Source organism: Oreochromis aureus, linkage group 15 (genome assembly GCF_013358895.1).
Source record: "Oreochromis aureus strain Israel breed Guangdong linkage group 15, ZZ_aureus, whole genome shotgun sequence".
NCBI classification, from domain to species: Eukaryota; Metazoa; Chordata; class Actinopteri; order Cichliformes; family Cichlidae; genus Oreochromis; species Oreochromis aureus.
The window spans coordinates 6558264-6630352 of NC_052956.1; the positions used below are offsets into that span (position 1 = coordinate 6558264).

At 39.4% G+C, this 72089-nt stretch overlaps 4 protein-coding genes across 10 annotated transcripts in view; 1 reads left to right on the forward strand and 3 right to left on the reverse strand.

Annotated features, from left to right (window-relative positions):
• Positions 1-510: 510 nt before the first annotated feature.
• Positions 511-19250, reverse strand: ehd3 (EH-domain containing 3). The gene is made up of 8 exons (XM_031755074.2): positions 18047-19250; positions 12543-12719; positions 11891-11988; positions 6771-6912; positions 6546-6645; positions 5693-5863; positions 4145-4309; positions 511-2905 (listed from the first exon to the last, which is right to left on the reverse strand). Exons 1-8 carry the CDS (start codon positions 18271-18273, stop codon positions 2378-2380), a joined length of 1608 nt encoding a protein of 535 aa, XP_031610934.1. The 5' UTR covers positions 18274-19250; the 3' UTR covers positions 511-2377.
• Positions 19251-23813: 4563 nt separating this feature from the next.
• Positions 23814-29350, reverse strand: il20ra (interleukin 20 receptor, alpha). Its single transcript, XM_031755166.2, has 7 exons — positions 28926-29350; positions 28110-28236; positions 27651-27859; positions 27395-27570; positions 26870-27014; positions 26441-26577; positions 23814-26166 (listed from the first exon to the last, which is right to left on the reverse strand). Exons 1-7 carry the CDS (start codon positions 28972-28974, stop codon positions 25336-25338), a joined length of 1674 nt encoding a protein of 557 aa, XP_031611026.1. The 5' UTR covers positions 28975-29350; the 3' UTR covers positions 23814-25335.
• A 766-nt stretch (positions 29351-30116) lies between these two features.
• On the forward strand, positions 30117-50021 carry med23 (mediator complex subunit 23). 2 transcript variants are annotated; one of them, XM_031755082.2, is made up of 30 exons: positions 30117-30285; positions 30525-30556; positions 32622-32709; positions 32792-32916; positions 33088-33199; positions 33429-33527; positions 33623-33724; positions 33821-33890; positions 34091-34203; positions 34286-34381; positions 39549-39755; positions 40121-40264; positions 40427-40572; positions 40740-40985; positions 41066-41208; positions 41882-42056; positions 42494-42657; positions 42824-42948; positions 43070-43275; positions 43670-43850; positions 43965-44135; positions 44257-44473; positions 44741-44850; positions 44938-45064; positions 45428-45593; positions 45748-45820; positions 45909-46123; positions 46202-46322; positions 46425-46556; positions 49206-50021. In XM_031755082.2, the coding sequence occupies exons 1-30, from the start codon at positions 30235-30237 to the stop codon at positions 49431-49433; spliced, it is 4185 nt and encodes a 1394-aa protein (XP_031610942.1). In that variant the 5' UTR covers positions 30117-30234; the 3' UTR covers positions 49434-50021. The 2 variants fall into 2 exon arrangements, with proteins under 2 accessions (XP_031610942.1, XP_039455083.1); XM_039599149.1 differs by lacking the exons at positions 30117-30285; positions 30525-30556 and adding an exon at positions 31800-31962.
• A 20001-nt stretch (positions 50022-70022) lies between these two features.
• Positions 70023-72089, reverse strand: part of LOC116332234 (A-kinase anchor protein 7) — a 46131-nt gene continuing 44064 nt past the window's right edge. For all 6 annotated transcript variants that reach the window (XM_039598853.1, XM_039598855.1, XM_039598856.1 and 3 more), the window contains one exon: positions 70023-72089. This exon is cut by the window's right edge and continues 735 nt beyond it. The gene's annotated coding sequence lies outside the window, so the exon portion shown is untranslated.

The window sequence follows — 72089 nt, forward strand, 5'->3', positions numbered from 1 at the left end:
AGGTCAGACTTGTTCGTGAAGAGGGAAAAAAATTCCCCGACAGCAATGTGAGAGACAGATGAAGTCATACAGAAAATGATGACTTTAAGATAAAGGTGGTTCTACGAGCTAATGAATCATTGTTGGTCACACACTCATTCTGCATTTCGACAGTCTAACGCGTTGATGTTCCTCTGAGTTGTATTTAATTCATTTTCATACCTGATAAGGACCAGATGATTTTTATTTCTATATGTCCTGATACACAGAAGCTTAGACCTGAAAAGGATCTACTTTTCTTCTGAAATGAAAATTCCTCTAAAAATCTAGTGATTGGTTACGGTTCAGTTTACTAGAATTAATCTGAGGACTTGAAAATTCGAGAAATGATGTCAGAGTCCAGTGTTGCAGCTATAATGGCACTAAAAATAATTTATAGCCATTTTTCCAAATCTTTTCCTCAGTTTCTTGGGTGGGCGGGTGCAACATATATACTGCACATAATTTCCTTTCTGAAAACAGAGTCAACACTTAGTTGTTACACATGAGTTTTATTACACTGTCAGCCTGTTTACATTGACAGAAAAGCAGTGAAGGACAGACTTAAGTAATGCATCACCAGCCTAAAAACAGCCAAAATACCGTAACGCTAGTGTTTCCACTTAATGTGTTTACACAGGGTCCGAAAACAACAATTTGACGAAAATCCACATCCAGGTCTTTTTTTTCCCCCACAGTCCGATCTTGCACACCTCCGAAACTTGAGCCGTAACGGGGTAATGCCTGTGCGATTTCCCAACTCGAGTTAATGGAATGCAGTAAGTCTTCTTATGTGCATCTGATTCACAGTAAAGCACGAGGGTCAGAAAACGGCCATGAGCTGGAAATATTTCGATGAAGACATGCTTAAGATTTTTGTTGCCATGTGGGAATCCAGTTTTACTTATTTGAGTTGAGTTATCTAATGATAAACCCAATAAAACCTCTGTTAACAAACATGAACATGGTCCTAACATGCTATATTCATACACACACACACAGGTACTGGTGTGTCAATAGAGTGATGGATCGGAAACATGGCAAAGAATTACATTTATTACATGTATACAATTTCAATGTGTGGCATGGGAAGTTTCCAGCAAAAACACAAAGAACAATGTTAAATGTGTCAATTAGTGTCATCACAATAAAAACAAATGGTGCTTTCAGACTATTACTTTTGGTTATACTACATTATTTTAGAAGGTGAAGAATAACTGATCAGTTTTCAGCTGATAACCCACTGACATATTCCACCCTCAGTAGTTTTAATAATGTTTCCCTTATGAATATATACTGTATATACTACAAATAATAACACTGATAACATGTGGTCAGATACCATTGTACATACATACAATAACCAGGATGTGTCCACACAGAACAATAGATGCGTGTCTATTTAAAATTCAATGTCCGACCAAAGCGGTTATTCAGAGCATGCTGGCGTGCTAGTTTCCAAACAACACCCATAATATGGTCTGTTATTATAATCTCAGTATCAGCACGTGTTAATGAGAATCATACAGGTTCCTTCGTCCAAAGCAAAAGGTCGAGCAGCACGTCACATTTAATACGAAACGCAGGCCTGTTCCTCTTTAGGATGTCGTTTTCACTCTGTTGTCTGTATGTGTGCATTATCTCAAAGTACAAGGAATGTAAAATTTTCTGGTTTACATTTAAAAACACATAACAATTTAATTTGGGTTTACTTCTTAGAGTACACTGAATAGTAATAATCATCATAATAATAAATCGGTCTGACCAAAAGTAAAGATTTAACAGAAAAAGACTTTTTTTCTTTTTTGTATTCACATTGTTGCAATATTTCTCCTTTTTCCAGTAGTTTAGTTGAATGTACATATATGTCTTTATATTCCAGTGTTTCTTCTTTTGCACATGTCTAACATCTGTCCTACTCCAACAAGTATTCTGCTTTACTTCTGTAAAGCTGAGCGCCATGGTTTGCATTCTTGAAACGCTAATAAAAGCTATTTAATTTTATAAAATTAACAGGTTTAATCCTAAAGAAGAGGTAAACTCACTTTGTTTTTTTTGTTTTTTTGTTACTCAAAGCTTGCAGCCAGTATGCTAACAGTCTCAGTCGCGTGAAGATACATTTGAATGCATTGGCCGCTTAAATTAAGAAATTAAGACTACAGATCAGACGATGACAGCAACAGAACCGGAAGAAGACTTGAAATGAGCTCTACTTGTGTTAAATTGTTTTGTTTTTGTTCTTGTTGTTGCTACAGGATGACTCCTTTTCCATTAAAGAACATTTTCTCTGGGGAAGTGGGAGGGGGCTACCTATGGGTTCTAGGGCTGAGTAGGTCATTACGGGTAATCTGAATTACATTTATTCAGGTATTTTCCTCTTGGAAGGAGGCACCAGGTGTGCAGGCAGCTCTGATGGTAGTTCATGTCCCTCAAGTTTCACCTTTATCAGATGATTGGCTAAAGCAAACTCCTCATCGTCGAGCATGCCGTCCTTATCGATATCTGCCAGCTTCCAGATCTTGCCCAGCACTGTATTGGGCAGTTTTGACTTGACCATCTCCTTCTTGGCGTTGGCTCCGGTCACCTTCCCGTTGACGGGAGATAACGTGTAGAAAATCTCGTCGTAAGCAGGTTTGTCGCGAGCGACGACCCACTCCGCTTCGTCGATGCCTTCGCCGGCTCCTTCGCCGTACCCGTGACCGAATGGGCCGTCCAACGTGCCGTCGAACGCACCACCCTTCACTACTGCGTTGGGCCGCTGGGTTTCCTCTTGTCGAACCAGGACCATTAAGCTGGCGATGTCATTGGCTAACATGTCATCGACCGCCTCCAAGAGTTTAGGTTTCAGAGGCTGGAATTTGTTGAGATCCTGAGCTTGGAGTTGGTCCTGGAAAAAAACACACAAGTTTGTCTCAAGTTAGGTTACAATCTAAAGATGCAGAACTATACCCTCAGCACAGATACAGATTATTTTAAAATACACATCTGTAAAGAATGCTGATGTAGTCAATCAAATGTTCCAGAAGTATTCTATAAAATTACTTAAGTCACTGAAGTAACAATAAAATATGCTGCAATAAAAGTGTCACTTTAGTAATATTTACAAGTACAATTAGGTAAGCATTACACAATTCAAGTAAATAGCTTATATCACTATAGCACTCAAAGTGCTTTCTACTACAAGCCTCACTCACACAGATTAATCTATACCTTCTTTGTTTTCTACACTTTTATCTAACATAATGGGAAGAATTTAATAAGCATTTACTTCCTCCTTCTGCTTTTCAAACATAAAATGGTCAACATTTTGTGTTTGGTTTTTTTCCATGTGAATGTGATGGATTTTAATGATTTTGTGTTTATTTGTTTTTATTGCATTAACACTTGTTATTTATGGGTTCGAAATAAAGATTTGATTGATGAACTGATTGATTACATTCAAAAATAGTCTGATGGATGCAATATCTTGCCCAAGTATACTTCAACACAAGAACAGGAGGAGCCGGTTATCAATCTACCGACATACTGCTTGATAGCTGCACAAGTGATGCACATGAGTGAAAGTACTCAGTTAGCACTCTACTTTCAATGGAACTCTGTTTCATCCCATTTGTAGCCACAAAATATCTTAAAGTACATAAAGGAAAACAAGTATTGTTCCAAAGATCAAAAAAGAAAATAGAGAAACACAAAATACAGAGTGGTATACAACGTTATGAGAAGCTTATTGAAATGTACAACATGGCCCACAACACCAGAGGCTGACAGTTCTCTGTGCAGTAAGGATTAAGATCAATCTTATATGACAATAATAATAACAATAATAAGTTAATAAAGACCAATTATCAACATTTCCCTCATCAGTTAAAGTCTCTGCTGAGTGTGTTGTACTTCAGTGGTTAGCTCAGGAAACAGTAAAACTCTTTTTCTCTTTGGAATTTAATTAGACTGACTCTTACTACTCTCTCTATTTCACTCCCTTGAGAGATTTAAAAAAAATACATCAGCTAAAATTGCAATTAACTAACACTACTCGTGTAACTTAAAATCAGTGAAGCCCCTGCATTCACGCCAATCATGTCAAAACCTCATTTACTAAACCTTAATTCTTTGCTTCACTGCCTACCTGCATCTTTTTCAGATTAGGAAAATCTCCAGGTGATATCTGATGTTCTCTTTCGATGCGTTTGTAGATATCTCCAAGGCTGCCGATGAGCTCTTTCTTCTTGTTCTCCTTCCCAAACACAGCAGGCATCTCTTTTTTAAGTGAACTGATGATATAAGCGTGGACCTGCAGATTAAGAGAGTTATCGATGACTTCACATGGAAAGTAAAAGCAACTGTGTTTGAATTCATTAAGCTTTTATTTGTTATTCTTGTTATAGGTGCTAATTGATGTTTATTAATTGATGAGCAGGTACTAGGAGACTAAATTCTTTATAAACTTCTGTTAAAATGATTCAAATGGTTCCACTTCAAAATCTTGACTGTTATAATATTCCACATTTGGCTATAAGGCAACATCCAAGTATGAAGAAGTAAAGAGCCATATAAAAAAAGGAAACTGTAGCAAAACTGAGCTTGGAGTAGGTAAAAACAGGATCAAGTGCAGCAGAGCTAGTTAATTGTTAACTTTTTATGAGTGGGAAAAAAGTCACCTATTAAATGTTATGACATTGACTTGTTCTTTTTGTTTGTTCTTCCAAGGCCCACAAGAGACACAAAGAAAAACAGATGCAATCACTATGATACGTTAAATATCACAGCAAGGAAAAGAAAAAAAACCATCTCTATCTGTGATATTTAACCAGACACACAACTGAAGCAAACTCATCTAAATCTATGAGCTCATATAAAGTAGATAATCAGATTACTTTAAAATAAAGATTATGTGTTTTATTGTCTCCGGTTCTCCTTGTAATGATTGTATTACTTTTGAGCTTCTTACAAGTGGATAAAATGTAACACAAGCCACTGTGACAACATTAAGCCTGAGGACATTTAATATTCCATACACCAGATTAGTCATCCACTTTACTGTTACCTTTGTGGGCATTTCTTTTAATAATAAAAAATTCTAATTCACATTTGGAGTCCACTTCTCATTATGATAAAGTTTTTTCCTGGAAAAAGTGTTTACTTTCTGCTGAATATTGTTTAAACGTGCAAAAAAAAAGAAAAAAAAAAAAAGGGAAATCCACAAATTTGTTCAGTCACTGTGGCGATACACGCATTCTACCTCATGTCCTTGAAACCCATCACAAAACACACCAACACCCATCAGCTGTCTAACAGGAAAACTGTGCTCGACTCTTAGTGTGATAAACCTGTGTGTGTTTGACTGTGTGCACTTGTGCGTTTCCTCTGCTGCGTTTCCTCGAAATACAACAGGCAGCAGACTGTCGCCTACCTAACTAAGGAAATGGGAAACAATTCGCTGTCATTTGTCTAACTCTATTAGTTCTGCGAAACATCTCTTTCTGTCAAGGTTAACAGCTGAACAACACAGCTGAGTACAATAAATAGGAAGCACACAGATAAATCCGTGATACTGACAACTTAAACATGTCAGCATGGTGTAACAGCTCAGCACTAAATGTAGGAAATGTTGCGTAACATCGATGTTATTTGACGTCAACTGTTTCGAACATCCTGTGTCGCAGGTGTTCCTTACCTTGGCTAGTCTTGCCCTTTTTATCAGATCATTGAGTTTTCTAAGTGCTGCATTTCTCGGTAAGGACTGGATGTCCTTAAATAAGTCCTGTTCCTCGGCCTCGAACAGCTTCCTGTTGTCAGGAATCAACAGCGGGTGGGACCAAAATGAACCGATATAGACGCGAATCACCTATGAGTGAGGGAAACAGAGCAAAAAATAAATTAATAAGTAAATAAAGTAACAGTCCTTCAAATGGCCACCATTATGGATCATAGCTCCTCAAATATTACATAAAAAACATAAAATATAAAGTTTTTAAATACTCCTACAACCAGTTAACAATTCTTCAGTCTGTGAGCCCACAGGCTAGTCTGCAAACTTTGTCTGTGGGAGCCAGCATACGTAGATATCAGATGACAAATATCTGGTTCAAAGCTCCCAGTTGCATCTGATGGTCTTTATTTCATGAATCCAGATCAATAAAAAATACATGTACAATTGCCAGTGGTTTTAAAAATTGAATTTTGGCTAAAGCAACCCCTCTTTTAGTCTCCGTATCGATCTGCACCAACTCAACTCACACTAGAAAAGGAAGTCTATAATCTTGTACCTTAGCCACAGATTTCACACATTTATGTGCAGATATCTATGTGGTTTCACATATTAACAATCAAGTGCCTAATTTCATTATTTCACTCTAAAATTATTTCTTCAAAGCAATCTTTAAAAAAAAGAATCATTACAATTCTGTGATTATAATATTTAGACATAGGTGAAGGGATCAATTATAGGCTTAATACTCATTAGTAAAACCGTATGAACGCCATCACAGAAACCCTCTATGTCCCTCTGTTTCTACAGTTTAACGTACCTCAGGCGTGTTGACTATTTTCCCCAGTGACCACATCAGAGCACCGTACACTCTCATCAGCTGCTGAGTCTCTATCTGGTCGGCCTTGTTAAGCACAACTCTGGAGAAAACAACAGAAGAAAGCAGTGTTGATTCTGACTACAAGCTACTCACATTAATATTGCATGGATGCCCAAAAAAGAAAAAAGGAAAATATTTGGTGTGAATCTAAGAATCCCACAGTACCTGATCTTGTCCTCATGGTTCTTTAGGGCCTTTATCACCTCTGAGAACTCATCAGAGATGTCTAGTTTGTGAGCATCAAACAGTAAAATGATCCTGTCCACTCGCTCTGCAAACCACTCCAGGACAGCTGCAAAGTCATAGCCTGGGGGGGATATGGATACTAGATAATTCGATGGGGCACTGAGTGAAGCAGATAATTGCACATCTTTTTACATCTCAATCCTTTACCCACATCCAGTACCCGCATCAAAACCACTTTAGTTATTAGTTATACTGGTGGTCAACACAACTGCAGTTACAAACTGAGACCATGCATGCAACTTTAGAGGTAAAAGTCAGCAGACCAAGTTATGATAGGAACATTATGGCCTAACAATAGTCCCAAGACAAATCCAATGGCTGCAGGTCAAAGAGGAGGCACTAAAACTTATACCCATATTGCAACATGTTGAAAGAAAAGAATGTCTGTTTCCTGATGAAAACAGTGCTGCCAATGTTCAAACAAAGTGGCTTTTTAAAGTTGAACAATAGGGGGAGAGCCCTCAAACTACAGACTGTTACTTCTGTCTGTCATAAGACTAATAATGAATAGTTTACACTAAACAAGTGCATTGTACTCGTGGCATTCTGCAAGAAAGCTATGAATAATGCTTCCTCTGTAAAACATGTAAACATGAATTAATGAATGAGTACAACAGCAGGTGTACACCACTGACTTCTTTAACTTTCTACCTCCGTCAAGGACGAAATGCTAGCTTACCTGAAGGAATTCCACAGGATATGAGAGGGAAACAAAGAACAAAGGGTAGAACGAAGGATTAGTAAGCTCTAGTGTTCAAACAACACTGAAGGACACACAGCAGACGCAGAGTCAGTCCAGTGCTGCAGTATTTAATTATGAGCGATAACACCCGGCAATAGTTTTAGGTTAATTCAGGGACTACCAGATGGATTTTCTTTGTAAAGCTATGCATGTAAAATATGCCTTTACATATTTAAAACTACATTTAGAGGCTGTTTGCTCTGAACATAACAACATTTGATCTTCAGTACATAGCTGTGATAAGAATCCCCCATTTCACATACTTGCTGCACAGTAGTGGAACAGTTCACACTCCACGGTGGCTCTGAGTGTTTAACAAAACGTCCAAATATCTGAGTTCCTGTGTTAATGTTTACATGATGCTTCAATTGTTAACAAAAATGGGTATTTTAAGGGATAAATTAATCTCACTTGGCTAAAATGCATTCCCCAGTAGGATGTGAGAAAAACTTTAGCAGCAGCAGCAAGTATGTAAAACATTTGTTTCAGACTGCATCTGTATGAATAGAGCCGAGAGCAGACAGCAGGCACATTGACGCTTGACAATACAACAAGAAGTGTTAAGAGAGATATGGATACCTTGATATTTTTAAATGCTACTGGAATATTCTTCACCCAGTGCACTTCTCACGTGTTATGGGATTAAAGCAACACTTCAATTTTAAGCTCCATTATCCACCTGTGAAGGGCACGGTGCTCCTAAGCGAAAAGTCAAAGTGAAATAACCTACCTACAGTAGAGGTAAGATGCTCATGAGGTCTGACAGTGATGCTAGGCTTATGCTCTTGGACTATTAAAATGTGGAGACCAAAGGTGCCCAGGAGATTATCAAAATTACAGGAATTCATAATAAGGACAGACTGTACATAAAGGATGGATGTAGCCAGTGTGGCATGAGCCCTGGTTATTGCCATGGGGCAGCAGCAATGATTTTTTTGTTTTTGTGCGTGCGTGTGTGTGTGTCAAATCATAAAAAGCCCTGTTTTGAAGATTCACACACTAGCTGTGGATTTGAGAAACCCAGCCACGGTTGGATAGCCACACCCCCTCATTTATATTTTGCTTTATCACCACTTTTACTGTCTGACCAGAATTTAAACAAATAAAAATCATCGTATAAAATATGTCTGTGTAGGTTCTCAGTCATCCAGGTCATGGTAGTGTAAGGAGTTTGAGAAGAAAGCAACTGGACTTCTTTAAATGAACTTAAAGTTAGTCAAAGAAGTCCAGTCGCTTTCTTTTTAAGCTCCTTTGACAATTTTGTATTAACAAAAGACTTAAAAGTGTTCTATTTGTAAACAGAGAAGTCGCCCCCTGCTGACCATTACAGAGAAAGCAGATTCAAGGCAACTCGACATTTGCTTTATTTTCAGACCTGCTGGCTATGTCTATCGTTTATATACAGTTTATGAGTGGCCAAAATAATTGCCATTATAATTTTTAAGTCAGCTAACTGCACAGATAATATTAATAATAATTTTATGAAACAAGGTGAACTTTTCTCAAAGCCACGTGACAAGACTGGTGAAGAACATGTAAAAGCCCACAAATTCTTCAGAGTCAAGGTATCATTTGAAGCCTTCTGCAGCTGGTTGTTGCCAAGATTTATTATCTACAATACCTCCATAAAGACATCTGTGGAGGCTGCTATAGCCTGACAACTCCTCCTCTGGAGACAGACACGCACACACAGTTGAGCACACACAAACACAAACACTCTTAAAAACATTAAAACACAGTAAAAGAAAAGTGACTAAGAGAAAGAACATGTAAATGAAACATGATGATGATGATGATGATGATGATGATGATGATGATGATGATGATGATGATGGGGAACTAAAGGAAAAGTTAATGAACACACAGAAACAAAACAATTGCACACAGAGTCCCCAGAGAAAACACAGCTGTGCTGACTCAGCAGGGGTTAAGTTGAACTTGTATTTGTTCTTTCGTGTTGGACACAGAGTATCCTTGTTTCACCTCACTGTGCTGTTTATTTGGTTTAACACCACGTTTTTTGGACACTTGGGCCAAAAAGAAAAAAAAAAAAAAAGGTGAAACAGAGCTGGTGCTTGTCTGGTTCCTTTTAACAACTTCCAAACATAAATTTCATATTTGGTTATTGTTTATGAAACACTGATTTACTTCATTTCTCAACAGTAAAGCTGGAGACAACAAAAACTCTCATGACAAGCATTAAAGTTATGAATAATATCCATGCAGACCCAACCCTGGTATGAAGTAATGTCCTGAACTCTGTGACCAGAACTATTTAGCTTTTAATCAAAAGCTGAATAAGCATCCTGATACGTCGTCTTATAACAGGACTCCAAATGTCACGGTACTGGTCGTGCACAAGAACACCATAAATACTCTCTGGAGCGGGAACGTAGAAAACTATTATATTAAAACAATCACTAAAAAACTTGTACTAATCTTCTAACACCATTACTACTTTTATTTTTCAAGTATTCATATATTCAGTGATTTGCTATGGTGACAGACAATACTGGATATGCCAAAAGTCAATTAGTTCAGGCTTTACTTGGGATAGCAAACCAAAACAGTGCCTGTTCTCCTCGAACGGGGGGAGAAACAGGAAAATAGACAAAAGATGGAAGAAAAGAAAGCATTCGCCTTTGAAAAGAAACTCAAAGAGGGTGAGTGCAGAACAGAATAAATTAAGACTTACTTTAACAAAAGAACTGAAATGGTTAATGTTAGAGGTTGGTATAGCGATGCCACCATTTAGCTTTGGGGATGTCAGCCATGCCAGACACACATCATCCTGTGAGACACCTCGGGAACATTCTTGAAAACTTTCCACACAAAGTTTCTCTTCACATCATCAGCTTTTTGCATTTTAGCACACACCATGATGGAGCTGTGACAACTACCAGTTCGCTCTTTGTTGTAAGGGCAACATTATGGGCGTGAACGAGGTGGTAATTTGGGGCGTTTAATGTTTTATTTGAACTGTTCCTTTTTCCACGGTGGAATGAATGTGCAGTATATATGTTTAATGACTTTAAAAAACAAGAACTGAGCACGAAAGTTTGTATTTTCTCTCATTTATGGACTACACAGTTACAGCAGCGCTTGAATCCTGGGCTATGGTGCAAACCGATTCCTCCGTTATCTCTTCCTATGCTTCGTCATTTGTGGCGCAATCCTGATAACAGCTGGAGGACAGCTGTTGAAACCTTGTATTCATTTTCACATATTTTTGTTTTCTGTTTATGTTTTTCTTTCCACTCACACACACACATACACACACAAACGCCAGTATTGTAATGACCGGCACATCTTTTCATTGCGAGGTTAGCAGACTTAAGTCGCAGAAGCGAACACACTCTGAGATGTCACAATTTTGTTCCATCTATCTTTGGTGGGCCAGTTATGAAGCTCTCAATATTGCAAGTATGAAATGTAGGACAATGGTTTTAAAGCCATGAATATTTAGTGTCTTTAACACTCGTCATCCTTTACCAGGAATAACTCAAAATTACACACACCTGCTTTACTGTATATCATATTAGATTAAAATAATAATGTCTTTCTCTAGATCTGACACAGAGGTCAGGAATTTGGGGTTTTGTTTATGTCAATCTTGTCCCCAGAGAAAAGGTATCAAAGCACATTGTACTCTCACCACTGCAAGACTCATACAGTGGTACCTTAAATGCTTTTACACTTCTTTGGCTGCATGCCCTTCCTACTTAGGAAACAGTTCAAGATTGAAATTCCCAATCTAGCATGTCTTGTTCAATACCTACAGATGATAAATATTCATAAGCATCCTTAAAATCCAATCAAATGTTTCAAAAGTTTAACCTAAAGTGCATTTTATGGCATACCGTGCAACCATTTGGTTACCCATGAGTCCTCTTACATCTGCAACTTTTTGTTTACACCATATTAAAGTTGATCCAAATGAACCTCATATCATTTTGTTTTTCGTGTATTCATTTCCATGTAAAACTTAAGAAAAAAAAGTAGGAAGTGTTAAAATTCAGGCAGTGTGCTCTTATGTGTGCATGTTGGAGAACAAATTCAAAGCTCATCTTTTTGTAACAGCTTCCTGTTCTTTGAAATGAATGAAGCATAATCCTCCTGATAGCAAAAGCTAAAACAAACACACGCGTCCAAAGGAAATGCTGACATTGTAGTTCAGAGTTCACTGGGACTGGAGGGCTGCAGCTCAATGGATGCGGAGGATAAACACACACACACACACACACACACCATAAACAGAAGAGAATAGAAGTTTGAGCATCACAAATGTTTTTCTTACCTCGACTGATTCTCTGCTTTTCTCCAGACAAAATTCCTGGCGTGTCGATCACGCTGATGCTTTCCAGTACAGGGTTAGGAAGCTGAGCACACACAAACCTACACACACACACACACACACACACACACACACACACACACACACAAAACAGACATGAGATAGAGAGAAAGTTCCAGGACAAAAGTTTAAAATCATCCATCAGCATGGCCCTATCTCAGTTACCCTCTCTCCTCCGTCTCTGCTGCTCTCCCTAGTTTTATCCAGCTGAATAAATATGAACAGGTAAGCGGTCGTCCTCAATGCGAACCCTCTAAATCCCCACTGACAGACATCATTTTTTCCTGTCTCCTTTCAACATTGCTTGATCCTCACACTGAGGACACTACCATAAGAGCTTCTGCCAGTGTACTTTTAAGCAGAAGGATGGCTCTACAGAGACTGCTGGCTGTCTCTCACACAGCCATTAACAAAGAAAACCCTGACCAGTGAGCGAGGGGAAATTCAATCACAAAGGAATGTAGAGCTGTGGTGTGGATTCTCACTTGTGCTCCGCTCCCTCAGTCTTTCCCTCTGTGCTTGAATACTTAACTCACTGTACACACCAATAAAGACCATCATCTGAAAGTGTGAGTGCGCCCATCTAATCACCTACCTGTTGAGAAATGCATTTCCAAATGCATTCAGCTTTCTGAAGGGCTTCTTGGGGTCAACCACCAAAGCATTGCCGGGGATGACTCCTTCAGTGTCGCCGTGCATCACTGCGATGAAGGAATCTGTGGTGGGTTCGGGGCCAATCCGCATGCCAGGAAAATCCTGCTCCAACAGGTAGCTGCGGGTGAGATGACAGGAAATGGCAGTTAGCAAAACAAGATGAGAGAGGAGATGTTTTCAACCACCGTGTAAGAATAAGTCAACTGTGCAAAAAGGCTTTCTAAGTATGCTGAAATAATTCCTCGAAGATTAACAAAGAACAATAGTGAAAAACGATCAACAAGATATTACAAGATTGTGATCAGCATTATAAAGCATTATAAAAAGGTTATATATACATTTGTATTAGAATATTTGATCCAGCATCAATCTTTAGATAAAACCTCAAATACATATTGCATCTGTAGCCTCTAATTTGAAAGTTCTGCTGCATTTTGTATGATTTTTAAAAATCTGATTCTGCTGAAATGAAGTTGGTCTGGATGGTAAGACACAATTGAGAAATAACCAGAAAACATGTCTGCCTTGAATTAGATGCTGCTGGAAGCAAGATTAGGGGAATTTTAGATAATCATAGACTGGATGGCTGCCACTGACCAGATCCAAAACAAGCAAAATTTAGTTTACTGGTAAACACATGGACCAATAATAAAGGGCTTTTGTAAAGGAGTGTTCTGATCAGGTGAGGTAAGGATGGAGGAATTTTGTCAATAAAGTGGAATTAAAAGCCTTAACATTGTATAAAAAATTAAAGCTTCAGTTACTTCCAAAGCACAGATTTCTGTTTCTTTTCTGTTTTTTCCTTCACTGGTTTTAAGTGACCAAAAACCAAAAAGTGGTGTGCCTGACTGTCAGTCTTGTTACCATACGATCATGGCTTAACCACAGACACACAGTCCAAAACCAACAAGGCAAACTTGGGTTTTGAGGCTTTTCAAAGAGTTATCAAAAAAATTAAAGGAACACTTTTTAATTAGAGCAGAGCGTCAAGTCAGTTAAACTTCTAGGATTTTGATCTGCTTGCAGAGGGGGTTGTTAATCTGTTTCAGCTGCTTTGATGCACTAAAGACGGGAATCGATAAGAAAACCTCCAAAACAGGAATTGCTTTCAGATGAAGGCCACTAACACTTTTCCCTCTTGATCTTTTCTGACTGTTTTTTCACTACTAGTAAGGCAATATCTGGACCCTACTGAGGTTACACAAGTAGTCCAACTCCTCCAGGATGGCACATCAATGTGGGTCATTGCCGGAAGGGTTGCTGTGTCTCCCAGCAGGGTCTCAGGAGCACTGAAGAGATTCCAGGAGACAGGCAGTTACGCTAGGGGAGCTGGACAGAACCGTAGAAAGTCCTTAACCCATCAGCAGGAATGGTATCTGCTCCTTTGTGGAAGCAACAGGATGCACACTGGTGTAAATGCCTCTTACAAAACAGTCAGCAACAGACTTCACGAGAGCTCTGTGCTCACTGCCCAGGACAATGGAGCCTGATGCCATAGAACACCAGAATTGGCAGGTCAACCACTGGCACCCTGCACTTTTTCATAGATGAGAGCAGTTTCACGCTGACCACATGTGACAGACATGAAACGGTCTGGAGAAGCCATGGAGAATGTCATACTGCCTTTAATATTATTGAGCATGACTGCTTGGTGGAAGCTCAGAGATGGTCTGGTGAAGCATATCCATGAAGGGACACACAGACCTCCACAGCCTAGGCAACAGCACCCTGACTGCCATTAGGTATCAGGATGAAATCCCTGGGCCTTCTGACAGACTCTACACTGATGCAGTGGATTCTTTGTGGTGCACTACAATCGGCCTCATGTGCAAAGGGTACGCAGGCAGTTCCTGGAGGATGAAGGAATTGATACCACTGACTGACCCCCATGTTCACCTGACCTAAATGCAATAGAACACCTGTGGGACCTTACGTTTCAGCCCAACACCGGCAAGTATCACCTCAGACTGCCAAGGAGCTGAGTGATCCTTTGCTCCAGATCTAGCAGAAGATTCCCCAGGACACCATCCGTCAACTCATCAAGAGCATACATTGTCAGGCATACATATAAGCACTTGGGGGCCAAGCAAACTACTGAGTGCCATTTTAAGTTGCTGCAATGAAATTTTGGCCAAATGAACAAGACTGACACATCATTTTTACACTTTAACGGGGTGTCTATGAATTCAGCCATCCATAAGATGATCATTTTCATTTCCATCAAACAATGTGACATTGTTTTGTTTTTAAACACATTACCCAGTCTATATCATTATAGAAATCCAGCATGATTTTTTCCCCATTGAGATCTGATCTCTTTTCAAAGAGTTCCCTTTTTTCCATGTTTTTGAACAGTATATCCTCACACTGTTTAGATTAGTGGTACTGCAGTTGGAACACGTATATTTCTCAAGAGTGTCAACAGATTCCATTAAAAATTTAAGCCAAGCTTTCATTTTCAATCTGAATCTCTACTCCAGTGCTATTATTTTTTAGAACTGGTTCACTGGAAATGAATAGAAGAAAGTGGACAAAACCAGAAATGAACGTTGAATCAATCTTCTGCTGCACTCTTTTTAACCACTGAATATAGTGGTATTGACATTCCCATGGCCTAATTCTTGCCAGTGGGTAAGAATTTGGTTAAGAGCTTCCTCTTTGTAGAGGTCAAACAGTTAATATACAGCCTTGCCACGGGCTTGTTTAATCAATGATTATCACAGACTGCTGAAGTGAAAACTGCTTGGGAACAGGAACATTAAATTTGATGCACTGAATGGTGTGCACAAATTTGTGAATGTGTTCTGCTGCAAAAAAGTATCACAACTAACTCACAGCACAACTAAATTGGCCTTGTTGGCATTGCAGCTGACTTCCATTTGATATGTTTCAGATGTGAAAGGGTAAATCCTCAGCTGTGGATTCAGTGACAACACACGTTTCAAATGAAGGCTGGTGTGTTTCTGTTGAGTTTCACACTCCCAAAAATGCAATGTGAGACCACAAAAGGAGATTTAGGCCAAGAGATTTATAGCTATAAGGGTGTGGGATGTGTGCACATTTTAACTGCTACAAGGTGTAAGGATGGTGCCCTGATATCCACAAGCACACATCCACCTTGTCAGAGCTTGTCAAAGGAGCCAGTAGTGCCTGGTGGAGCCATCTCTGTGCACACATGTCTGTACAGTGAGCTCTTCTGTCTAAAAAGAGGTTGTGTAATGCATGTGCACCACTACATACATATGCACTAGTATATGTGTCATATCATACATATAATCCATGTACGTGCACTCCAGATATATACATCTGCTCCATCCTATCAGGTTTCATTTGACTGTAAGATGGAGTTAAGAAAATCCTTAACCTCAATGATGAGTTTTAAAGACCAAAGTATATTGAAATTTACCTGTGAATGAACAGATTTAGGCACATGAGGAGGGCCCAGATTTACAGTTTATTATATTCTATATTGAAGGAAATTGTATATCATGGCATTGGCTTGCTCTCTGAAAAGTCCCCAAACAGAGAATGTGAGACCTAGAAGGAAAAATCAATAAATTCTGCCCCAAACGGAGGGAAACTTCAGACTGCTTAACTCTGAATAACTTCAAAGGCAGTCAGACTGTATTACCCTCCATCAGCTTCTCCTGTCTTTAATCCATTTCCTGTCTCTGCCAGGCAGATATCCTTTTACGACTTTTCTCATTCATGTCAAGACAAATATTATTTTAGTAAACATATTTACTGTAAGGCCTCATTTAAATCCACTGGCTACACAAGTCTGAAAATAAACTTCTAGAAAAGTAGAGAATAACACTGCCGGTAGTTTGTAGCTTGGCAGACCACGCAAGCACATCAAACCCAGAGGGGGACCATGGGGCATGAAATAAAAGAGAAGCAGCAGCTCCATCCAAGTGTTACTCAGCAGTTTGTACATTCTGCATCCTACTGCTACAATGTCAGTGGCGTGGGGGTCAGGCTGCTGACCAGGATGGTGTCGTGAGTGACAGAGGAAGGAGAGAGGAGAGCAGGAATCAGACACAGAGGAGGAAGAAGAGAGAGAAGGCAGAGATTGGAGCAGAGATGGTCCTGTCTTACAGAAGGAAGTCACTAACAGCATCCACTCTCTGGCTTTCAAAGGCTTAACCCACTATTTGCCGACTACTCTTCACAAGTGTGTGTGTGCACAATTGTGTGTCTATGTCAAAGGGGTGAGATGTTAGCAGTAGGACTGCAGCTCAAAAGAGGCTCGACACCCAGCTGCTAACATTTCTCACCATCACACACTAATTTCACTGATACTCCAGGTCATGTGCTCTGACAGAACAGCAACACATCATTATGAGGTAGCATAAAAGCAATGATCCAGTTCAGTAATACCAGTCAAATAGCAACATATGTGGTGGTTGCACTGACTAGGAAATTCTGCGCTGATACCGATGTTTAAACAACAATTTGGCACATTTTTTCTCATTTAGTTTTTCTTGTTTCCCCACGTTGGTTCCAGGAAATCAAAGAATTCCTAATTTTTAAAGACTTTTATCTCTTTAAACATTAAACCAGCATGAAACTGATGGGAGAAACAGGTTAAAACTGAGCCAATACCAATACATGGCTGATAAATTGGTGTATCAATCTCCCTATGTGTAGTTGCAACAACAACTACACATAGGACTGTGTGTTACATAGGATATAATAACACAAAATGTCTACTATGCTATAAAAATGTGGTCAATTAGAGAGGTCGAAAAGTTTAATAATAAAAAAAAAAAAGCACTCAGAGCACATGTTTGTATACTTTTTTTCGTCCATGCTGTAAAGAGCAGAAGTTAGGAGCGAGTCAAGACTTCCTGAAACTCAGGGCAAAAGAGCTCTCCATGAATCCTAACAGTGGGTTCCTACATGGAAGCCTTGCTGCCCACATCCATCAGTTCACAAACTATATCAGGAACAAATAGCTGCTTATTGTTATTCCACAATAATTAAAATCAGTAAAAAACAATTTACACCTAGATTTCATGAACTTTGCCTCAAGTGAACACATTTATTTTATTTGACCAATACTCATGAAGTAATGCTCATCTTTCAGTCTGACTTCATCAGGGAGAGCTCCAGAACAATGCAGTAATGCCTCCAAATGCAACAAGCATTGCCTGTGTAGGAGTCATGCCAAATAAACCCTTTATGGATCCAATAAAGCTTGAGGAGGTGTGCCTCCTCACAATGTTTTTTCTCATTGTTCTGTGGTTTGGTCTTTTTTGGTTGCTTTGTGTGCATAACTATGACCACCTCTTCCTCACGCTTGCTGTCAAACTGCTGGAAAAGTCAGCTTGGGTGTGTCATGCTCTCCCTCTCTCTATCGTTCCTTCTTTTTTTGGTAGCCTCTCCCTCATTTGTTTGTGCTTGTTTCTAAGGTTTTCTTTGCATGTGTGTGAGCAAACATACCGTATGAAGCTGGTCTTGCCAGTAGAATACTGTCCCACCAGTAAGACCATGGGCTTGTTGTCAAAGTCAGCATCCTCCAGTGCCGGAGAGTGGAACTCGTGAAACTTGTAGCTCTCCTCCAGTGGCAGGAGCTTGGTTTTATAGAGTTTCTTCAATCCTTCACTGACTGTCTGAAAGACTTCCGGCTCCTTCTTCCTCCTATCATCGGTTCCAAGCCAGCTGAACATCGCTGCTGGTTACTTATATTTAGACTTAGTAATGCTCCAAATAGGTAATGATAATCAAAAATGCTAATTATTGATCAGCTAGAAATCTATGCCAGCTTACTCTGTTTGTCACTGGCCTGAAAGGCTACTAAATGTGTCCTCAATGTATTTTAAGTGAAATATTCCAAAATATTCCAAAATTAATGATCTATATAAAATAAATGATCTATAACGAAAACAGGACCTAAGTTAAACCAATAAGCAAATTTACACTCAAGAAAATGTTTTAATAAGGCCTGCATAAATATATAGATATTTTGTTTGTCCTGAAATATATTTTAAACACACAATACAGGACTATTAGTGTCCAATGGTTAACGTTAGTCACTATCCTACTGCACTAAATGGGTGGTGACACTTGTGGTTTTTGATGATATAGTAAGCCAATTTTGATTATTTATAGGCTTTACACTGTGGTGATATGTACAACGTAAAAACAAACAAAACAAAAACAATCCTAAAAACAAAGCGCTCCGTAAATCTATCAGAATTTAAACCTGATCATTCAAATGCACTCTCATCATCTCGGGTCCATCGGTCCTCCCAGTCCAGTCCAGGCCACCTCTGCTGCAGAGCCTGTTTATGTTTACCCCCAGTCTACCTCAGTAAACAAACGCTGCCGAGAAAAGCCTAAATCATTCTGCTCTGACTCAACATCACATTACAGCTATTCAATTTCGTCCGAGGGCTAGCAGAGGAATCCCAGAAATGATGCACCGACAGGCTGTCAGGAGAGCAAGCGCCGTTATTGTTCTGCCGCTCCCGCTCTTCTGCTCAAAAACAAAAAGGAAAAAACAACACAACAACCAGAGCAAACAATCTTCAGGGACAAAGATTTCTGTCGTTTTCGAGTTAAAACTAAGAGCAGACTGTCTTGCTAGCACTACTGGTTATTTCCTATAACAGCACGGGCTGAAAGTAGCAGCAGCTGATGTCCTGCAGCTCTATTTAAATGCCGAGTCGGAGGAAACCCGAGACCGCCGGAAGTGCCCAACGGCTGGCAGCCCGACCCACCGTGGACCCGCCCAGTGATGAGAGAGCTGGAGGTGAAGCCGGCCCGGACGACGCCATGTTGGATGAGACGAGACAGGGGAGCTACAATTCAAACACATCGCGCCACCTAAAGGTTAATAAAATAACTTGAAATAGTTGAACACGTATACCTTTTATCTTTTATTTATTTATTTATTTATTTATTTTACTTCTTTTAATTATTGTACTAGAGTAACTTGTACCAGAGTAATTATAGTTTTGTATTTTCTAATTAGTTGGTATTTTATTGTTATTATTATTTTGACACTTTGTTTGACTATTTAGTTCAGATAGTTTCCATATTGGATTTCCCATTTTCAGTTTAGTTTTCATTGTTTGAAAATGTTTCGTTTTAGTTTAGTTAGTTTTTATTCAGAGTAAGTTCTAGTCTTTTTAGTTATTACTGCATGGAGGCCATATGTCAGACGTAAGATATCCTAAGAATCCTTTTAAAACGGTTGACGCAAACTCTTGTAGACATCCAAAGTCTAGGATATTTCCACTATATTTTTATTTTATTTTATTTAGGTATCTAAATTCACGTAAAGTAAACCTGTAGGGGTTTTTTTGGGGGGGGGGGCGGATGTTAACAACTTTTTTACACTTAGTGTTTAGTTCAGTTTTAGTTAACTATAATAACCTTGACTCATACACTTACAAATATTTTCAATTGTCTGGTTTGTATTTAACCTGAATACATTCAAATACGTGCCTTCATTCTTCCAATCCAGAATCAGACATTTAATCAAGGCCCATTCTTAAAGTAATTAAACGTGTAAAAAATAAACTTTCACAGTCTATAAATTAGATAGAGAAGAAGAATTAGCACCATAAAGGTTTTCGAATCACGGCGGGTAGCAAAGGTAAAGCAAATATTTCACCATACAGGATTTTATTAACATGTGGAGAGACATACCCGACTAGTAAATGGAAGGTAGATAAAAGTATCAGCTGAGATGAGGATATTTGATATCCCAAAGCAAAATTGGTAATTTGAATCTTGAATTATAGCGTCTGTATGCATTATATAATATTTAAGCAAGACTTTCACCCACTTGTGTGGTTTAAAATAATATATTTGGCATTATTTGGCAAGGTTTAGATCTGTGGCTCCTGGTATTCCGATAGTTATTGCCAGATTTTATGGTGTTGAATATGTTAATTGTTTAAGCATACTCAGTGGATCAGGAAAACTTTGAGACGAGGGTATTTATTCCTTTGAATGTACTTATTTTAAGTTGTGAAGAAAGAAATTTCTCATATATATTTTAGACTGGGACCAAATGTACATAAGATGGAGAAGTAGTATAGCTGTAAAGACATTATTATGCAGAGTAAAATATTTGTATAGAAATTATAAGAAAGTATTTCAGCACGATCTCAATTGCAGTATCAATAAAATAGTTACATTTATGCTTTATTAATTATGCATGACCATCATTTATCTGTCTCACAGGGGTCCTTCTCATAAATACTCATCCCAGTTTTTTGTTCTCACCCTTATGTCATCTACAGTTTGACCAGAAGATGTCGCTATTGTCTCTACTTTCACTTTGGAGAGGCTCTAAGGCATGTGTCAGGAATAGAAACAAAAGTAAAACTATTTGATGTCTTTAAAAAAAAATGCGATATATATATATATATCGCATTTTTTAAATATTGTTGTAATTTTTTAATATTTTAATATTTAATGATTTTTTAATATTTTTATATACATATGTAATTTTTTTTAAATATAGGTTTAGCACGGGCCTGGGAGTTTGAGGGTCCTGCGCAGTATCTTTACTTCTCCTAGGAATGCGCCCTTTTTCACAGAGATCTTGGATATCGTGGGATCTACTGAAGCTACTCGTCCAGTTTCCTTGCCTTGCCAGTTGTCTTCACTGTCTCATGTTTCTTCTTCCTGATCTTCCTATCACTTATATATACAGGAACAACAACTAAGTGCAGAAGTGAATGAAAGAACTTAATTTTCTCAAATCAGGACAAACGGTCCAAAGAGTGGTAAATGTTTTTAGGCGGTGAGTGTAAAGACAAGGCACTAGGTACAATCACCACTTGCTTCCTTTATGCTTTATTGTATTAACAATCATCCTTTTATCTTCTTCAAAGCTACATATTTTACACATTCATCTCATATTGTGACACCTGGCACAAAATTTAAGTTATAAGCATCCTAAATCTAAACCACATTACCATATATAAAAATTGTGATTTCAGGGTAAACCTGTAATTACATAGTTCAAATTAAACCAGTTTTTACGTGGTTTAATAAAAATTAAACCATGTAAAAACTGTCACAGTGGGTGCAGGAAAATGACTTGAATACGAGGACTCCAAAGAACTTAAACAAACTTAGTAATCAAATGACTACCCTTTAATTTAGGCTGGGTGCCAAAGTCTGTTGAACAAAGCAAGTATCCAGTGACAGAACACACAAGGGAAGGTAAACAGATATTCAAAGAACTAAAGAAAAGCATATTGTTGTGAAATTATACCTGGGTAATCAGAGTGAAGCGCAGAGAAAAAATCAGAATACACTGAATAAACAATCATATAATGACACTATACAACAAAATAATACATTACATATTTTTGTTTTTTATTTTTATTTTATTTTATCCCTAAAAACAATGAAAGTCATGCTGTGAAATAACACAATGGCAGTGCTAAAAAATTTTTAAAAAGAAACCAATTACTGTACTTTATTCAAACTGTATAAATATAATTTTGCTAAAGCACTTTAATGACACTAAAACTCATCCCACAGGCTGTTTTTGCGAGGCCTGCAGTACTTGTTCGCTTGGCTCATGTATTAAAACAGAGACATCTATGTTGATTTATCAATTCAATCTTTTTATCTACATTTTATATAATATAATCATTATATAATCTAATATATATATATATAATAATAATAATAATAATAATATAATATATATTATATTATATTATATATTATCAGATAGCAAAAATGGCTTTCATAAACACCTAGAATAATAAGTAATGAACAATAAATACATACATTTCTCCTTCTTTGCAAGATACTAAGTTACTTTGCATAGGATAAAGTAATTAATTACAGGTACTATTAGCATCACTTTTTGGGGAACAGTTCTTCACACATATATATATGAAAACACATTCTCGTGACCCCAAAGTGCCACTGCACTGAAAATTGTTTGGCAAACTTTACTGACAACAATGTATATGTGAGTTACACGTAATATGGCAGTTTATTCTGAGAACAGCTACTACATAATGAATATAATCTGTAAGGATATGAGTGTTTAAAAATAGTTCCCAAATGCTCTATAGACATTTAAGTTTCTTGCAGACTGATTAATGTATCTAGGAGGATTTGGGGAACAGACATCCATACGTACACAAACTTTGAGTGGGCCAGATAGAAATATTTGTCTAACCATACATCAAAATTGTGTTATATTATGTGCATTTAAGAACAGATACTTTGGTGCCAATTCTGTCTATTTGCATAGCTGCATCTATGCAAATTAAAATGAATTAAAAGCTTGCACAAACCTGTTTCCTGCGTATAAACAAACTGTTAACAGGAGGATTACAAGCTAAGAACAACAGCTTAGAACAGAAGAACAGCGTGCCTGATCTCAGCATTCTTTGATTTCTGAAAGTGTTCCTGAGTCTTTGACAGTATCATGCCTTTATTTAAAATGTGGTGCTACCACAGGGCCCAGAGATCAAAGTCATCCAATATTGATTTTTGTTCTTGTCCCTTGTGCACAGAGGCTTCTCTAGATTCTCAGAAAATCTTGATAATATTGTACTGTGTTATGTACTATAGATAAAGTCTTCATAATTACATATTGAGAAACGTCATTCTAAAAGTATTCCACTATTTCTAGATGTAGTTTTTTGGGTGAACCCATGCTCACCTTCTGAGAATCTCTGCCTCTTTAAGATGCTCCTTTCACACTCTACAACAAGTCAGTAACATGATAAAGTAACATAATTAGTTACAGAATGCTCCTCCAAATATTTCTTTTTAGTACCACTTACCTTTCCAGCTTTTTGCTGCCCCCCCCCCATCCAAACGTTGAGATGTGTTGCTGCCATCTAATTTAAAACAAGCCAATAGTTTTCATGAAACAGTAAAATGCCTCAGTTTAAATATTTGATATGCTCGCTGTGTTCGATTGTGAGTAAAATATGGGTTTATGACATTTGCATTGTACACAGTGTCCTAATGCCTTCTTAATATACAAGGGTTTAACTGGACAACAAACTGTATAAAGCTAAAAAACAACATGGCTATCACAATTTTAAATGAACGGTTAACCAGAGTTCATACATCAACCTGAGTTCTGTAAATGCATGAACCTGAAACAACCTGTTTTAGATGTTATCAGTCTGCTGAATGGACGTTAGAAGTGGGTGTCAGAAACTAAATGTACCTGTTTCCCCTTTGTGTTGTTTTAGTAACACAAAGGTTAAGTTTCTACAGGAAGAAATAATTTATTCTCAGAAAGTCCCATCCAGATACAAAGAGATGGTATGAGTCAGACGTTACAAATTAACATATTTTGGACAGTTACAACTTCATGCAGGAACAGCACGGGCACAGAAAGAGGAACATCGCTAACACAGACCACACTGATTTCCTTCATAAAAGTCAAAACAAAGTATAATTTGTGCACAAATGTTCAGAAGTGCCAGTGAAAGCCTTTTGTGTACTTTGTAATGATCACATATTTTATATGCTATTTTAAGCGTGTCGTTGGTGTTGGAATGCAGGACTCATGGTAGCAAACAAGTCTGACAAGTTCTAAATGACAAAGTGTAAAATATGTTTATGGATGTCTCAGCTCAGAACAGAAACAGCAAAATTGGAGAAAAACAAGGAAAAAACTATAATGTTGTTAATACTGCAGATGAGAATACATTTGCAAGGTTCAGAGAAGTGACAAAAGATGGCATAATCAGATTTTTCAGATTGAACCAGTTTTTTACAAAGGCACAAAGATAGTGGGCACATACTGCAGATCATACAACGCATTATGAATCAGAGATGCTGTACATTAAATAAAGCAATAAAGAGTAAAGTGCTATACTCTTGCCATGATCATGTACAGATACACAGGCACACTCCTCATTCCACTTAACATCATCATTTCCAGTTACAGAACAGATACTGCTGTTACTGGCAGGTAAAACGAGGGATTCGTTTCACTGCGATTCCACAAACACAACAGCAAAAGGTGTATAATCCAGAGTGTTTAAATAAAAGCAGGTTGAATGCTTTACCTGGAACAGCACGATGGACAAGCTGATAAAAAACCAAAACTGCCCCCTGTAATTCAACCTTTATAAGTAAACACGGACATGTACGGTCATGCAACATCTACCGTGCACTGCGATCATAGACTTAAAAGAAAACACCGGTGTAAAGTTTCCTATATAGGATTTTGTTGTACTTTCTATTTTAAAGAACAAAAAACAAAAAAAACAATACATCTGATTATCTTAGAGAGATATGTCAGACACCAGTCCAGAATGAAGTGTAGTTTCTTTGTTATGATCATATGTTGTATTATCCTCTTTCACTATCAGACAGCTACATTAGGAAAAATACAGATTAAAAACAAAAGAAATTACATTTAAAAAAATATACAGTGTATATTGTAATTAAGATAAATACATATTTCCTTCAAAGTTCATCATAGTATGATTTCTTCATGTGTATATCAGTAGATTTTCAGCTATAACGGTAACCCTACTAAGTGAGTACTAAGTGATCCTAAAACTCTGCTTTTATCACACACTGTATGCATTTTAATAGAGCTGAGAAACTGTATACTGGCCATGTTTCATGGATTATCTTTCAATAACAGGGTTAGTGCTTTTTACTGATGAATATCATCTACTGATCCATGGGGATCCCAACAAAGTCCCATTTGTTGAAAACCTTCGCCACCTCACTCCCTGTTTCCACCTGTCGTTTTCTAACTCTTTCTATTCCTCTTCGTCACTTGCTTGGCTGACAGAAACATTATCTAGCCTCAACCTAGCTCTCGCCACATACTCCTCTTCACTCAATCTTCTACCTCTCCCTGAAAGTAGAGGTACATCCAGTCCTCTTTCATGATTGACACTAAAGTCATCTAGCGTGATATCAGATTGGTCCGAGTGGGAGGCAGACATGTTTGGAATGTTCTGTGGGGCATAAGCAGACATTAAAGGCTCATTTTCACAGTTATTTCCTTCCTCCACACCTCTGTTTGCCACTCCCTCCCTATCTGTGCTCCAGATCACCTCTCCACACAGCTCTTCTCCCCTTTCTACTTCCTTGATTGTTTGTGGATTTAACCGAATGCTTAATAGTAAACTTCTAATCGCTCCATCCTCCTTTGATCTCTGAAAAGACTGTAAACCTGCAAACGACCGGCCCTGCATCTGCATGGGGGTTGGTCTGCATGTCCAAGAAGTGTTAGCCTGAGGCGCGTAAGCTCCACCAGAGTTAACGCTCTCAACTCTCCGGTCTCCATCATCTTGATTCCCTCCCCTTGCTTCCTCTTCTCCTTCAACAGTGATTTGAGGAGCCATGCTGATACCCCCGTAGTCAACAGACAAATCATCCAAGGGTTCCTCGGGCTCTAAGGGAGCCTCATGCCTTTGGGGGGAGTACCTGGGTGGGGGATCCACAACTTTTAGAGAGGCGAGGAGGTGTTTAGGGTTTAATATTGTGCAGTCTCCTGGTGGCTCAGGGCTGAGGCGGCTCACTAAGAGGAGGTTGGAATTCTCAGGAGGGAACACAAGAGGAAGCTTGTAAAAAGTAGATGCGTTCTGGAAATTGGAGGGGAAGGAAAAAGGTATGAAATGTTTGATAATCTGCCTTTGAAACACTGCTGAAACATTATTTATGTGAATTTCAAACAATAGTCTCAGTTTGCAGCTATAATTATGTCACTGGGTCCCTACAGTGAATTGTTAAATTCATATTTAACAAAAAAAAAAAAAAAAAAAAAACCACACCACCCACCCAATCTAACCTACATTAATTAAATTAAGTTCAGGTTAGGTATTGCATTGCCAGTATGTTTATATGCATTTCAATTACCAGTATATTTGGACTGCGCTGGTCTTTCCCAGACAGGTAGCGATGGAAAAGGTAGCCAGCTGCAATGATCATACCAATGCACAAAGCTGGAACAACAATACCCACAATCACACTTTGCAGCTGCTCAATCACAGGGTCTATAGAAGAAGAAAGAAAAAAAAAAAAAAAGGTGAAGTCAGTAAAAATATTTATTCATCCAGCTTCTGATGACATTTTTGGGCTTGTCATTTGAAAAGAAAATAAATCTAAAATCTGAACCATTTCCTTGTCCGACATATTTGGCTCACACAAGGAAGTACAATACACCTGCCGCACAAACACTAATTGCTCTTCAGCTTTGATAACACATTTATTGACATTCCTTTCTACATTTCAAACAGGGCTCCGGATATTCTCATTTACAGACACGGTCACGCAATGGAGTTGTACCTTGAGGTGTGGTTATGCAGAGCCATGCAGAGGACTGGCAGTGGATTGGCATCGTTGGGAATTTCGACTGTGCAGAAAAGCAGTATTCCATGTTGTACTTCATCAGGCGGTATCTGTGCACGCTGCCAACAACTGGGAAATGGTGCTAAAAACCAACAAGTCGACAGATTAGGCAGTGCTAGAGAGTGGAAAAGAATTTTGTAAAAAATTGCTGCACAAAAACCAAAAAGTTTATGCTTTGTGGGTGTAGGTTAGTTTGTCGTCATAGCTAAGCAATTAAAAAAAAACTACCAAAAAAATGAAGGTGTAGTAGGTGACTCAGTGCTCTACAAGGAAGTTTTCAATGTAATGTCTAGCATGAATCTTTTTATTTGTGCCTGACAATCCTGTTTTTAAATGAAAGCAATTCAGGGCAGCAACGTCAGATAGAGATTATATCACCACGTCCTAGAATTTTAAAACTTTTCTTAGTATGGGCAGTCAATCTATAGTAGTCATATATACTTCTACTTGATTTATACCTACCGTGTGGTTCAGATGGGTGTTGTGAACAGAAAGGTTGTAAATCATTTCGGGGTAGAGTGTCGTCATGGAAAGCGCTGGGGTGTGGTTGTTTGATGGATACCTCATCGGTCCCTTTATAGTGATGATGGCACTGGTGTTTTCAATTTCCACCGAAAGCAGTGGGGGCCCCAAAGTAGCTACAAGGTTGGACAAACCTTTGTTGTTTAATGTGTAAACATGTTAAATATGCTGTAATGCTTTTGTTTCTTTAACTTACTTTCTGTCTTTGGATCGAATCTCCTGGGTGTGAAAGCCCATTTGGAAGACACTCCCCTCTCCACAGCACGAACTTTGGCAAAGTAACCCTCATCCGCAGCCCACATTTCACTGGTCAGATCACACCACGTCCGCACTATTTCTGTACAGTGCTGCACTGCCTTCCAGTTCACCCGTTTTCCCTTCTTACCTTGAATTCTGTCTCCATAGCTGGCAAAGACAAAGACCCACACACTCAGAGGTGAACTTTTGCACAGGTTGAGCAGAGTTTGCTTAAAGTCACAGTCAGTAAAGAAAATGAACTTAAACAAAGCAGACCGATTTTGAGATCTTGTTGCATTTTATTTCTTTTAGCCTTGCTGGAACTTTTTTTTTTTGCCAATAAATCCCTTTGGGACTGCATCCAGGCTAGTTCTTGGGAACTATGAATTTTTATTTAAATTCTAAAACATTTACTCACATGGCATATTGCACTGTGTAGAGCGTTTCATCTGCATGATTGCCTTTTCCTGGAAACCACTGCAGCACGTTCCTCAGATTTACAGAAGAGAAGGTGACATTGATGGGGCTGGGGACAGGCTGGGAGACTGAGGGGAGCGAGACAAGAGGTGAGGTGCCTGTCATCAGAATATACACCAGCTTCTAGTTGTCCTGACTGACCTTTAAACTTCTCCTGTGTTTAATGGTACTATTAAACTAGTTGTCCACATATAACCGTAAGGTGTGAGCTGTCACTATGATTCACTGCCTTTCAGACTTTGTTCCACCTCACACAGTACACTCGGCTCCTTATAAATCATTTCAAGTAGGCAAACACCATAAAAGTGTTTGATCAAAGATTCTCTATGGGAAGATTATCCAGACTACATTTTCTGTTTGCAATTTGATCAAAGAATGCCTCTCATGCTTTGATCTCCCGGGTGAGAAACCCGAGTCTGTAAAGTGACTTTACACTTAAAATAGAGCTCCATGCACTAATACATTTTGTGTGTTAACAAAACCACATGCGTTTATAGCTCGAACAGCCGCTTTCTGTACTTAATGTGGACGAACTAAATTACAATGTGTTAATGCTTTTAGAAGTTCCCAGTTTCATTGCAGATTTCTTTAATGATCTCATCGTTGGCTACTGTTGTAGCATAAAAGTCAGTCCGCTTGAATTGAATAAACGCCATAAAACTAACCGCACAAAATGGAAACAGTGGAAACAAAGAAACACAGCATCCACAAAGTAACAACAAAGAAAACAGATATTAGCACTTAAATGCAGACCTACCTGTGGAGTGAAAGCTATAAAAAATGAAAAATGTGAATATAGCCAACATCTTTGTACGGAGTCGTCATGTTTTCACAAAAACAAAAAAGCAAATACTTCCAGTCCTCTCGGCAGGTTCCCCCCAGCGCCTCCTCATAGTACACCTGCTCGCAGTTCTCTCGATTAAAGGAAATTAAAACCACGCACTCAAGGTTAAAGTGAAAGAATGTAGCTAAAGTAGGAAGAGTTACATGAAACTGCCACCCAATGAAACCCCGTGGACTGCAGTTAAAGGAATCCCTGCGACCTGACAGGTTTCCGTGTTTCTTATGGGAGAAGGAATGTGACCTTACTCGTTTGTGAACAGTTCACCTGTCAGCCGCGCGCGCGGGTGTGGGCGTGTCCGCGTCCATTGAGGTAATAGGCTACAAAAATCTAAGCTTAAGTACAAGTACTTAGTAAACAATCAGATCCACTCCAATATGTGAGAAGAAAAATACATTATACGTGACTCATTTCCAAATAAATCCGTGAGCTGTGTTTAGTTTTGCTGTGGTGTGGCGTGTGGAGGCTGTTAAGTGGAAACAGGTACAGTTTCCTTAAGATGCTCCTGGGGTGTTTATCCGGATAGCAGCCTGGGTAATAAGGTGCACCATGTTATTTCCTTAGTCCCTTTCCCCCCAGCTAATATCCTCTCTCTCTCTAAATACACTGTCAAATGAGATTAGATATTAAAAATTAATATTGACCCTACTGAGTTAAACCTGGGTAACCCATTTGCAAAGAGAAAGCTGTTTTGTTTAAAGCGTAAACATTTACTCTTACTCTTCTTCATCACACCACAATTATTCCACCACGAACCTCACGAAAGCTATAAACAAAACATGGAAAAATCAATTAGCAAATATCGAGAAGAACAGCAGGTGCTCAAACATCGTCCATTGTGACATCTGGTGGCCACAGATCTGTCTTAGTGAAGGGACAGACTTTTGAATACAGATTTTAAACTCTCAAAAATGCGAGCGTTGTGAGAAATATTTGAAAAAAATAATATTATTAATGTGTAACTTTATTATTTGCAAATGACTGAGGTATGAGAATTACAATTTATAATAATAATTAAGCAAAGAAACAATGGAGCGGAACTGTTCCGCTTGTGTTTCCGTTGCATGCCCGGATTGTTTTTACCATCGCGCTTCTCCTGCGGCGGCTTTCATTCTGCTTCCTTTTAGCATTTAGCTTGTTGGGGTTATCGTCTGTGCTCCCGTAGAGGAGTGACGGGTTTGAATTCTGGGATGGTTCGTTGAATAATTGTCTTTTGGTTGCAAACATGGCGCTTTCGATGGAAACGCAGCTTCAGAGCATCTTTGAAGATGTTGTGGTAACTTGCATCTTTGTTGACTGAGTGGCAGCCAAGCTAACATTAGTTAGCATTTCAGATAACTGTAGTAGTATTTTCTATTTACTGAACTTACTTTGGTTTGCAAATATAACCAGATGGTGTTTTTACTATATGTCTCCAGCTCGCTAACATAAGAATTAACAGCTAAGGGTGCACCGTTAATATCACAAGTCTTCACTTACGTTAATGCGTTTTTATTTTCTCCTTTTTTTTCTTAGAAAACTGAGATGATAGAAGAGGCCTTTGCTGGGTAAGGCTGCTCTGAATTCATGTTAATAACCCCCGATATTTTGCAATTGCATTGTTATTAGCTTAGGTGTAATGTAGGGCTGCCACAAACGATTATTTTGATAGTCAACTAGTCACCGATTATTTTTGCGATTAGTCGACTAATCAGATCATGCATCCATTGAACGTAAAACGTACAGTTTATTGCACCAGCACATGTCTGCTCTTATATAACTATCATTAGCTTACAGCTTGAAGTGTTTAAGGTGCTAACTAAAAATAAAGACAAGAGGATAGTTTATTAAATTTAAATGAAATTTGCAGATTGTTTCGGTGGAGTTTAATAAACGCAGCCGTCTGCTCCTTGCTATCTAAAATATAACAGGACACCGGAGTATATTCTCGAGCATCTCACACTTCTGATAATCAGTTGTCTGCTTGACGTTTATTCAGCTGTGTAAAAACTATAACTTTAATCTCAGCCAAACCGATTTACTCAGGAACAAATAAAATACTGAAAAAAGCCAAACAATATCATTTTTAAGTTATCTAAGTGACTTGTACATCATGTTTAACCTGAGTAGCGAAAGACGGCGGTGGGTTTGAAAACGATTTGCCGGGAGTCCGGTGTTCTCACCGGCTCTAGTGAGCCTTGAACCCCGGCTAGGTATCGAGCTAATGGGTAACAGACGTCTCCGAAAACGTCGGAGCGCTTTTGAAAATATGTGGTGTCTTGATAAACTGAGCAGATATTTGAAGTTTACACAGCTACATTTTCGCCTGAAAATATATTAAACGTTTATTTCGTGACCCAGAAAGAATAATAAGAGTAACATTAAAGCTAACTAGCTGCCGCCATTGTTGGAAACTGAGCAGGGCCGCGCTATGAATTCTGGGACACAGCTTCTTCTTCTTCGGGGTTTAACGGCAGCTGGCATCCTTGTACATGCAGTGCTGCCATCTTCTGTTTCAGTCCGTTATTACACTCTTAAATCCTACTACTTATTCCTGCGTCTTTTGGGATCTTACAAAGCTTCAAACGACGCGTTGACTATTAAATTAGTCGTCGACGATTTTGATAGTCGACATAATCGTGACTAGTCGACTAATCGTGGCAGCCCTAGTGTAATGTTAAGTTACTGCACACTGGTAGTGCTGCTGGATGTTATAGTTATAGTTTTTACACAGCTGAATAAACGTCAAGCAGACAACTGATTATCAGAAGTGTTTTAGCAGTAAGACTCACAGGCCACTTTGTTAGGTGCTGGAAACATTTCTCAGAGATTTTGGTCCATATTGACATGACAGCATCACACAGTTGCGACACAGATTTGTCGGCTGCTCCATCCATGTCGTCAATCTCCTGTTTCACCACACCCCAAAGGTGTTCTGCTGGATTGACATCTGGTGACTGTGGAGATCATTTGAGTACGTTGAACTCATTGTCATGTTCAAGAAACTAGTTTGATGTAATTTGAATTTTAAGACATGCTGTGTTATCCTGCTTTGCCTCAGTTGCCTGTTCTTAGCTTACATTGCCGGCATCCATTATGTTCCTCAGCCGCTGTAGTCCATCTGCCTCTGGGTTTAACATGTTGTGTTCAGAGAGGCTCTTCTGAATAGGGGGGTTGTGTTTATTGGAGTTGCTTTTTCGCTCCCATCACCTCGAAGCAATCTGGCCATTGTCCTATGACTTCAACAAGGCATTTTCCCCCTGAGAACTGCTGCTTGTTGCCTTTTTTTCTCTTTTCTGGACCATTCTCTGAAAACCTTAGAGATGTATATGTGGGGAAAATCCCAGCAGATCATCAGTTTCTGAAATAATCAGATCAACCTGTTTAGCACCAACAACCATGCCATGTTCAAAGTCCCTTAAATCGCCTTTCTTCCCCATTCTGATGCTCAGCTTGAACTTAACTAGGTCTTCTTGACCATGTCCACATGCCTAAAGGCAGTTAGGTGATGTCGTGTGATCGATTGATTAGATAACTGTATTGAAAAGATGTGGCTAACAAGAGTGGCTGATGTGTGTATATTAAAATGTACGGAGCAAAATTAAATGCTAAAATTAAGAAGTGTGTTTTTAGGATGTTTATGGACACTCCAGAAGATGAGAGGACTAAGCTGATCAGTTGTCTTGGAGCCTTCAGACAGTACTGGGGAACCCTGCCACAGGTTTTTACACACACACATACACTCCCACTTGCTCACACTTACATGGCTGAGATTTTTCAGTTGCTCCAACGTCTTTCTGCAGGAGTCTCATGAACAGTGTGTGCAATGGATTGTGCGCTTTATACACAGTCAGCACAGCCCCAAGAGGATCTCCTTCCTCTACGACTGTCTGGCAATGGCTGTGGAGACCAGTCTATTACCACCCAGGTACACAGAGACATATAGTGTGAGATTATTTGACACCTAAAGAAGTAAAATGGGTTCAAAGAATGATTTATAATATTTCCATATATTAATTTATTATATTTAATTTATCTGTTTTATGACATCCCAATATAATCTGTTATTTGTCTATCTCATTAATCTTCGTGTCTTTAGGATGGTGTGCGTGGCCTTAATAAGCTCAGACAGTTTGGAGTGGGAGAGGACACAGTTGTGGGCATTAACTTTCAAGCTGATCCGCAAGATCATCGGGGGAGTGGACTACAAGGTCTCTGACACAAAACTTCTCGCACGCAGACACATCTGGATTGATTCTTCCAAACTCGCGGCCGTGTTTGTGCTTTTTTGTTTTGATTTTCAATGGTTATATTTTTGTTGACTGCTGTTAAACAGGGATCTCTGGCTTTTAGAAGAATATGTGTAATACATTTGAAAGTCGTTTTAAGCTTTCCACGTGAGACACTTGTTCATGAATTCTTTTATACTTGTTGTGTCAGGGTGTTCGGGACTTGTTGAAAGCTGTGCTGGATAAAATTCAAACCATTCCTACCACTGTCAGCTCAGCTATAGTCCAGCAGCTTTTGGCTGCCAGAGAGGTACCCATTTTTAAACCTTTAAAATTAATCATATGTCATTTTTGATGGTTTATTTGAATACTTTTTATGTTTACTTATCTTTACGCATGTTGCAGGTGGTAGAATATATCCTGGACAGAAACGCCTGTCTCCTTCCAGCCTACTTTGCTATCACAGAAATCAGAAAACTGTATCCAGAGGGGCAGCTCTCACACTGGGTGAGTGTTTGTGTAGCTATGTGTAACATTATATGTAACACTATATTCAGTGTTTTTTTGTGAATTCCTTATCATGTCTGTGCATCTCATTTTCAGCTTTTGGGCAGTTTGATATCAGACTTTGTGGATAGTTTTAGACCCACAGCCCGGATCAACTCTATCTGTGGTAAGAGGAACTGGTTGCTTCCCCTTTTATGGATTCCTGGAGGTTTAAATAAGCCGCTTATCATTTGAAGTGTTATTTATATTGTTATTAGGACAGTCACTAGAAAGTGAATGAAAACTAAAAAGACAGTTTGTAGTTATTTCTCTCATGTAGTCAATCTGGTATGTACAATCATTTGTTGCGTCCGTGTGTCCTCACAGGACGATGCAGTCTGTTACCAGTGGTGAATAACAGCGGTGCTATCTGTAATTCCTGGAAATTAGACCCCAGCACTCTCCGCTTCCCTCTGAGAGGCATGCTGCCGTTTGACAAGGTAACCAACGCGCTGGACTTATACACCACACACACCTTTAGACGTACAGAAGTTTGATCATGATTTGTGTGTTATCGTATAGGACCTCTTTGAGCCACAGACAGGGTTGCTACGCTACGTGCTAGAACAGCCTTATTCAAGAGAGATGGTGTGCAACATGTTGGGGCTCAACAAGCAGGTAAAACAACCTCATCTTCTTTTGTATTTGTCCCTTTGCCTCCATACCAGGCCCTCCAAATGCCCCCACATTTCCTGCCCCCGTTATTTTCATCTTACCATCTTTTATCTGCTCCTGCTCTTGCTGTTTTCCTTATCCTCCATGATCTTTTCTTTGCGTTGTAATTCGGCACGGGTTCTTCACTTTTCTTTGCCACCCTCCTTAAATCCTTCTCCCCTCACACCTCTCTTTTACCTTGTTTCCCTTGTAGTCCTTATAACACACCTATATAAGAACAAATGTAAAGCAACGCTGTGAGCTTGGCCCATAATGCACTGGTGTCAGTTTGCCCTGTTGGGTTCATGCAGTTTCAGCTCAGCCCAGTTCACTTAGCACAACCATCTACACAGTGTGGCAAGCTGTCATTGAGTCCAGACAGTTTGGCATTAACACAAATATTTCTGTGTAGATTCTCAGTTATCCAGGTCATGGTAATATAAGGAGCTTAAAAAGAAAAGCAGCTGGACTTCTTTCAGTTTCTTGAAGAAGAAGCTTCTTCAAGAAACTTAAAGAAGTCCAGCTGCTTTTCTTCCAAGCTCCTTGGATCGTTAACACAAAGCTATAATCAATGCTGTATATGGATTTTTCTTTATATTTTGACTCAGAGTAAATGACCCAGAATCTGGTTTATATATCTGAATTGGCTGAGTTGACGCTAACTGTGCTGAACAGACAGTAAACAACCTAGCTACCTTAGTCACCACTTTCTTTTCTGTCTCTCCTTCCCCCGCCCCCCCTCCTCTCTCCGTTTCATCCTCTTTCTTTGTTTCTCTTCCTTTTCTCTCTCTTTTGTCCTCTGGCTGTGTGTTGTATTTGTCTGTCTCTCTGCCATGCGCTCTCTAGACTCTGAACATTGCCCAGGTATGTCCTCTTCCTGGTTGCCTGACCGACCCAACTAACCAGCTCATTGGACGCTTAGCTTTTTTTTTAGGCACACTGACGACCTAAAACTGGGAAACTGGAGAAATGAAGAAAACTTGAAGTGGGGAAAAAAGAGAAACATTACAGAGCTTGAGATGGACACAGCAGGGCTCCATAAATGGTAGACTGGTGTGGTTAAATAAATATTTGACAGGTGTACTGTTAGGGAGATATTAAAGATTACCAGAAAAAGCAGTTAGTTTAATGGGAAGCCAGGGAGACTTTGAATCATTAACTGCACATGACTTGTTCAATTAACAGGTCGCTGTGTACATTTTTCAATAATGCCTGTTTGCTTTGCCTCACACCTTATCTCTGCGTTCAGTGCTACAGAATAAGAACAGTAGCCATAAAATATATTAATGATTTGTTTGTTTTTTGTATCCTCCTTGATATTTTCTGTTAATATTCATTATATATGATCTTGGCAAAAAAAAAAAAGAAGCACTTCCCCTTGATTATAATTATTTAGGCTTAGTTAAATTAATGCATTTGATAAATAGATGAAAAATAGGTCTGTGATTAGCCATGATTACCACTAAGCCTCTTACATCGGGGGTTGTCACTCAGCTGAAAGCTTTCAAGCTCCAAGTTGCTCAGTAATGCTTAATACTTGGATTTGTGCTTAGCATGTTTCTGCATATTTCTATTTACTCATTAATGAGTACTCCTCAACTTTGCCTCACTGTGGCCCAAAAGACGCTGTTGATTAAGATTTTTAGTTAGCAATCCTAATGTCAGCTGAGCTAACTGACACCTACAGTCCAGACTGAGAGAGCTGCAGCTCCTCTGAGCCACAAAAGAGCAAATTTTGTCCCAGCTAACAAGCCGACCTTAATTATTTCTGACTTTAAACCCTGCTGTTGACATTTCAAGTCCTGCTGCACTGCATGTATGGATGTAGTCTGGTGCTTGCCTGTTGTTAGCAAGGTCCTCCCGTGTCGGACCTGCTGCTGCTTTCTGTTGTGCTGACCGGGAGCAACACTGAACTATTTTGACTAAACAGTGCTCTTGTCTTTGGTGATTAATGCAATTTGTTATTGTTATATTTGTTAGCCAAGAGCAAGCTTGCAAGTCAAGTAACAGCTAGCCATGTGGCAGACAGTGACTATAGCTGACTACAGACTCAGACAGAAAGGGTAGTGTGCGCCACAGCAAGCGCAGAAACATTGTGCTGTACCTACAAGTAGACAAGCAAAATATTAGGCACCTCACAGGTTAATTTATCATTCCAACTTTATTACTTTTTACATAAATAAAAGGCAGGCTGGGTATGTTTTGTTTAATTATAGTCCAGTCTGCATTTTAAGTTGGTAGCTCTTAAATAATGTTACTGCACTGTGACAGCAAACTGAATTTTAATGCAGCTTGTCCCTTCCACTCATCCAGTTGCATTAGTCAAAAATGATAAAGTGGCTCTAATTTGTATTGCTTACATTCGCCTTAATCCTTTCCAGTAAAAGCTGTAAGGTGACTGTGAAAGGTCAAATAAACTGCAGCTTTGGAAAACACCAGGTTTAGCACACAAAACACAAGCTAGGTTAAATAAAACACAGTGGAAATGGTAAAAAAAACAGGTTAGTGCGATGGCTAGCACTGTTGCCTCAAAGCAAGAAGGTCCTGGGTTTGAACCCCCATCATGCCGGGGCTGTTCTGTGTGGACCTTGCTTGTTCGCCCCGTGTTTGTGTGGGTTATGTCTGGGTTCCTCCCACAGACGTTCACTTAGTGAGGTTAGGTCAATTACTGAAAATAAACTGTCCACAGGTGTGAATGGTTTGTGACCTGTCCTGGGTGTAGGGTCCCTCACCCCATGACCCTGAGTTGGATAAGTGGAATAAAATGGACGGATGGATGAAGTAGAAAAATACTGTAAAAGCACAGAAAACACAACGGAAATAGAACTAAATCGCACAACAGCTCGCAAATAAAAGAAGAAACACAATGAAAGTGTCTTTGGGGGACACGATAATGTGACGGAAGAGCTGTGGAAATGACAAGCTAACAGTAAATGGCTAATAGCAAACACGTATCTACAGTATTATACAAACCAGGTGATTAAAACACTAATTACCTGCATATTTTTTTCCTCAGCTTCTTGTAAGTGGGGCTCAGTGCAGTCGTTTGCATGTTTTGGTTTTTGTCTCCCCAAAAAACACTTCTGTTATGTTGTATACATTTGTGTGTGTGATTTCTTTTATGTTTGTTTGTTTAGTTTTTTCTGTTTCCATTATGATTTGTGTGCTTCTGCGGCGTGTTTTCTTAAGTTGCAATGCGTTTGACCTCTCTCAGCCACCGTAAACCGGGCTTATAAACCAAAAAGTTCTTTTCAGGTTTGAGATGGATTGGATTTTTGTTATGGATCAAGATAATTAAATGAGGGGGTGGCATGTGAGGACCGCAGTGCTTTATTGCATTTGCATAGTTTTTGGTTACTGTCAGCAGGTCAGTGGAACATTTTAATTCTGGACACCCAGGCGTTATCCATCATGTTAATAAGTGAGATGCTACCTGAGTTTATCTTCCTGAAAATGCGTACACTGTGGCACTGTGCAATTCTAAGAAGAGTCCAATCTGTCTGCCGGTGGCAGATAGATTGCAAGTTCATTACATTGTGCTGGTGCATGATGGGTTAGAATTTTTTTTTAAAAAGGAAAAAAAAAAAGGTTCCCATTAGTCAGGCTGTTGATCAGTTACAGTATAAACTAGCTGCTGGTTATATTGCTGGTTTTTAAATATACCATTGGGTGATCTGTGTACATGATTTATTTGTAGACAACAGATATGCCTGTGGATCTCTCTCTTACTCTTTTTCCTCTATCTGTTTGTTGCCCTCTTCTCTCTCATTCTGTGAGCATGTGTGTGTTTGGCTGCAGTGGAAGAGAAGCTGTGCCGAAGGCCAAAGCAAAGAAAAATCTGATGGTCATTTTCACAGCTACTCTTCTTCCTCCCACTCACACCTTTGTCCCTTCCCAGACCTGTTAGTCTGCATGTGGGAATGTGTTGCAGTGGCTGGTTTGCTGTTTTATGCTGTGCTTTTTAGTGCTGTACCTGACTTGTTCGTGCTGTCCTGTTCAGTCCCTCGTGTAAGAAGGGCTCTGTTAAGAGGCCTGACATGAATGTGAAAGCCTGCAGTGCAGAGATCCTCACTCCTTCTGCTCTAATTTTGCCTTTTTACATGTAGAAGAACAAAAAATGGAACAAATGCGAAGGCCATATGTCAGGAAAGTGTGCAGCATTTTTTAATGAAATCATAGTTCTTTTAAAATTAAATAACAGACCCAGCGACATGAAATATCAGCTACCTCATATAGTAGAACAGGGGCTGTGTGGATTGTAAGTGAAGCCTGTATTAATATTATTATTATTATCATCATTACTGTTGTTGTTATTAGATGGAAAAAAAAAAAAATCCTCTCATTACCACTAATCCTCCATTTCTTTTCCTTTTTTTCCTCTTACCCACCCGTCTTTTATATAGATGCATTTTTTTTAATTCTTCATGATAGAGCATGGGTTATACTGGATACACTGGAGCCAGTACAGATTTTGAAGTGTTAAAAATTCTAGTATGGATATCCTGGCCAATATTCTTTCTATATGTTTGCCCAGACTATAATATAATTATATTAAAAAGGAAAATTATGGGTTTATTTGTCAAACTAGTTAGCGTTAGCGTCTATCAGTTTCTGAATCTTCTGATATAACAGCTACTTCTGAGCTTGTGAACCTTGTGACTGGTTCATATATGGAATGGAAACCCTTATTTTAAATCTTTTATATGTATTAGAGCTATAAAAGATTTCACAGAAGACCAAAACACATCTTCTTTTTTGTATAGTAACACAAACTGAGAATTACCAGAATATTAAGGGATTTGGGTAAATATTGGAATATGGCTACAGTCCATTGTGACAACACAAGAAGGAGATGCTGTCCTGCATGCAGTGATCTTTTTAACAATATCTGGAATAACTGTCAACAAAAATGTTTGAATGTGAAGTAATTTATTAAAGATGTTATTTTTATTCTCTCCTATGTCTATCTTTCTGTCTTTCTTCCTTCATTCCTACCTTCCTTTCCTCTCTTCTTAACCCCTCTTCTTTTTCTCTCCTTTGGCTTTTTTCCTCCTTTCTTTGTTTAACCTCTTCTCCCTTCTTCTCACTGTTTTCTTTATCCTGTAACACACTTCCCCTCCTCCCCTCCCAGCATAAGCAGCGTTGCCCGGTGCTGGAAGAGCAGCTGGTGGACCTGGTGGTGTACGCCATGGAGCGCTCTGAGACTGAGGAACACTTTGACGCTGATATCGGAGGAACTAGTCAGCTGCTGTGGCAGCACCTCTCCTCCCAGCTCATCTTCTTTGTGTTGTTTCAGTTTGCAAGCTTCCCTCACATGGTGCTGTCGCTACACCAAAAGGTAAGACGAGTTGACTGCAGTCACGCTGATAGAAAAAGGAAAAACATTTACAGTATGTTTACAGTCAGTTAGGGCATGAGTGTAATACATGTGTTTACAGTGACTGGGGAAGTCTCTTGGATGAGAGGTGAAACATCTTTACAAACTTTAAGAAGCTCTTTGAAGCTTTTGAGACGTGTTTAAATGTATGCAGTGGATCCCAAATAAGGAATTATACATTTAGTTGTGTCAGCATAACGTTTATTAAATACAGAGCATGTTTAACAACATGTTACTAACAAGGAAAAATTAAATGAAGCAGATTAAATTCTGTGTATATGTGTTTTAATTATTTTTTTCTCTTTTCCCTTAATTGTTCTCATCAGCTTGCAGGTAGAGGTCTCATTAAAGGGAGAGATCATCTTATGTGGGTCCTGCTTCAGTTCATATCAGGAAGCATTCAGAAGAACGCCTTAGCTGACTTCCTGCCTGTCATGAAGCTTTTTGACCTGCTTTACCCAGAAAAAGAGGTACAAGTTATTGCAACTTGTAGTGTCCCATTTTATCTTATTTTTGTCTTCTTTTTTATTAGATCTACTTTTTAAATATTCATCATTCTAGTATTTGACTTTGGCAATAAACTAATATTGCTTGTGGTATGAATATCACCATTGCTTTCTGTTCCTCTTCAGTGCATTCCAGTTCCTGACATTAACAAACCCCAGTCGACCCATTCGTTCGCTATGACCTGCATCTGGATCCATTTGAACCGCAAAGCTCAGAATGACAACTCCAAACTGCAGATACCCATACCGCACTCTCTGAAGCTGCACCATGAGTATGTCTTTCACAAAGATATGCATTTAGCAATAGTAAATACCTCAAAAGTCAGAATTTTCCCTAAACCTGGCATACCTGGTTAATTGCTAACGTCTTCCAGAATTCATAAAATGATAAACGTCCTCTGCTGCTGTCTGTCCACCACCTTTCCCCTTCTTTCTTTAGATTTCTTCAGCAGTCGTTGCGTAACAAGACGCTGGGCATGTCCGACTATAAGATCGCCCTGCTGTGTAACGCCTACAGCACCAACTCGGAGTGCTTCACTCTGCCAATGGGCGTCCTGGTTGAGACCATCTATGGAAATGGATCCATGAGGATCAACCTTCCCGGCACCAACTGTATGGCTTCGGGATCGGTCACTCCGCTGCCCATGAATCTGCTGGATTCGCTCACTGTGCATGCAAAGATGAGGTAAATAAATAAAACACAGAGAATGTTTTAATTAATTTCTTCTACTTCAAATCCCTGATCGCCTGCCCTCCGGTCTCCAGTCTGATCCACAGTATTGCCACGCGTGTCATCAAATTGGCCCATGCCAAGTCCAGCATTGCTCTTGCCCCTGCATTAGTAGAGACATACAGCAGATTGTTGGTCTACATGGAAATTGAGTCCCTGGGAATCAAAGGATTCATCAGTGAGTCTATTTTTAAAACTTGCTTAAAGTTTGCACTATGTTGAATTATAGATGTAAGAAATATGATCTTATTTCAGGAGGAGATCATTTTGCTTCTTAATGACTAATAGTTGTTTGTGATTGTCACGTCATACTTCTGTAGAGCTAGCTAGATGCTAGATTCTAAAGTACTGCAAACATAGCGTATGGACACCTGCACTCCGTCCGGCCAACTTCCAACTCCCAAGTTGAACCGTTGTAAAAATGTAAAGAGAAGAATATTCAGATATTTGTACAAGTAAAAGTAAAAAGTTGTCTGAAAAATAAATGCTCAGGTAAAGTACAGATACCTGAAAATTCTACTTAAGTAAAGTATGAAGTATTTGTACTTCATTACTTCCCAGCTCTGCAAATAGCCGACATAAAGCCGTCTGAATGTGTCAGGCTTCAGAATAGTGTTATTAATCTCTATATTTATAGTATCATGAACATTTTAATGACATTTACTGAGGGAGCAGGTTTATTTACATGATACTGTTTCATTATGGGGTTTTGCATTACTATCGATATATTGAGCTAGTAAAATTTGCAAGTGTTACAGTTTACTGGGACACAGTTTGAACAACATTATTATTTATTCTCTTTATGGGCAGCAGAAACGTTTTAAATAACGAGAAACACTCCATCTGTCCAGGTCAGTTGTTGCCCAACGTGTTCAAGTCTCACGCGTGGGGAATCCTTCACACGTTACTGGAGATGTTCAGTTACAGGATGCATCACATCCAGCCACACTACAGAGTCCAGCTGCTGAGTCACCTGCACAGCTTGGCTGCTGTGCCACAGACCAACCAGAACCAGCTACATCTGTGGTAATGTAGAAGCATGTGTCGCATATAGTTAGCACCTGCTAATATTAGAAATTTAAAACAAAATTACACATTTTGTTGCTTTTTGAAGTCGAAAGATGAAATCAAAACAGATATTAAAATGCAGCTTCAGTGCTGTGTGCTCTTTTAATGCACTTTATTGCCTTTGAACTTGAAATTTGTGATGTTCCTACCATGAAGTTAAAATTATCTTAAACTTGAAAGTTATTATTTTAAGTCCTTCTGTTTGCAATAGTTATTTGGTTAATTCTAATTATTTACTCAAGTAAACTAACTGTGGAAGGCAGAAAAGTCCCACACAACATGTTCTCATGTTGTCCAACTCAACTGAGAAACAGATTAAGCACAAAAAAATGTTCATCAGGATTATGATGGAGTGAAAAAGAGTCATGATTCCTCTTTCTGTCTTTGTCCTGAAGTGTTGAGAGCACAGCTCTGCGCCTGATCACAGCTTTGGGGAGCTCGGAGGTGCAGCCGCAGTTCACCCGCTTCCTCAATGACCCAAAGACGGTTCTGTCAGCCGAATCCGAGGAGTTGAATCGCGCCCTGATCCTCACTCTGGCCAGAGCCACACACGTCACCGGTACCCACTCAGTTTTTAAAGACTCATTTGCAGTGTTGTTTTTTTGTTTGTTTTTTTGCTGCCCGCTTTATTTTAGTTATTGTTTCGCTTTTTGCTTTACTTCTAATCATCGTGTTTGACTGAAATCCATCTCGTGTTATTTGTCACCTGCTTTCTGTATGTGCAGATTTTTTCACAGGGTCTGACTCCATCCAGGGCACTTGGTGTAAGGACATCCTGCAGACAATCATGAGTTTCACGCCTCATAACTGGGCCTCACACACGCTATCCTGCTTCCCTGCACCACTACAGGTGCAGATATTATGTTATGCACAATATTCAAGTAATAATTGTGGTTTATTGTTGTTTTTCTCTGTCAAATAAAACATCTGAATCTTGCTGTAGTGACTCCTGGACTCTGTCTTTGCTTCAGGCGTTTTTCAAGCAGAACAACGTTCCTCAGGAGTCGCGCTTCAATCTGAAGAAGAACGTCGAGGAGGAGTACAGGAAGTGGAAGTCGATGGCCAATGAGAATGACATCATCACCCACTTCTCCATGCAGGGCTCACCTCCACTGTTCCTCTGTCTGCTGTGGAAGATGCTGCTGGAGATGGACCATATAAACCAAATAGGCTTTAGGTTTGCAGCTTCTTTTTTATGTTTCAGAGTTAACCTTCCACACGTATATAAAAAGTAGACCGCAGCAGGAAAAAAAGAAATCCTTAATTAAATAATCCAAAGCTGTGATCAGCGAGAATATTACTTGTTTACGTTTCCAGGTTACACTCACTATTAAAGACACTGCTGAGTGTATTTTAATGAACCCTGTGTTAATGATGCATCTCATCACTGTTGTTGAGGCATTTTAAATGTAACATTTTACATTAATTAACCAGGAAGGATTTGGGTGGTTGGGTCCTACACAGCATCTGTGACTAATTGATCCAGAGGGAGAAAGCTGCCTTATTGTGGGATGATGAGCTAACTGCTGTTTTTTGTGGGGGGGGTTTCCATTTCATTTTTGGTCCCTCAGGGTGTTGGAACGTATTGGAGCTCGTGCACTGGTGGCTCACGTGCGCACATTTGCCGACTTCCTCGTCTATGAGTTCTCAACGTCAGCTGGTGGGCAGCAGCTTAACAAGTGCATTGAAATACTCAATGACATGGTCTGGAAATACAACATAGTCACGCTGGATAGACTCATTCTGTGCCTGGTGAGGACAGACAGAGAAATACAGGATTATATACTGTAACAAAGACATCCTAGATTCTACACTTTTCCTTTGCCTGTGCTGCAATATGATAAGGGTCCATGTCTCTGCCTCCAGGCGATGCGTAGCCACGAGGGAAACGAGGCTCAGGTTTGCTACTTCATAATCCAGCTGCTGCTGCTGAAGCCAAATGACTTCAGAAACCGAGTCAATGATTTTGTCAAGGAGAATGCTCCCGAGCACTGGCTGCAGAACGACTGGCACAGCAAACACATGAACTACCACAAGGTACACATGCGACAGAACATGTTTCGTTTAATAGTTCCACAACTGTGATGACATCTCGAAAAGTCAAGTTAAATGTAGAAATTAACTTAAATCTGTTTTAAAATGATTGTTTTTCTTCCAGAAATACCCAGAGAAGTTGTACTTTGAGGGTCTCGCAGACCAAGTCAACCCTCCCATGCAGCTCCAGCCTCAGTACCTGCCAATCTACTTTGGGAATGTGTGTCTGCGCTTCCTGCCTGTTTTTGACATTGTCATCCACCGCTTCCTGGAGCTCCTTCCTGTCTCCAAGTCTCTGGAGACGCTGCTGGATCATCTGGGAGGGCTGTACAAGTTTCACGGTGAGTAAGGCTACGAGGAGGACTGTGTGGGTCCAAGATGAGGGGAGTTGGATTCACTAGGACGTCTTAACGCATTCTGAAACAGGAAATCCCAGACAGCTGATTCTGTTCATCTGGATGTCTCGTTTTCAGTGTGAAATGTTTCATCACTCATCTAAGTAACTTCTCCAGTCATCCACTTGTCAGAATCAGCTTTTTGGGATGAAAAAAGGGAAGGTGAACTTTGCCATTATTTGAGGATTTGTATTTACCGCTGCGTTTTTTCAGATCGCCCTGTGACCTACCTGTACAACACCCTTCACTACTATGAGAGACACCTGAGAGACAGAACCAACCTCAAGAGAAAACTGGTTCATGCCATCATGTCTTCACTGAAGGTAAACAGAGAAGACTCATGCAGTAATTCATATATCTGAATAGCTAATGCGCAATTATTGATATCAGTGTAACGTTTTATTTTACAGGACAACCGTACTCCAGGCTGGTGTCTTAGTGAAACCTATCTGAGGTTTGGCATGAACGCCCGTGAAGAAAACGTGTGGATCCCTGATGACACCTACTACTGCAAGCTGATTGGACGCCTGGTGGACAATATCCTTCATTAATCTATCACTCTTAACAACAAAAGACTGATGTCTGGTCATGGAAAGTCATTGGTCTTTTGGGCTGCTGGAAAGTATATTTACCTTACCGCTGTGAGTTCTAGTCTCCCTTAATAGCTTTAAAGAGGGATTGTATTTATTAATCCATCTAAGCTCATTTTATTGCAGCCTCGGGGGTTGTTAAAGTAGAAAAGAGTTATTAAAAACAAGATAAAATCGGTTGGATGGGGTTCGTGTGCTGCACGAAAACAATATGCGGTTAATTAAAAGTGGTACAAGTAAAACATCCGTGCTTCCATGAAGGCTGTTTTCTCCTCTGGTGATTGTTTATCCTCCTTAGCTTTTACCTCACCCATGGCGGGAAAGTCACCGGGTCCTTTTCCCAACTGTGACTGGAGGTTCAACGAGTTCCCCAACCCCGCGGCCCACGCCTTGCACGTCACCTGTGTGGAGCTGATGGCTTTGGCCGTGCCAGGAAAAGATGTGGGAAACGCTTTGCTTAATGTTGTGTTGAAAAGGTGCAGTAAGCAAGCCATGTGCAATCATTGTAAAGTTTATGGGTCTCATTAAGCTTAAATGCCATCCTTTTGGAATTAATAGTGTTCTCTAGTGTATGCAGAATATTTTAATGATCCCTAAAATTACCTATCATCTTCTCCTTTCACCTTTTAGTCAACCTCTGGTCCCCAGAGAGAACATCACTGCCTGGATGAATGCCATTGGACTTGTGATCACTGCACTTCCAGTAAGAAAAATACTCTCAGACTTTCAGCTTTCACGATAAATTGATGTTTAGATTTTTCCGCTGTGACCACCTTTGATCTCCTCTTCAGGAACCATACTGGATTGTTCTCCATGACCGCATCGTTTCTGTGATCAGCTCTCCGGCACTGACATCGGAGACGGAGTGGACAGGCTATCCCTTTGCCTTGCTGGACTTCACTGCCTGCCACCAGAGCTACAGTGAAATGAACTGCAGCTACGTGCTCGCATTAGCACACGCCGTGTGGCATCACTCATCCATCGGACAGCTATCTCTGATCCCCAAGTGAGGCGCTCTCCTTGTTTTTATCCTGTAAGACTGTTTCTTTTTGCTCTCCTCATGTCTTTATGCATCTGTGCGTAGATTCTTGTCAGAGACTCTGAAGCCCATCGTCAAGACAGAGTTCCAGCTCCTGTACGTGTATCACCTGGTGGGGCCGTTCCTTCAGCGCTTCCAGCAAGAGAGGACGCGTTGCATGTTGGAGGTACACTTCGGATGTTCTCTTTATCTTACATCAAAGATATAATTTAGTTTTGTCTTTCTCCTGGTGGATTTTTGTACATTTTGTTCTGTGTTGCTGTTTCAGATTGGTGTTGCCTTCTATGAGATGCTGCAGGCAGTTGACAAACACTGTCAGCATCTCAGCTACATGGACCCGATCTGCGATTTCCTGTATCACATTAAATACATGTACACTGGAGACAGTGTGAAGGAGCAGGTGAGCTTTTGACGTCTCCTTGGAGCATACCAGTGTCACAACAACAAACCAATCCAGTTTTATTTGTAGGGCATTTTTTAATACATGCAAATTTGACAAAGTGCTGTACAAAGCACCAAAACACCACACACAATCATTGAAACAATAAAAAAACAACAACGATAAAAATAATATAAATTGAAGGTAAGAACACACCACTGTCATTGTGAGTTAAAAGCCAGATGAGTTTTTAAAAAAATAGGAGACCATCCTAAAATATGGGCAGGGAGATCATTCCATAATTTAGAGATGATAACTGAAAAAATGGTCCATGCACCTCAGCGATCTTGAGCGAACATATGCTGTCAGCAGCTCAGTTACGTACACAAGTGGTCATCCAGGAAAGGTTTTAAAAGCAAATAATAAAATCTTAAAATGGATCCTAAAACAAACAGGGATCCAGCGGGAGGAGGCCAGGATGGGCGAGCACTGGTTATCTGACTGTGGCTGTGGCATTTTTTGATTTATTGTGACCAACTGCATTTAATTGAGCAAGGGGGTAGCTTTGATTTATTGTGAACTCACTAATAGTGGATACAGGAACAGGAAAGTTCCTGTCATTTAATTGTTTATCTGTTATTGCCAGTGTGGGTAAACAGTCTTTATCAATAGAAAATGCTGTAAAAATGATGAAAATACAGTTGAAAGTTAAAAATCTTTGCACTCCTTCACATTTTCTAAAGTTGTCCAGTGAGCCGGATTAGCGTCTTCATCAGGGTATTCTGGCCCCGAGGCCTTATGTTTGACACCACTGCACTAGAACCATATTAATATTATTTATGAGCCCTAAATATTTTGTTACCCTCTAAATACAGTGCAGTTATCAGCATTTCCATGTTTAATTGCACTGCAGAGGCGTGCATACAGCGTTGTTTGTCTGTAAATATCACGCTTGCTAACGGAAATTTCCCTGCAGGTTTGAATAAGAGGACTGACTGACGCAAGGGTTACCCTGTGTTCTGCTTTTTTATGTACCAGATACTACTGCAGCTTAGATTGTGCACAAAATTGACCTATTATGTTGCAGATGAAAGCTTCCAGAAGACGGAGCAACTGCAGACATTCAAATAAATCCAAACAGAAAGTCTCTAAATATTAATTTTGTTTGGAGAAATGATCATATGCCAGTAGAACTATGTAATTATGTGCACAGAGATTAAAAAGTGTGCTGCCCTTTGAATAATATATACCCTAAAATCTGCAGTAAGAAGATGATGAAACCATCATCATGTAAAACAGGGAAAACCAACTGACAAGAAATCTGTGGTTTTTACACACATTCTGAGTGTGTGCTGCTCCTCAAAACACAGTTGTTGTTTTTTTTATCTCCATTTATTCACTCATTCATTTTTTTGTTGCTTATCTGGATCTGAGTCACATAGGCAGCAGTCTCAAAACAGATGCCCAGACCTCCTTCTTTTGGCAATGTTTCCAAGCCACCTGTCAGATGTAATCTCTCCATCATGTCCTGGGTCTTCTTCGGAGCCTCCCTCTGGTGGGACATGTCAGAAATATCTCACCTGATCAGATGCCCTAACCGCAATCTTCCTCCTCTTGATGTGGAGGAGTAGCGGCTCAACTTTGAGTCCCTCGCGAAAGACCAACCAGACCAACCCAACCTACCCAATCTCTAAGGCTGAGCTTGGACACCGTTTGGATGGAGTTCATTTCTGATGCTTATATCTGCAATCTTATTCTTTTGGTCACTTCTCACAGACATAGGTGAGGGTAGGACCGTAGATGTACAGCTTCACAACAACAGGTAGCCTCTGCATTGATGTCAACACTGCACGAGTCTGTTCCCCTTTCTCGTGAACAAGACCCATCCAGGGGTTGCAGGGGACCTGTAGCCTAGCCTGTGTCAGCGGGAAAGAGAGGGTACACTCTGGACAGGTTGTCAGTCTATCACCAGACTAACAGACAGCCAACCATTTGAACTCAATTTAGAGACACCGTTTAAGCCAGGCTACCCCTAGAGAACCCTTGCAGATTCAGTGCAGAAAGGCTAAGTTGTGGATTCAAACCCAGTACCTTCTCTCTGTAAACACCAAGATCCCAGAGATACTTAAACACGTCCATTTGGGGCAACAGCTTATTCCTGATCAGGAGTGGGCACTCCACTCTTGACCAACTGAGAATCCCGGCCTCAGGCTCAGTGGTACTAATTTTCATTTTCAAGTGTTCACACTCAGCTGCAAACCACCCCAGCGTGACCTGGAGGTTACCGCTTAAAGAAATTCATCATCTTCAAAAAGTAGAGAGGTGATCCTGAGCCCAGCAAAGCAAAGAGACTTCATCACTTGGCTGGTTTTCATCACTTTTTTTGCAGTTTTAGTTCGATCTTAGGTGCAATCCCAGAGGCGTTCCCGACTTTATAAGAGCAGATTTGTTCCAAGCCACCACAGGACACAATATGTTGTGTGTTTTTGGTGCAGTAATTCTAAAGAAGCCAATGTGATAAATATCGATGTGATGCTTAACTGGTAGTTACAAAGCACCTCTCTGACACACTAACTTCCTTTCTTGTTTAGTTCCTGCTTTTAGCTCTGTCTACATCAGTGTATTCACTTCTCATCCTTTATCCATTCACCTTTTTTGTGCTTTGTCTAGGTGGAGAAAATCATCATGACTCTGCGTCCTGCCATGAAGCTGCGTCTGCGCTTCATCACGCACAGCAGCAAGATAGAGACTTCATCCTCAGCTGCCAGCGCTGCCTCCGCTTCCTCCACCTCTTCCTCCTCCGCCACCCCTCAGCCCCCTCCGTCCACACTCTCATCCTCCACCGCTGCCGCCTCACCTTCGCCCTCCTCCTCACAGCACACACACACACCTATGTAGGTGGCCTTGCCAAACACAAACGCACAGTAGCGATCACAACTGTGAACTTACATTTTGTTTGTTTTCTTCTTAATTTGGATGTTTTGTGTCTCGTGTCTTTATAAAGAAGGCCTCCTGCAAGAATTTTGTGCAAATTATTTTCAAAATCTCAACTTATGACAAAGTTAAAACAAAGAATTTTTTTTCTTCTTACGTTGTTTTGTCCAGCAAACTCCATAGACTGAGTTTGACAAAATATTTAAGCTTTGTCATAACAGACAAAAAGGGTCACAAGAAAACAGAAGATTTATTGTGGCTTTATTTTAACGTATTTTTTGTAGACATTTTTTATGTTGTACATTATTACTTCATTAAAAGCAAGTTTGTTTGTTTTTTAAATAATGGGTCTTTGTAAAAAACAAAACAAAAAACTGTGTATTTCTTTATAGACTGTATCCTCATGGTCTCAAACCAGTGATCTTTCATGTGTTCATGTGTCAACCACTTCACCTACACATAGATCCACTATGTTACTGTAAATATAATAACCATGCATATTAAGGTTTTTCTAAGAATTATTCAGTCAAACTAAAATATTGTGTTTCTTGATGTTCCTCTCATGTTTTTCATTTGCTCCTGGGCAGGCTAGAAATACCAGACTGATTCTGACAGGTCAGCTCGCCCCTTACTCTTACTGTGGACAAACACCTCTTTAGTAGGCGAGTCACACCCACGTAGATGAGCATCTGCACAACCCAGAGCACTTAATACAGGTTCTGTCTGATGCAATATCGTAACAACCAGCAGGGGGAGCCCAGCATTAACAGCTGACATCAGTCATTTTCCTCACAGATGGAACTTATTAATGAAGGATGGAGAGAGTCGTACATTAGGAACCTTACCTTACCTTGCCCCTTTTGATTGGTTCCCTTTCTCTATGCCAGAGGATATGAAAAAAGCACATAAACAGGTATCCATTAAGTTTGGTAGAAAGTCGCAAACTGAGCCAGTAACACTTAGTATTCTGGCAGAGAGCTGGATCTGGGAATTTTGCCATTTGACAGTTGGCAGTAAAGCTAATGGTTAGACATAGATTTCATTCCAAATCCTCGGGGTATATTGTTGGGTCAGTAAATCAAATTATAATTAAATTGGTGCCTTTGGATGTTGGGCAGTGGTGAGGGTAACTACATAGTTTTACCAACTATTTTTACTTCCCACTGGAGAAGCTGAACTACAGCAAAGCTGATCAATGGAAACATGTAGTTTAGGTTCCTAAAGCTGCTTAGAGGAAGTAGATAAACATTAGTTTACATTATTTATTCAAAATATCACAGAAAACTACCAACAAATTATATTTCCTTTTATGTCATATTGTAGTTTTAGTATTTGTTTATGTAAATCATCATGGAAATGTTGCAAAATGGAGTCTCTAATGTCAGTGTTCATCCCTGATTATTATCCCAAATTTGCTGTTATATGGCATGTGGACAAACTGTAAACATCTTTCCCCTCAAGAACAAATGCAATATACTAAAATAAAAAGTCACACTGGTGCTTTAAAGTGGAACGTATTACAAAAGCACCTTAAAGGAGTGTTTTACTGCACTTGTGTGTTGAAAATCATAATGCTCTTTGACCCACAATCTGGAAGGATGTTAATCGTGGTCATTAGCAGCAAAAAAAGCACACTTGGACCAAATGCAGTTCCTCAAATGACCAGTTGAGGTTGGCTTCAAAACAACCCAACAAATGACTTACGGACTGTCTGCAAGGCTTCACGTTAGTTATGTGTCGTTTGCGAATGAGCCAACTCTAGAAGCTGATTCTTTGTAGTGAACAAGAAGAGCCGAATCTTCAGACGGTCCTGCTCAGCTGGCAGAGGCGGGACTTTATTTTGATGGTTGCCCCACACAGCCAATCACATGCAAAGACAGACAAGGATCATACAATTGTATGAAAGAAGGAAGGGGAGAGACACTCTGAAAACAGCGAGTATAGCGCACAGGCAAAGGTACACAACAACAGAGAGATTGTGACCCTGCAAAGATGTCTAAGAACCACTCACCTGTCCATGCTGCTTGGGGAAAGCTGGCCCTCTCTTCTCCAGCTGCCACTGACCCTGGAAAAGTGTCTTGTTTTGAGTACTTCTGCTGTAGCATCCACTGTCTTGCCAAAAACTGCAGATATACCAACTTAAACTATAATGACCTCACTTATCAACAGATAAGTGTTGATGACGAGCTGGGTAGAATGGCAGCCAGTGCCATTTTCCATTGTGGAGGACAATAGGGTTCAAACTATCCTCCAGGCTTTAAACTCCATGTAAGTTCTCCACAGTGGTGGTAAATGTTTATGAAAACACTGATTTAAAAGTTGCTTATCAACATACAAACCATTAGGCTACAACAGAAGGCCTAAAACTGAAGAGCCATTTGGGCTGGCTCTTTGAAAAGAACCAGACCTCTCATCACTACATCCACTAAATCAAGTCATTGAACTGGATTTCTCGACTGTGTTTATGCCGTTGGTGCCTTTTGGAGCATTTTAATGCAGCTCTTTAATAATCACTATGGCAGTACAAATAAACAAGCAGCTCATCCAAGAAGTGTAGTGTTGTTTTTGTATGTAACTTAGCCCTAATTAGCAGGTTTCCAGAGACGTGGGAAGAGCCGAACAGGTCTGCACAGCTGAGAAAAATCATACCAAAATGAGCATAATATTTGAACAGCACAACATTAATTAAACCTCTGCTCATGAAGTACACACACAGGTGAGCAAATTCATTATGAAACCATAAATGAGAAATATGTCAGTTTTGCAACAAAGGGATCCCTTTACACACAACTCCCAAGGATATGCATTAAGCCTAACATTTTAATATGTTCATGCATAATATGTTCATTCATGCAGCCTGCACGGCAGCTGGAGTCAAATTTATTTCTGCAGCAATCATATTAATGTCAAACTGCTCCTTAATGCTAAACTCCTTGAAGCCAGCTCATGATAAGTCAGAGCTTTACCTTCATCTGGATGTATGATCCAAATCCAAATGCATCTTCGAACTCGGAGTCTTAGGAGATACATTTCCTCATCAGGGGCACTGATGTTCCAAGTGTTAAAAGTATCTGGTAATATACTGATCAGGAAGAGGTGTGTGAGTGCCCTTTGTATCAGGGTGAACACGCTGACGCTAGCTGGAGAATGATCACTCGCATGAGGCCAGTGATGCTGGTAAACACAGGCGGAACTGCAAGAGTTTTTCAGCCTCTGTGAACCCAAGCCCTTATTTTAGGATGGAGCTGATCATCCTCTCATCACTTCTGTGTGAAATATGTATAGATTTTAAATGATCAGCATCTGTTACATCACATTACCCCCCACCATGAAATCCTTGACCTTGCTGTCACTGTAAAAGTGGTATTTATAGTCAGCACACACACCAAAGATGAACACTGGTGTAAAGTTGCACTTTAACCTTGAACGCCATCAATCATAAAGATGTTGTCAGCAGGTAGGAGCCAGTAACTGCACAAAGGTCAGTCTGGCCCGTTTTCTCTCACACTTTGCTGATTCACTTCCTCACCAGTGCTTACCTTAGAAAGTCTTGACACAGGCTGCAGTCTCACCCTGAGCCCTTCGTGCTCACGTTGAAGGCTGTCCTTTTGCCCGCACGTGGAGTATTTGAATCCTGATAAAAACCCCAGTGTTTACACAGATCGATAATCAATCACTTCTGATTATCCACTCTCAATTACATTACATTGTCACTAGGTCAGCTGTAACTAAATTACATGAAGATTATGCAAGCTCTTTGTTAATTACATTAGAGACTTGAGCATCTCTTGTGATTTCCACTGTGGTGACAGCGCAAAGTCTTATTCATCCTCCTTGTGGCTTTAGAGAAGAATGTCTTTGTGTTGAGCAACACTGATTTGGCTTTTGGAGACATGCGGCTTGATGTCATTGTTCCTCTTTATGAAAGTTTCGTGTATACCAGGTCAGCCGTGACCTAATCACATCACCATTGGTGCCATGCACTCCGGGTGTTTAATCCCATTCTCCTTTCCGTATGTATGAGTCATCCCGTGCTCTCCCTATAAGGCCCTCGCTGAGATGTAGGTCAGCGTATGTGCTGCTGGGCCCGTGGCTTACCCATTAAACTCTGGCCCTAAACACAATGTGGCAACACACAGGCCTGTAGATGTACTTGGGGGGGGGAGGGGGTTGATATCACAGTGTAGTCAAGTAAAGCTGTCATTACATATGTGTCTCAGCTCTTGTAGTGTTACGTGGGAGGCCAAGGTTTAAATATAGGATGGCAGCATATAACGCCTATGAGCTGGGCCAGTCTACAGCTTTATGTGTCATCCTGTATCGATTCTGGAACCACGTATTACCTCGGTTTGATTCCTTTAACCGTTCCTGAATCTTCTCATGCTAGAAGTTTATTGTTATTGTTATTAATAAGTAAAATGACATGAAAATCAAAATAAGGACTCGGATTTGTCACCTATATCTCATCACTGGGTGAATTATGATGGAATCAGCATGCCAAAATAAAATAATGAACATAGTAAGAGAGTGTATATAATGCTGGATGTAGCCACCATCACATCACCCATTGGTTAGAGACTTCATGTGTTAGGGATGTAACGTACACTCACAGCCTGGTCTGACACAACGCTTACCTCAAAAACATCTTTAATTTCTAAATGTTCCTTTTAAACTGGATCAGAACAGCTTTTAGTCTACCATTTCTCAATTATGGTTAGTTACTGTTTCACCTGGCCTTCACTGTTAAATTACCATTAAAACACTTTATCATCTACTTTTAGCTACTCCTCCATTTAACACCAGTTATCTATTAATTTCACCCATTTCTCCACTGTGTTTAACGAACCTTTTTGTACTCTTAGCTAATAATGCAACCACGCGTTTATCAAAATTTACAAACACTTTATTTCTAATTTTATTTTGGCATTTTTTTTATTTATTTATGAAATAAATTCTTTATTTCTTAGTGCTAGCTATGCTTTAGCTAGCTATTTTGACATTTATGAATGTGGTTTTATCATTTATTCTTTCCATTTCTACAGTTCATCCATTTCTTTCAGGGAAATGTCAACCACAACATTCTGATTATTAAGTTAATCCTTCCTCGCATGTGAAATTGTGAATACCACTGGAGATACTTACATACCACTGTCTGAGAGTCACTGGTCTAGGTGAACACCAAAATTTGCTGCCTACATTATTGTTCTGTATCTTTTTAAATATAATTCAATTTCAGTTCATTAACTGTTTATTTATATAGTGCAAAATCACAAAAAAAGTTGCCTGTATTAGAGAGAAACCCCAACAATCGAACAAATCCTATGAGGGCCATGCAAACTTAACTCTTCAGTCTTATCAAAATAGAAGAGAAAGTCATGGATTTCCTAAAATGTTTATTCATAAAACATACACAACACAGCCTGTTGGCTATAAAATGCTAATGCTACCTAGTCATATGCAAAGTGTTAAGGCCAAAGTGTGACCCCGACCAGCTGCTGGGACACAAACTTCAGTACAAGAGCAGCAAAGGTCACAAACTAACCAGCTGCTAACTAACCAGACTAACCAGTTTTAATTCACTTAATTAAATGCACAATGCATTTAATAATTAAATACATTTATATAAATATGTAACTGTACATGTAATTAATTTCAAGTTGAATTTCTGTTATTACTGCAGCCCACCTGCAATACCTTTGCCCATACTTTGGGAATCATTTTGACTAAGTTGACTAAAAAGTTTTTACCGCTGAAAGTTGCTCCACACACTTCACAAAGTGTCTTATTGTTCCTGACACAAATTGCAAAATGTGTCCATACTTCTCCCAAACGTTGATATATTTGTCACATTTATAATGAGCATGGGAGCTAGTTTCGTCACGTAAGAAGTTCACCCTTCCTTTTTAGCGCCATCATTTGCTAAAAAGTTTCAGTTATTGTTTCTCATTGAACTACTTGGTTTGACTCATAACTAAAGAGTTATGAAAGATTTCCCTGTACAAAGAAGTTTCATCACAGTCTTGTTTTTTGATCCCTGCCCTTCAGTCAGAAACATGAAAACACATGTTTTGTATGGTCAACGCTCAAGTCTTTGCGTTCAATTACTCTTTAATGGGAAGCTCTGAGCTAAACACACACGCGCGCAGACACAAACGCAGAGCACTCCAGTCGCTCATGTACAGTTGCCATGGTAACCGGAAGTATCTTGGTAAGCGAGTATGCTCGGCGCTTACTTGCCTCTCTGACCTGAACTGCGCACATGAGTGGGTGATGATCTCTTAACCCAATCGCCGTGAATCTCCTCTGAAAATTGTATTTTTCTGACAAGGAGCAAAGAGATCGGGGAGAGGAGGAGACGGGAGCCGAGGGGTGAGAAGAACAGAGAGGAGTGGTAGACTGACAGAAGCAGCAGTGAAAGGTGTTGATTGTTGTTTCTTGGCACAATGTCAGAAATCACACCTGTTACACGAGAAGGACTCAGATCGGAGTAGAAATCAATGTGCTGTTTATCTTAAAATGAAAAAGAAAAGTGTGTGGTTAGAGTACCCACAGTACGGAGAGTAATGATGCCAGAGAGGAAGCAATTATTCCTGACCGCACAGTAATTAGGATTATCGTGGAGGACAATGACAGATGGACGAGGAGAATGAGAGCAGCATCCGGTTCAAATGAAAAATCCGTTATCGTTGAACTGCTCGCAAAACACGTCATTTTTTGGGCGGGCGATTATGAAAATAGGCGTGGAGCCTCAGTTTCGACTTTAGCGAGATAACTTTATAATTGCAGGGCTGTATTACTCACCGTAAATTAGGGGTCATTAATTTTTGTTTGCCTTTAAAAAAAACCCCTCACCTGTTCGATTTTATTGGTCTTGAACAGATAAACAATGAATATAGAAAAAGCAGAGACATAAACCTTCCCAGCTATATGCAAGCTGAAACTGTGCTCGGCTGATTGCTGATTGCCACTAGTGTGTCACCAGATAATTAGAGGTACTGTTTTCCAACATTTCCACAGGCACAGACGGCCCCTGAAAAAAAAAACACTGCCCTTTTAACTGTTATAAATCTGAGGAATGAATATTGAAGACCAGATAATCACTAACATTGTTAAGGCTTATTTTTATACTGGACTGACGCAATGACCGGTGCCTTAATCATCACACTTCACATTTCTGGGCAGTCACTGCTGAGCAGAAAAAGAAAGTGTATTTCAAATGCTAAATGCTTAGTGGGGGCTCACTTTGAAAAAAAAAGTACCAGTGACGAATTTCGGTGACTGTAAACCATTTAAATTCACTTTGATGGAGTCCCACTTGCTCAGCAGCATGTGTATTTGCGGAGGACACCAGATGGTAATCGGTGTAAGCGTAAAGCGAGTGGACAGTATTCTCATCTTCATCATTCCTGATTAAAGAAACAGACAAACACTTTCATTCTCCTCAGTTTTCTACTGTTGCTAGGTGAAAGCTTCCCAAGGACAAACTGAACATTTTGGACAATAGGAAGCAGCAACATTGTGCTGAAGAAATTGTGATAATTGGAAAGACTGAATCACCGGAAAATTAGTATTAAAATGCACCGTGGCGTGCCATTTTACTGGATAGAGAAGGGGACCCTTATGATATTAGGCTAATGCAAAGACCGAAGTTTGAATGGGCCCTGAAGGTATTTACTGCATGCCTTACCTCTGTGGTGTTTCTCCCAGCTTTCCTGTTTTTTCACTGCACTCTCACAATAAAGGCTAACACACATTTGAGAAGTGTGGCTCTTTTGTCCACATTTGTCCTCATTAAAAAAAAAAAAAATCCTTTTAAAGGCCTTTTGAGGGTTATGGCCAAGTGGCAGCCTTTGAGCTAACATGGACCTGCACTTCCTCAGATGTCCACTTGAGGCACAATCCAAAAGCAAGTTAGCACCTTCACACTCTCATGCTAAAATGCTGAACTTTACAGTGAACAGAAAACAGCCACAGTCTCTGTTCTTACTTGTCTTTGAGCTGAAGATGTTTTTAACTGGATTGTTTACATTTTTAGGGCTTAAATTTAGTGGAGTGATTTCCTTGACTAACATTTTAGCCAGTACAAGCAGCTGTAGCCATTAGCAGTCTATTAGGCTTTACCTCCTCTTATTTGAGGATGGGTTTTTTTTTTACTGAATTGGACGTCTCGACCGTTTTTATGGTATTTCTGGAGCACTTTTAATGTCATTATCTGATGTAAAAATCAATTGTTATTAGTGCTGTCAGCGTTAATCTCAGTAAAATGACGTTAATGCCATAACTGCATTAACATTGCAAATCTCCAGTAGTGATTTAATGCGAATCTCCCCGTGTGTGGGGCTGCATGGCACCAATGCGTCAGCGCGGTTAGCTCGTTAACGCGTTAGCGCCATGCAGCCCCACGCACAGGGCGATCCGCGTTAACTTGCTAATGGAGATTTGCCACGTTAATGCGGTTATGGCGTTAACGTCATTTTAACGAGATTAACGCTGACAGCACTAATTGTTATAACAAAGACTACATTCATCTTTTATATGAAATTTAAGGTCAAGACTTAAGAATGTCAGTGAATGTCATTTGTAACAGCATGGACACTGGGAAACACTCTGGCCGTCTGTGGCTCCAGAAGTTTGTCAGCTGATTGGATTATTTGTGTGTTTGGGCACATTTGTCTGTCTTGATCTCATCTGAGTTTATAAAAGCTGCTTTTGTAAGTCAGCGACTTTTGAGGGAGAGCAGAGAAAGGAAAGATTAATATTTCTGCTCTAATCTGTCATGCCTGCATGAAATAAACCGAATTAAATTCAAAACATAATCAAAAACCACGAGTTATATCACATATATTGCTTTGTCTCGTAAGCTCTGCTGCTGATTCTCACATCGCCTCACGCCAGGTCACTCACAGTCATGCCTGGTCAGTCACAAACAAGCACACAGTGTTCACAAATTAATTTTCTGGTGACATTTCTCTGTGGTGTAAATTAGAGTCGTTATTAGCGCAGAGTCAAAACAATCTTTACTTGAGGCCAGAGGGACATAAACAAGGCTGCCAGATACTCTATGTGAAAGTGAACCGTCAATAAATCCTCTGCTTTCTGTCACCTTCCTCTTTCTAATCACCTCACACAAAGCTGCAATGACCAAATGCACACACACGCGCACAATTTTTAACTCTGTAAGGTCCAAATGAGACAATACAATACTGCTGGCTTCACTGGCTGCAGGAACTTTTCCACTGGATTCATACAACATGATCTGTTTCACAACATTTTCTTGTGTTTTATTTTTAGAGGCCAGGACTTTCATAGTTGTCATCACCTATACATTTTTTTCAAAACCTCATACAAGTGTCAGACCATGCCATCAGATGTTTACTCGATGGCAGCAAAAATTTATGAACGTCTATAAAACTTACTTACTTACTTTGTAGACATGGTCACACGAACGTAATCAAATTTATTATTTTATTTTTGTGGATTATATCTGATTCAATGAGGAGTCTGTGTGTTTAGCTTCAACAAACTGCTGCCTTAAAATAAAAAATCAAGTAAATTAAATTAAGTACAAATTTTTATCGTTGACTTTTAGTGTGTTCCTATGGCAGATTTAATTACCCAGACTCTAACAGATATCTTTATGGGAACTTTATTTTGATTAATTTATTTAGAAAAGACTATAACTGATAGAATTTCCCCAAACGTGCACTTCCAAAAAGGCCAGGCTGAATCAGTGACTGATTAATTATTTGTCCTAGATCTCTTTTGGCTCTGTGCTCTCTATGTCTGCCCTCACCCCACCACATATTAGTGAAAGATGGTTACCCTTCCCTAAGCCTAGTTTCTTCCTGTTAAAACACAGGTCTTTCTTGCCACTGTCATTAAGTGTTTAATCACAGGGGATCATCTAATTGTTGGAACTTTCTCAATATTATTGTAGTCTTTACTTTACATTGAAACGTATGTTGTTGTGAATTGATGCTGTATACAAATAAAATTTAATTTAATTTAATTTAATTTAACTGAGTGTCCCTGACATAACCAGAAATGTCAAACGTATGCTTACAGTATGCTATATGAGATTACAAAAGAGCAGTGTTGGTCAAGTTACTTGAAAAAAGTAATCAGTTACTAATTACTGATTACTTCCCCCTAAAAGTAATCCCGTTACTTTACTGATTACTTATTTTCAAAAGTAATTAATTACTTAGTTACTTAGTTACTTTTTAAAAACACGATTTACAACCTGAATAGGTGATAAAGCGATAGATCTTTCAGCCCAATTCTACTTTTTCTGCATAATCCATCATACAAAATGTAATCAAATGGAAACGTCTCTTTTTAAAACTTTAAATCTTTTAACTTTATGCATCAAGCAAAAACTTAATTATATGCAACATTGGAAGAAATTTGTTTAACATTTAAACCTATTTTCTGCACATTCCAGCACATAAAATAAAATATTTTTTTGTGTTTACACTCACTCTTTCAAATAGATGAAAGTAAAACACAGCAGAAAATAAATAAAATCAAAGACTAGCGGTCCTGTTGCTCTATTTTCACCTGTAAAGCAGGACTGGGGTAGGCGGAGGTTTACCCTGGTGCAGGTGTGCTGCAGCGGTCAGTGGAAGAATCCGCGAGTTTCTCTGTGAATTTCACATTACGTCATAGTACACTCGGTGCTTGCTTGGAAGTTTAGGGGTTTTTTCGCTAAAAAGAAGTTTTCTTCCCACGCACAACGGACACTAATGTTTTTGTCACTTTTTATGGAATCAAACTCAAAATAAGGTCAGTACTTCCACGCTTTAAACGCTGCATGCTACACTCTGTCCCGCACTCGATATATTATGATCTGCAGACAGCTGTCACGAACGTCGCACTCGCTTACGTCACTGTCATGAGACGTTCTCGCAAAAAATCACGGTTTTAGTAACGCAGTAACGCAGCGTTCCTACGTGAAAGTAACGGTAATCTAATTACCGTTTTTGCAATAGTAATCCCTTACATTACTCGTTACTTGTAAAAAGTAATCAGATTACAGTAACGCGTGCCCATCTCTGCAAAAGAGTAAATACTGGGCTTAATTTCATCAGAGAGACAGAATCATTTCAGTAGATGCGCATAGATAAAATCTGTCTGTAATATTAATATAAATAACTGACTGGCCATATATGTAACGGCTTTAAGGTGTCCTGTGCATATAATCAGAAATCAATTAAAATCACAGATTTTTTCAAAATTAATCCACAGAAAGCGAATAACCATCACTGGCATGTCTTGGTACACATAAAATGCAATTGTCTGAAGTGGCTCTTACCACCTTTAACATCTTTTAAAAAATGATTCTCAGGCTAATTAAAAATCACACAGCCATTTTGATCCTGTCAGTATGCACAGTCCTTTTTCTATTAACCGCTAAATTCATATGACAGGCCTCAAAAAGCCTTTTCCCTGCTGCTGTATGAAAAAATTCAGTTCATTAAAATGAATGTTGTTTGTTCACTCTGACCCAGCGGTGTGCTTTTTTATCCTTGTGTGTCTATGCATGATGTACTGCAGATAGCCATCATGTGTTTGTGTTGATTCACTCCATCTGTGGTGAATGATGAGCCCATCGCCCGGATGCTTTGATGAAAAAGAGAAAAGAAAAAAGAAAAACATCGCACCAGCTGTGACTGTGTCATCGCTAAACCTGAGTGAAACCTGGTCAGGGAGAAACAGAGGAAATGACACGATTATCTCAGAAGATGACCTCAGGATTTAAGGTTTACACGCACCCATGTGATGAGTTATAGTCACATCTCTGCTGTGACGGGAAAACCAGAAAGTAAAAATCAAACAGAGCTGAGAACACAGATATGAAATATGGCTACATATGAAAAACATGACTGAAGGTGAGTCACAGCTGAGCTGAATATAAAAACCATCGCAGAGGATAACGGGTGAATTACTGTTTGATTTGTTGCTAAAATTTAAAGCCCGACTGCAATCCGGGAAACGTGTTTGCATTTGACCCACCTGACAGCAGGTGTTTATCACGACAAATTAGCAGAAAATGGCTTTTGAGGCAATGTAGAAAGAGTTTTTACAGTTTGACAAGCACAGTTCGTTGTTTCCAAAGCTGTGCAGCATGTAGGTTGACAGAGTAGTTAATCACAGCTGCCAGTTGTGGGTGAACAGTTTCACAATGTTGTAGTATCACAATAATGCTGTACTATTGCAAAATGAGAACTAAAAAAATCAGCCTTTTAGTTTACATTATGAAAATGTAATAACCCAACTATCTGCAGAATGAATGATGCATAACCTGAGCTGTCCTAACACAAATGAGTTTAACATTTACACATTTAGACAGCTTACACTTAATATAAGGAAACGCCGCTGTTGTAAATCAAAGAAACATGTTGGAACAGCTCGTCAGATTAGCTGTTTTACTTAGTCGAAGTAGGCGGGTGTGTTTGCTGAAATTGGGGTTCAGCATGTTAGCGCGGGGACAGTCTGCAGACGGCATGTCTACCTGCAGAGAGCATCTGTGGTTGATGGAGGCAATGTACAATGGTTCTTCACAAAAGGGTAAAGTTATACAATTTATTTTTATAATATAATGACGCTGAACTGTGGGCGGTGGGGCTCCCTGTGAATTTTTGCTTAAGGCCTCGACAGACTCTAGAACCATGAGTGTTTCTGCTTACCATTGGCCACTTCTAGCTTAGCTTCTAGCATTGCCCAACATTGCTTATGTACTTTAGGAAATTCTATATATAGACAGAGAAAATGGGCTAGAGAATCAAAAGAAGGTAAAATCTTTTTCAGTTTACTTATATTTATATTTTTAATGAATATTTACTACTCATATATAGAGTGACGGGCTATTTCTAAAATCACTTATTACCCACAATATAATGAATTTGCATTTTGTTGCTTTGTAGCGATACATTTTATCTTTCAGTCTAGTTCAGTATATGCAGCCACAATCATGTGGAAGACTGCTGGTTTGATAGTTGTCAATCAACACCCTCCAGATGGAGAGTAAGCCACAGAGAAACGTTACTTAAAAGGCTGGCTGCGCACAGAGAGCTGCATCGAAGCAGATCGATGGAAAGTTGGCTGGAAGAAAAAAGTGTGGTATGAAAAGATGCAAATACAACAGGAATGACCAAAACCTTGAGAGGATTGACAAGAAAAGTAAATTCAAGAACTTTGAAAGCTTCACCACGAGTAGTTTCTGGGGGCTACACCTGTCACATTCCTGTCACACATAATGTCGAACCACTCCTGAACCACAGACAGTGTCAGAGGTGTCTTACCTGAGCTAAGGAGAAAGAGAACCAGGCTGTTGCTTAGCGGTTCAAAGTCTTCTTTTCAGATCAAAGTATATCTTGTATTTCATTTGAAATTCCTGGAGTCTGGAGGAATCCACGGTGTTTATCCAGTATAAAGTTTCTGCAGTCTGTGATGATTTGGGGCGGCATGTTTTATTAAGTCCAAAGTCAACGCATCCGTCTACCAGGAGATTTTAGAGCGTTTCATGCTTCCATCTGCTGAAAAGCTTTATAGAGATTCTGACTTCCTTTACCAGGAGGGCAGTGCCAAAATTACTACCAAATGATTTGTTGACCATTTTATTACTGTGCTTGACTGGCTAGCCACCTCATATGACCTGAATCCCACAGAGAATCTACGGAGTATTGTTACAAGGAGGAAAATACAGCCAGGCTGAAGGCTATCACAGAAATTCTGGCTTCAATAACACCTCAGCAGGGCCACGAGCTGATTGCCTCCACGCCACACTGTACTGAAGCAGTAATTCGTTCAAAAGGACCACCAACAATGTGTTGAATATATAACTAAACATGTTTTTCAGATGTTTCTGTATTTTGAACTCATTTTTGATTGCTTTTAGGAAATACTTTAATAATTTGAGGTGCTTGAGGTAAGCGCTAATCACCAGCATTAAATCAAAAGAGGTTTGAAATATTTCATTTATGTGCAATCAATTCAGACTTGTTTACCCTTTTAATTTAAATTATTTAAAAAAGATGTTTTCCTCCCCATATTCTAATTGTCTGACAACGACTTAAAGTGCCCCATAATGGCTGATAGAAAATAATGATCATCACTACCAAAGCATTTTATAATTTCATGCATTGTGTTGAAGATTAAATAGCAGATCAATTAAATAGCAAAAGAAAGAGAGTAGCACAGGATACCGATTTTCCCTTAACAATGAGGTATTTATATTTATTAATTTAAGAAAATGGGTTTCTTCTAATATATCCTTAACAAAAATGCATGCCAGTATTTCTTTAGCCAAAGCTGATCCTTCACACTTAGTGTCTAACTGCTGGAGGGTTTGGTAAGTACATAAATCCAGAACTTCCACCATCCCTCAGGCTCTAATCGTTGTATTACAGACATATCTTTACCTAAGGAGTTAGAGTTACTTAAGAAATGTGCTGCTGTTCGAAGACAGGCCTGCAATTTGTACTTGTCCTGGTGTGTGACAGTTACAGTGTCACTGTCCCTAACAAATCCTGTGGATCCATATGTGGGTAAGTGCAGGAGGGTTAGCTTGTTCATATTCCAGTCATGTTTGTGTCACCTTGCAGCTGAGGCTCTTCACCACAAATAATTGCTCTCTGTTCCTCCTCGGCCTCCCTCTGCACCTCATTTTCTTAAAATTAATACTGTGATAATTGCCCGCTTTCCACCCACAGCCTCAGTGACACAGCTTTTTATGTTCAGATTTTATCATTGTTATTACAGTATTTCACAGAGTGTGTATATCTGGCACTTCCAGACTGTTCATTGAAGTAGGAAGTGAAGGGAGAATTAAACAGGATCCACAAGATGATGATGGAAAGATGGCTTGAAAGTGCACATGCACTTTGTTTTAAAAACACACAGTCTGAATGTGTTCAGGAAGGCAGATGGTGCCATGACCCGAGACTGAAATAGAAAGAAAAAAAAAGGATATTTTGTCTTTCAGAGCAAAAGCAGAGAACAACCCTGTGGGCTTCAGAGAGTGTGCACACAACATGTATACACAACACAGAAACAGCACATTACAGTTAATGGACACTGGCCACATTTCTTTTATTGAATTATTTTTTAAAAAGCTCAAAATAATAACATTTATAGGTCAGGACTGTGAACCCCAACCAAACCCGATCTGAAAATGGCTTAATTATCAAAGTGTCCAAAAAAAAAAAAACCTCCCAAAAAACTAAATGCTGGACTGCTGCACTTCCCAGAGTGCTCACAGCACAACCCTATTAGACCACATCTGCCTGGTGAAAGCCACAAATATTTCAAACTCTGCATCTCAAGTTTGTGACTCATACTTTCTCATAAGTCTCATGCCAAAGCTGCGATTTGTAATTCATGGCACTCCCTCAGACGCCAGAGAAAAGCTCAGTAATCCTCAATGAACAGTAAAGTCATCTTCATGTTGAAGTCTGCAGAAGATTTGATAAAATGATAGATCTACCTTAGACTTGTTTTAATTTAATCCAATTCCAGTTCTATTCTATCCAATTTTATTTATATAGCGCCAAACAATAACAGCAGTCACCTCAAGGTGCTCTATATATTTTTTAAGGTAAAGATGCTACAATAATACAGAGAAAACCTAAGCAATCAGACAGCCCCCTTCAAACAAGCATTTGGCAACAGCAGGAAGGAAAAACTCCCTTTTAACAGGAAGAAACCAGAACTAGGCTCAGGGGGTAGATATCTGCCATGGCCTGTTGGGGGTGATGAGAGAAGGACAGGACAAAAACAAACTGTAGAAGAGATATTAATAAGAGCTAATGATTAAATGCATGGATGTGTAAAAATCCATCTTGAATGAAAAAAGATGAGTGAAAAAGAAACACTCTGTGCATCATCTGGTCTTTAAGTCTGACCACATTAGCCATTGCCAGGTCCAAGTGCCGCTTCAGGTCCCAATGTCAAACGAACAGTGCGGCATCACTGAAAGTTAAAAACTGTCTAAATTCTTTCATCTGCAATAAAATGATCAGTGTGGAGGCTCTACCAGGTGTAACAATTAAGTTTAACATACAGGCATCCATGAAAACAGAATTTATGAAGTTAAACGGAGGTTTGCAGTGAGTTAGCTCGCTAGTTTCCATCTAAAGATGAGATACCATGTTCTGATTGAGGGATTCCTGAAAAATTAAAACGTACAGCTCTGCTATCACTTCTGATATAAATGAAGACAGAAAACTAAACAGCAGTGATGTTTGTAGGGTTACTGAAGTTGGGCTAACTGGTATATAATGATGTGCTACGTGGTGGCTAGCTACACAGCTATGGTTAGTATAATATAAACACATTAGCACAGTGAAGCTGGAGGATGAACGTTAGCTTTTTTCCACTCAATAAAAGTTAGCAATCGCGTGGCAAGATGCTGTTAATGGACCAAACTGAGATAATCCATCCACAATACGAGGTTAGTCATTAATATACTGCTGCATGGGCTGGGCCGTAATTACATTGTAACTACGTAACCTTACATCGTAAGGTTTTTAAAAAACTGAGCTTTAAAACATGCTGCTGACGACGTGTGGTAATACAAACTGAGCGAGATCGACAGCGATCACGTACTTTTTTGGGGGGCTTGTTCAGATTAATGCAAGATACAAAGCATTAAAACATCTTAAAACCATAACTGCCTTAATAAACGCAGAGTAGTTTGGACCCAGAAGCAGGGTTCATACTTCATCACTCAACAACTGGATTGGAAGCCCCCGGCAGCTTAGGCCTATTGCAGCATAACTAAGGGAGGATTGAGGGTCACATGATCCAGACCTAACTATTAGCTTTATTAAAAAGGAAAGTTTTAAATCCTATTTTCTATTTACACTCACTGAGAAAAGATGGAACAACTGCATGCTGGAGCTCACATTGTGCAGAAAGCCAGAAGAAACTCTTGCTATGCTCTTCAAGGTTAAATGGACTGAAGGAACAACCCAGGTGGTCACAGGGTTCATGAATATGCAGGAGCAAGTTCTATGAATGATTTCTGTTTGTGATGAGCCACAGCAGGTACGAAGCCCTACTTCTAACACTTTGCATTAGATGCTATCATTGACCTTGTGATGAGCTGACATTTTGCAGCAGTGAAGTCACACTATGAAACATTAGCACTGACAACCCAGAAAGTCAGGAAGAGTAGTGCCCTTTACTCTCCTATTTGATGGGACTGCAGCAGAACAAGCTTTCACATTTACCCCGATGTGAAACTCTGTGAGGGCCTTAAATGGGTGACAGCCGAAGACAGGATTTCAAGAGTGTAACTTTAAGATTGCTACACTGATTATTTCAGTCACACTGGATGGTGATAGAAACATGCCCTCCATCCACCCTCAGCCTCACAGTCACACTTGGCTTTGTGAGTGCTGGTGAATCACACCGAATGTGCTGCCATCACTGTACTATATCGCATACAGGTCGGCCGATGACTGAATCATGGAATCGGTTGTGCTGCATTACTCTGTGTGATTCAGCAAATTCGCACATTATGAGGGAAGCTGTGAAGTAAAAGAGCTCGGAGGGTTCCCGCTGATAACACCCTGGTGACCCCGTTTTACAGAGCTCTTACGGACATTTTCCATTTATTTAAAGATGATGGAAAAAAGAAAAAGAAAAAAGGAAAGCTGAGAAAAAAAGACTTTAACAGTGTGTACTTTACTTATATGTATGTGCTGGTTGCCTGCCTTCCTACAGATGGAGGGTCATAAATGTAAACAAGCAATAAGGTTATTATAATTTCATTATGAATGTTATTTTGATTCAGTGCTGGGACAGAGCCTTGAATCATTTCCAAGTCACGTATTGACCGTTGTTTTGTTTCTAGATGGCTCCAAAACTCAGTGTCCGGCTATCTGCCTCCTGCTGGTCTGTAAGCAATTAAGCAATTATGTACAGAGAGCACACACAACCACATCCATACGGTTCATTGCCTCACCTTTTAAACTACATGAGGGGTTTCTTTGGCTTTGCCTTCCCATGAAGCTGGAGAAAAGAAATACAGTTCATGTCTAATACAGTACTGTGCAAAGGTCTTGAGCCATCTCTCATTTCTTTATATTTTGTTTCCAAGGAGCCTGAGTTTCTTGTAAGTTTTAAAGTGATCTTGAGCATTAGTTCTTCAGGCTTTAAGAAGGTCTTTCAAAGTCTTTCTTTGGAAATTTTCTGCTTTTTCACTCATTTTGGTGATTCCCAAAGAGCTTTTAGCCGAAAACTGGCATATCTCGGCATGGTGTGCAGGTTGTCTCTAAAAGATTTGAGGAAAGTGGCAGTCCTATAAAACATCATCAACAAAAACTACAAGTAGTTTTCTTAAGAAATAGGAAGACTCTGATGTGAGGACTTGAGAGATTGCATGAATCAGGTGAGTCAAGATTAAGAACGATTGGGATGTGGCTATTTTCGAGTGACAGGTGGGTTTCTTGTTAAACAGTTGGTAGCCAAAGAATTTGATCTTGTTAATTTATAAACCAATGGGCACCATTAGACTGGCAAGATTTATTTTTTTTCGTAAAAATATAACTGGAGAGAGAAATCAGCCTTGTACAGAAATCTAGTTCATTCAAACCTCTGGGCAGGATCAAGTGGAACAGACTCATGTTTGAAAGCCACGAAAGTCACTCTAAAAAAGTGTCAAGGTGTAAGTTGACACCTAACAGATGAGAAAATAACAGGGGGCAACTTAAAAACAACTTGTCACTAAAATAACAGTAAAATATGTACTTCAGGTCACTATTAGAACATCAGTTTGAAGATTCTCAATACTTTGCTGTTGTTTCTAAACAAATACCAGTTGAATTTACCTGTTTGAGTTGATGTGATGTACATGTTGTTTTTTTTTCATTTTAAGCTTGAATAAGGATGTTTGAAGTGCTGTGACTACAATAATCAATTATAAGTGAAAGATTTGTAGCCTATAAGCCTATTTTACGTGGGACGCCGAGGCCTCTCTGCCATTAAATGAAAGACCTCAGTTACCATTAGTGAATGCATAGTAATACAATGAAGGGAGTTAGTGTAGAGATTCATGCCCACATTGTCCCAGTGCTTCATGTACATCAGCTTTGAGGCGGTTATATTTGTAAACAGAGCCTTTTCTCTCTATTTCAATCCTTCCTCGGTTTCAGCCGAAGCAAAATAAAAATCGTGTGTGGGTGTGCTTGGGGTGTGAAGGGCCTGTGAATGGTAAATGCATAATGGTAAATGTTATTTTCAAAAGATGAGATGTGCACAATTTAGCAGTGATGCTTGGAAAGCTGATAAAAATAGAAACGTTGCTTTAAAAGGATTTTACATTCTTAAGAATCCTGATTCAAATGTTTTGCTTAATGGTGACTGGTTGCTTTTTGGATAATGGATTTTGGTTTTGCAAGAGCAAATTGTGGTGATTCAACATACAAAATTTTTGCTCCAAAATGTTTCTGGGAAAATGTGTCACTGGTGCAGTCTTTTTACTGCCAGGACACCATATTATGTATATATATATATATATATATATATATATATATATATATATATATATATATATATATATATATATATATATATATATATATATATATATATATATATATATATATATATATATATATATATATATATATATATATGTATATGTATATATATATATATATATATATATATATATGTATATATGTATATATATATATATATATATATATATATATATATATACATATAAACCAAACACTGGCAGGTTTCAGTGATGCAATGCAATAAGATTTTCTTCTGGGGAAACTTTAGTGTTTACATTAATGTTACTTAGGCAAGCAGGGTGTTGATCCAGCCTCTAAACTCCTCAGATCAAAATCCCAGTGACCGTCAGTGGGATGCACTGGAACTCAGCAACCTACAGTTGCCCAAACCCAAAGTTTCAATTGCAAATGCACTGGTGGCCTGGATGGAGGCAACCTGTCTCCAAATAATCACAGACTGCCTCTGGCTGACTGCAATCACTCTCAGATAGATTAGCAACATGCTGCAATCAATCCGAGTAAGCGTGGGTCAGTGAGTGCAACGCATCCGCATCACCACTCAGCTGCTTTGCAACTGGTTGCCAAGCGCCTATGTCATTTAGCAGTTAAGTGACCATACTGCAGAAAATAAATCACAATTTGTGGAGGAATTTCTACTTCAGATCCATGAAGTTCAGGCTGAACTCTGAATGCAAATAGTTAATTTGGGAAGTTTTGTTTAAATTTTGTTTGTAGATGGCAACAATTTGCCTAAAGTTTGCACTAAAGTTGCTTTGAAGATGGCAACTGAGTGGTTCCAGACCCATCCTTTGACTCATCTTCAAAGTCAACAAGACTTCAAAGACTGCAGTAATTTTGAACTCTAGCATATACAATTGTATCGCAGCAAAACAGTCCCTTTAAAATGCTCACCACTGTTAAAATAATTTTCTTACTGTAATCTTAATGTAGTAAAACACACACACACACACACACACACACACACGTGCACCCAGACTGAAATAAGGAGACAGGGATAAGAGGATATTAGTTCTGAATCTCATATCCTGTTTTATTGTTCAAATATGGCAGAACAAGATATACAACACAGTACAAACAACACACCCACTCAGTCGGACATACACGTGGAAACATGGAAAGGCAAACAGAGAAGACATATTTATACGCTTGCTCACACACACACGCACGCACACACACACACACGCAAGTCTGAGTTTCCATGATTGATACAGACAAGAATTTCTCAGGGGAACCGCTGATCAAACGTCCCACAGACAAACACATCCACGCTTTCACAGACACATGAACAGGCCAACAGGACAACTTGTGTATTAAAGGGGATTTTAAGGAGATTAAGGACCCGGTGACAACAAAAAAAAGCGAAAAGAAAATGTTCAAAGTCCACCTTAAGACAGCTAGCTACCCCCCCTCCTCTTCCTCCCATCCGTCTGTGTTATTGACGTTTCAGTGAGCCCACAGTGACGGGCCTTAAGTAGGCTCCACAGAGATGAGAGTGCATTTTCCAGCTCACACCTGTTCTCACCGCAGGGAAATTAAACCTCAAACAACTGAAAATCAAAGTCACTTGCTTTTTTTCTTACAACGGAAATAACACATTTTCTGTCTTATGGTGGACTTTAATTTTTTTTTCTTTAAATTTAACTCAAGAATCCAACCCTTTAGCCTCAGGCTGATGTTTAAGAGACTTTGGCAAATCCCCGAACCTACCCCACACGCGGGGTAAAAAACATCCTTCAGGAAAACGAGAATCGCACGAGTTTGTTTTAGTGACTGAAGGCCACTTTGATCTGAACAGTATAAACCTGTTCTGTAAAATCTGAAACCAGTTTTTAAAAACATAAATTACAAAAATCTTGTGCTTTGTACACCTTCGAAATACAAACTAAAATCCAGCGTCTTCATTTTTTTTGTTTTTACATTAAATCGTGTAAATCAGCTGTAACACAAGGCAGCTAAACAGATAAAATAATCACTGTTCTAGCTGTTTCCTGCAGTAATATCTAATTTAACACTGGTGCGTATGTATTTCTGAATAACAGTGGATGGATTTCATGAGCACAACGCTATAAGGGCCTATGTCATCAAGCTTACATAAAAAAAAAAGATGGAAGACAGCGAAATTAGGAGCTGTGGGGTTCTCAGCTGTGAGGAGCTATTGTGTGACTCTCAATCACTGCTTGCCTTTAACAGCTCTTCCATGTACAGTACTACAGAATCAGACGCTTCTCAGCATCAGCATACTGATACACCCCAAAACAAAAACACTGAGCCTCAAACAAACGGACTCCAGCCTGTTTCACAGACTTAATAATTGACCAACGTGTGGTGTGCTGCTCTTTAAAAATGCATTTCACAGAGAATCAAACAAAAAAAAGAAAAATCACACTGATGTATTAGAGAGGAAGGTGAGTTCTGAAATAAATACTTGAGTCTAACAATAATAACAGCTTGTCAAGGATTTAATCATGAAGGTTTCGGCATTAATGGAGATACGTTCTTGGCAACTCATAGTGTAATGTTACGCTGGAGCACACTATTTTATTTTGTAGCATCCCCAATCCACCAAAGTTAGTGTTTCTATTTATTTTTAGTGGTTGATTTATAGGATTTTGCTCAAAAGCATCACTTAAGTTTCCAAAGTGAATCTGTGTCAACTCCATGATTGTCTCGGTGCTGCCTCGGTAGTACACACTCTGGTAATGCAACTGTAATATATGACACTTAAAGCAAAGCTGTGGGGTGGGGGCAGGTTATGTCAGTTTCTGTACCAGACGTGAAGAAGATAAAATAAAATGCTAGAAATTTAAATAAGATCTATTTAAGTGGACTGCCAAATGCAACAGAAGCTTGCACAGATTCAAGTCCAGCATACTGACGCGTGTCTCACACTTAAGTTTGAAGAATCCAGCCAGTCACACGGCCTCTTCAGCCACAAAGATGAACAAATGATTTTCTGTCTATGAAGGCAGAAGACGTTTAAAGGATGGTGAAAGACTCTTCACCTGAAACCATTTCAGCAAAAGGCTTTTTCTTTTCATTATCAGAGGGAAATAAAGGACATTTCAAGTTC

Excerpts from the sequence above, each read along its gene's own strand:
- med23 (XM_031755082.2), top strand. The coding sequence starts at position 30,235 with ATGGCGCTTTCGATGGAAACGCAGCTTCAGAGCATCTTTGAAGATGTT. Across the intron at positions 43,851-43,964 it reads ATAGACTCATTCTGTGCCTG|GCGATGCGTAGCCACGAGGG; the intron begins GTGAGGACAGAC and ends CTCTGCCTCCAG. Across the intron at positions 44,136-44,256 it reads AACACATGAACTACCACAAG|AAATACCCAGAGAAGTTGTA; the intron begins GTACACATGCGA and ends TTTTTCTTCCAG.
- ehd3 (XM_031755074.2), bottom strand. The coding sequence starts at position 18,273 with ATGTTCAGCTGGCTTGGAACCGATGATAGGAGGAAGAAGGAGCCGGAA. Across the intron at positions 12,720-18,046 it reads GGCAAGACCAGCTTCATACG|CTACCTGTTGGAGCAGGATT; the intron begins GTATGTTTGCTC and ends TCTCACCCGCAG. Across the intron at positions 2,906-4,144 it reads CTAATCTGAAAAAGATGCAG|GACCAACTCCAAGCTCAGGA; the intron begins GTAGGCAGTGAA and ends GTTTTTTTCCAG.
- il20ra (XM_031755166.2), bottom strand. The coding sequence starts at position 28,974 with ATGTTGGCTATATTCACATTTTTCATTTTTTATAGCTTTCACTCCACA. Across the intron at positions 27,860-28,109 it reads TACACAGTGCAATATGCCAT|CTATGGAGACAGAATTCAAG; the intron begins GTGAGTAAATGT and ends TGTCTTTGCCAG. Across the intron at positions 27,571-27,650 it reads ATTCGATCCAAAGACAGAAA|CTACTTTGGGGCCCCCACTG; the intron begins GTAAGTTAAAGA and ends CCAACCTTGTAG.